The following is a 72,089-nucleotide window of genomic DNA, read 5'->3' as shown; positions in this document are numbered from 1 at the left end:
ATGAATCCTGAAAAGCTCATCGCCCATGTAACTGTCGTCGCCCGACAGAATTAAAAGCTATGGAGCGTTTCCTGGGGTTCTGTAATTTCTACAGACAATTCATTAAGAATTACTCGTCTATAGCAGCTCTCATGACTGCATTCACCAAAAAAAGGGATAAGATACCAGGTTTTGGCCTTCTGAAGCTGAAGAGGCGTTCTTCCAGTCAAAGCAGTGTTTCACTTCAGCACCTATCCTCAGACAACCCAACAGTGACTAGCCTTTCTTCCTGCAAGTTGATGCCTCAATGGTTGGGGTCTGTTGGCTTCTAATCTTGCAAGTTTTCTGTTCTGAAGAGAAACTACATGGTAGGAGACTAAGAATTACTAACCATCAAGCTGGCCCTAGAAGACTGGCGATATTTATTAGAGGGGATGAAGTTCCTGGTAACAGTCTTCACGGGTCATAATTTATTGTAAATCAAGACAGCTCACTGTTTAAATTACTGTCAGACCAGATGGCCATTATTCTTCAATCGCTTCAATCTAGTTATCACCTTCCATCCAGGTAGTAGAAACACTAAGGCTGACACATTGTCCCAGACATCAAGTACCATGGAGGAAAAAGATCTCATTGAGTATAAGCCAATCTTAAACCCAGCCTGCTTTGTGGCAGTAACAAGCCAAGTTAAAATTCCTACTGGGAAGACATTGGTGACACCAGAATTACACACACATGTTGCGGTTCTCCGGCCATTCGGGAATGAAGACAATATTGGAACTAGCTCGCAGAAGATATTGATAGCCGACATTTTGCCTTGATGTTAAGGACCTTGTGACAGCCTGTCCTACTTGTGCCTCTGCACAAGTTTCCGCATCAAGCTCCTTCTGGTTTCTTACAATCATTGCCAATGCCTGACTGTCCATGGACCCATATCTCCATGGACTTTGTTGTGGATGTACCTTACTGTCAAGATTTTAATACAATCTGTGGTAGATAGATTCACTAAAGCTGCTCATTTCATTCTGCTAAAGGGTGCCTGATGTGTTCATAAAAGAGATCTTTAGGGTTGCATGGGTTTCCCAAGGACTTAGTTTCCATCCAAAGTGTACAGTTTACCTCAAAATTCTGAAGAGCACTGTGCTTTAACATCAACCTGAGTTTCTCTTCGACTTACCTAACCAGAGCAGTGGTCAAATGGAACGAGTAAATCAGGATCTGGAAAAATTCATTAGAATTTACATTTCCGCCAACCAATATTACTGGGTCTTGCTGCTATTGGCTGAGTTTGCTCATAACAACCTCATGAGACCATGAGACTTCTAGACATTCTACATTCTTTATTCAATATGACTTTCATCCTGGATTACTTGAACTACCAGCTTGTCAGTCATTTATGGGATCATCAAGAACTTCAAGGAGAGAGTTTCAATAGTTGTGAAGAAGGCTTCAGGGCGCCCAAGAATGTCCAGCAAACGCCAGGACCATCTCCTAAAGTTGATTCAGCTGCGGGATCGTGTTGCCACGGTCATGGTACAGTGAAACGTTTAATCCACATTTGGAATGAAGTAAAGCGAAACTTAAATAAAGCTTCTGTAAGGTACAAGTTCTTTTCTGACACGAAGAGGAAGAAAGCTCCGCAACTAAAATCCGGTGACAAGATGTGGCTTCCAAATCGACATCTGCAATTAAAAGTTCCCACTTTGAATCTTGCTCCAAGATATCTCGGTCCTTTTCAAATTCTTCAGGTAGTCAATCCAGTGGCATTCCAATACCAAATGTATTCTATGTCTCCCTCCTCAAACCTTTGGTTCATAACCAATATTCAAAGTCTCGCAACTCACTTTACTCCAATCCAGTCGATCATCAAGAGGTATATGACATGAAGCATATCTTCCAGAATTTCTTGAGGATCTGTCCAATATCTGGTTGATTGGAAAGGGTTTGGCCCTGAAGAACACTGTTGGGTTCCGGTGTCAGATGTTCATGCTCTACATCTTCTACACAAGTTTCACCAGAAGTTTCCAGAAAAACTGAGTTTGGGGTGTTCAGTACCCTCCCCTAGAGGGGTGTGTAATGTTATAGCGTGCCGGAGCTCGGGGCTCACTTACCAGGTCTGGCGGTGCAGGTTCTCTCAGGCTGTCATGTCTCCACTGCGACTGGGGCTCCGGCAACACTAGCTGCTGTGACATGCAGCAGCCAGCCCTTCCTCCCTGGTCGCTAGGCTATGTGTACAGTGACCGTGGCTCTGACCTACTTAAAATTTAAAGAGGAAGTGCGTGCTGTACGTGGCATCGTTTGTCATTTTCAAATGTCTTCCCTATAAAAGAGAAACTATGAGCACAAACCAGTGCCAGAGTATTAGGATCTATCCCTAGCTCCATACATCCTGCTTACTAGCTTGCTATTATTTCAGTTAACCTGTTCCTGACCTCAGTGATGCTTCAGTTCAGTCTGTCTGTACCATGAAGTTATTGCTACATTCCTGCACATCTCCAGTTCCTTGGTCTGTCTTCTATCTAGTTCCTACCTGTCCCATGCTTGGGAACCCAAACAGAGGACCGCGATCTGTGTATCGGGCCCAAACTTCCTTGTGGGGGTCCCTGGTGAAAACTCCCGACTTGTTAGCCTCTGTGCTTCTGTTCTTGGTATTAGTGAGTCCATCAAGTATGGGTAAGCATCCACCTATAATCCTTGAGTTTGTGACACTAACACAGAGAAATTTGGGTACGGTACACTGGCTGCTCCTCGCCAGGGTTCTCAAGCACGTGGGTATGACATATATTTGTCACTTTAGGATACTTGCCTTCTATACACAGGATTAAAGTAACTGGATCTCTACCTGAACCTGTGCATATAAATAACAAGATGAGGCATGTGGGCAGTTAGGGTCAGGCTAGGGGAAGGTGGGGTTAGAGTTAGGTTTAGGTGGCGGGGAAGGGGGGGTTAGGTTTAGGCACTTAGAGGGGGGATTAGGGTTAGGCACGGTGGGGGGGGGTTAGGGTTAGGCACCCAAAAGGAGGGTTAGGGGTTAGAATTAGGTTAGTGTATACTTACCTTTAGGACGATCAGCATTTCCTCCTCTGTCGGGCTGTCACTGCCGGGATTTGAACCGTGTGGCCGCCAGTAAATCATACCGAATGCGTATGAAGGAACTGGCAAGAGCAATCTGAGCAAACCCTAATATCTCGGGCTTAGTTCGGGAATACATTTTGGCTTTGCTTGCTGGTGACTTTTTGGCTCTTCTCACAATTCCAGGGATTTCTCTCTCCAACCTGATGTCTCCAGCTTTGGTGACCTCTCGAGCTTTAAAATCAGTTACTCAAAGTTGATTTGTCTTAATTTAAGCATGCCTCCACAATTTCTCAAGGGCCTCCAATAGGCATTTTCTTTTGTCTGCCATTCATTCTACCTAAAAAAACTTTGGAATTACCTTATCTAAAGCTATATCGCAATTCAATTGGAATTTTATAATTATTGCTATCCAAAATTAGATGAGACGTCTAAAATTGGCTTCCCAGAGGTTCTCTTGCATGAGTTAGATTAATATTATACTGCAGAAAAGTCTATATTCGCTGTATAAAGACAATCCTAGGAAATTCCTTCATGAGCTGCAAATTCTGATTAGAATCTTTGTATGGGGAAGGAAAGGTCCAGATTCTCGTAGGATCTTTTCTTGTGGCGAAGACTGATTAATGTAAGCAATTGCTCCATACTTCTAGTTATTATCAACACCTGACTCTGCCAATTAATGAGTCTCTAATGAAAGCCAATCATTAATCTTTTATTTATAACCAATGGGATCAGAAATCCAGACGTCCAACCATAGGACCCAAATTCCATATTGTTGGAATTCCAGAATTCCATCATATCTTTTGTCTTTTACACAACTGGAATTAAATCTTGACTTTCCTCTGAGATTGTCTCCGAACACATTTAGATCTTGGTTGTGGTTAGATCTACGCAGGGTCAGTCAGCTGGAGATGGTATTTTTATTTTATTTTCACAAGTTAGAGATACATTTTCTCACAGTCTCTGACTACGTTTTGTATTTCCAGATCAGACATTTTATAGGTCAGACAGGAGCTATGGGGATTTTCAGAAGGGAACTTTTCTCCTTTTGAGGCTATTTGTGTGGCTAGACAATAACCAAGTAGAAAACATATTTGGAGAGTTGCAGAACTGCTCACCTGCCTGGGAATTAAAATTTGATGGAGCCCCATAACCCCCCCCCCTAACATTGCTAAGATCTTTAAGTTCAATCAGGCTCGCTCCTCAAGTTCAGTGTTTGATATACAATTTAAAATCCTTGCTAGGTGGTATCGGAGCCAAAGCCAATTATGTAAGATGTTTGTGGATGAACCAAATCCGTGTTGTCATGTGGTTCTGTTTCTAGTCTAAGTTCCATGTCTCAAGTATGGTGGGACTGCAGTGGTCACTGCATACTGGCGGAATATAGTTAAACTAGCTGAGGTAGTTATGGGAGCAGAAGTCCCACAGAGCCCAGAGTCTGGCCTCTCAACTTAATTAATACCTTGTTTCAATATCTGCATATAAGAAATTTCTATTTCTCATTGGGCACCTGAATAATTCAGTAAAATCTGTACCCCCTACTCATTGGAGATCATCGCCTTCCCTTCTATTAAATATAGGTTTAATATACTTAATTTGTATATGGACATGTGAGACATCACACTTTTTGCTACAGATGGTTACTTAGAATTCCAAATTACTTGATTTCAATGACTTGAATATAATGAATATGACCAATATGAGTTTTATAATAAATCAGGTTCTATGATCTCCTAACTCCCCTTTCTCCACTGGGAATTAGAAGATAAATTCGCAATTTTACCGTTGGCTTTAGCTTTGTCTCCCGGCAAGACACCGACTCAATTGTTTAGTTTAATTTTTTATTCCATAGAAGGATAGGGAACCCCTTTCTGTTCCATCACTTCAGGAGCAGAAGATTCTATTTGTAACACTGGCGGAACTTCCACTTTTCTCAGTGAATCATCCATTAATGCTTTATTCAGTATGTCAGTCTTCAGGGAAAGCATCTTTATATTTTGTATAGTGTACATTTGTACTTGTCTGTTAATATTACCATATCTTTCTGTTTTATTTACAGTTTGATTCATAGTATGTGTATACCCATTGTGTACAAATTATGCATTCCGTTTGAAATCTAGTTTGACGATTTGCTTGTGATATGGTTATAGGGATAACTGGTGTAAAAACTGTACACGGGTTGGTTCCTTTCTAGACTCTCCTAAATGAAAGCAGCTGAGCCTGACTATGGAATGGTTAACGGGCAATGCTGTGGGTAAATATATCTTGCCACTAACAGCTTATGATGGGTACACACTATACAGATATATCTGCAGATCGAGTGATCTGCAGATATATCTGCAGATGATGGTTGCTCGTACACACTGAACAACCATCATCTGTGTCTGCCCGCAGGTCCCGGTGTCCAGGGGGTGTGTCCCGGTGGGCGGGGGTGTGTCCTGTTCCCCTCGCGGCTGCCGCTCTCTGTGTACGGGCGGTCGGCACCCGCCGATGGACAGATATGTCTGCAGACATATCTGTCCATCGGCTGTGCAGCACAGCCAATGCGATATGCGGGTAAACGCCGACGTTCACCGACATATTGCGAGCACACTGCCCGACGGGCAGCAGATACATTGGCCAATCAATTGATCGGCCAATGTGTCTGTCAGTGTGTACCCATCTTTAGTAACAAGGTAGGATGTACACATTTGGAGTAGAGGTGTCTGATCCATGATATCAAACTCCACATACACTGGTGTGATTATAGACAAAGCCTACTGGCTAAATTATAAAGGGACCCATGAACACTGGCATTTGGGTGGAATAATTAGGCTATTTTACAATAATTTGCAGCAAATTGTCTTATTCATGAGCTCGGAAAGACTGCTGATCCTCATAGTGAATGCAGTACGACAATGACCATTCCGTTAAGAGCTATGCTTATGTATTGCCAAAAACTAGCAGACATCTGGCTATCCACCGGTTGGGCCATGTGGCTGTATCAGTCACTGGATCAGACACTGTGTGTCCAGTTTTAGGATATGAGCCTAAAACAAAGAGAGTAAGCTAAGGAAACCTAAACTTTGGCAGAGTAATTAATGACGTACAAATGGGTGCTGCAATATTCTTTTACCATAGGAAGTATATTATCACTGCAAGATGTTATCACCGGATCAGATGAATGACACTCAGCTTCCCAGCGATACCGGCTGGCAGCGGTAAAAAGCACTCTTACTGCTGCGCCAGTCAGTCCTGGATCCATCTGCCCATGAATGACCCGGCTTTGTGGGCTAACACATGCTCAGTGTGACTTAGCCCTGAGTTTACAATGGGTAAAAAGAAAATGAGTCATTTTACAGGAATTTTGTTTTATTAGAAATAAATGCATTCATTAAACCAATAAATAAATAAACCTTTTTTTTTCTTTTATATACCCCGCGATTGCCACCCTGAAATGCGTTGGTATAATGCTCTTTAAATTGGAAGTCTGGCTAATCTGTAGCCCTTGATGGAGAGGAACAAGCCCTAATTCTGTTGAAAACACATGTTTTGTATTGGAGAAAGCGATTTTCTCCCTTTCATAAATAGGCTCTTACGAGAGATATTCTCCAGTGCAAATCAACAATTCAATACAGCCAGTAACATAATGCTAACTAGTGAATCTCAATTAATTTTTATATATTGTACCAGCAATAGAAGAAAAGAACTAATCACAAATTAGTGGCCAGCTAGACATTTTATATATATATATATATATATATATATATATATATATATATATATATATTCAGTCAGGTGCATAAATATTGGGACATTGACAGAATTTTCATATTTTGGCCTCTATTCACCACCACAATGGCTTTGAAATGAAACAAACAAGATGTGCTTTAACTGCAGAATTTCAGATTTAATTTGAGGGTAATTACATCCAAATCAGGTGACCGGTGTAGGAATTACAACGGTTTCTATATGTGCCTCCCACTTTTTAAGAGGCCAAAAATAATGGGACTATCAACTCAAAAGCTATTTCATGGACAGGTGTGGGCTATTCCCTTGTTATTTCATTATCAATTAAGCAGGTAAAAGGTCTGGAGTTGATTCTAGGTGTGACATTTGCATTTGGAATCAGTTGCTGTCGACTCTCAAAATGAGATCCAAAGAGCTGACACTGTCAGTGAAGCAAGCCATCATTAGGCTGAAAAATCAAAACAACCCATCAGAGAGATGGCAAAAACATTAGGTGTGGCCAAATCAACTGTTTGGAACATTCTTAAAAAGAAAGAACGCACCGGAGAGCTCAGCAACACCAAAAGACCCGGAGGACCACGGAAAACAACTGTGGTGGATGACAGAAAAATTATTTCCCTGGTGGAGAAAACCCCTTCACAACAGTTGGCCAAATCAAGAACACTCTCCAGGAGGTAGGTGTATATGTGTCAAAGTCAACAATCAAGAGAAGACTTCACAAGAGTGAATATAGAGGGTTCACCACAAGATGTAAACCATTGGTGAGCCTCAAAAACAGGAAGACCAGATTAGAGTTTGCCAAACAACATCTAAAAAAGCCATTACAGTTCTGGAACAACATCCTATGGACAGAAGAGACAAAGATCAACTTGTACCAGAGTGATGGGAAGAGAAGAGTATGGGGAAGGAAAGGAACTGCTCATGATCCAAAACATACCACCTCATCAGTGAAGCATGGTGGTGGTAGTGTCATGGCGTGGGCATGTATGGCTGCCAATGGAACTGGTTCCCTTGTATTCATTGATGATGTGACTGCTGACAAAAACAGCAGAATGAAATGTGAAGTGTTTCGGGTAATATTATATGCTCATATTCAGTCAAATGCTTCAGAACTCATTGGACGGCGCTTCACAGTGCAGATGGACAATGACCCAAAGCATACTGCAAAAACAACCAAAGAGTTTTTTAAATCTAAAAAGTGGAATATTATGCAATGGCCAAGTCAATCCCGTAACCTGAATCCGATTGAGCATGCAATTCACTTGATGAAGACAAAACTGCAGGGAAAATACCCCAAGAACAAGCAGGAACTGAAGACATTTGCAGTAGAGGCCTGGCAGAGCATCACCAGGGATGAAACCCAGCGTCTGGTGATGTCTATGCGTTCCAGACTTCAGGCTGTAATTGCCTGCAAAGGATTTGCAACAAAGTATTACAAAGTGAAAGATAGATTTAGGATTGTTTAGTTTGTCCCATTACTTTTGGCCTTTTAAAAAGTGGGAGGCACATATAGAAACCGTTGTAATTCCTACACCGTTCACCTGATTTGGATGTAATTACCCTCAAATTAAATCTGAAATTCTGCAGTTAAAGCACATCTTGTTTGTTTCATTTCAAAGCCATTGTGGTGGTGAATAGAGGCCAAAATATGAAAATTCAGTCAATGTCCCAATGTTTATGCACCTGACTGTATATATAGAGATAGATAGATAGATAGATAGATAGATAGATAGATAGATAGATAGATAGATAGTATCTTATATCACCCTTTAATATAATGTTCCCTTTTATTATTTTCAAGTGCCAGTATGTGTTTGCAAATTCACTCCAGTATTAATTATAGGCTGTCTTCAATGCAAGATACCTGGGACCTTCAATCTGTGCAGAAGCATACCTCTCCAGTAGACATCTCAAGGTTCCCTCGTGATCTGACAGCTCTTACATCTCTCCTAATGATAAAGCAACACCTATCTAATAACACGGTTAAGAGTTCACGCCTCTTAACACAACCTTCAATTCTGTAACACTCTTTGTACATAGTATCTGTTAGGAAAGATAAATGGAGTCACTTTTTTTAGGTTGCCCAATAAATATAACAAGACTGTGGAGGGGCACCACTAGGTTGCAATGGTGTTTCTTTTTTTATTAAATGGTGCCAGGAAATATACCATATGATCCACTTCATATTTGTTAAGAACGCTGATTACTTTTATAGGCTCACTCTTAGCTAAGCACAAAGGCCAGAACGTCATCGTGCAAGCAACCTTGATTCCTGCTTAGGGCCTAGCGTGCAATGAGAGGTTCGGATTACTCTTAACTGATTTTATGTGGCAATGTCGCTTTCTATCAAAGGGGGAGATGTACCAAGCCTTGGAGAGAGATAAACGACCAACCAATCAGCTCCTGTCATTTTTCAAACACAGCCTGTAACATGGCCGCTAGGAGCTGATTGGCTGGTACCTTATCACTCTCCACTTTATCACTCCCCAAGGCTTGGTACATCTCCCCCAAACAGAGGGAGCAGTCCTGTCTTGCACAGTCATTATTCTGGTCATCTTGGGGCCTGGTCCAGTTTTGTCCCTATGTTATATGTAAAATGTTGAGAGTTGTGTTGCTATGAAGTTTGTAAAGGCCACTTTTGAATTTTAATGTCAAAGGCATTCTCTTAGTTCACAGTGCAGCAGCCTCAGTGGGAGGAACTCATTTATAATAACCCATCCCAATTATTTTATCTGATGACAATAGATCCTGCTGTCATGGTAACAGTTCTTCCCCCACAATTAAAAGCAGCTTTAGGAAACCGGGAGATAGATACAAAGTCGACAGTTACACACTGTCGACAGTAAAAATGTGGACAGTGTAATGTCGACCGCACAATGACGACACAGTAGTAATGTGACTTGGGGCCTAATTCAGAGGGAGACGCTATTAATACTTTGGGCCAAAGCGCTCAATGTTTTAATTTTGAGCATGTGTCAGAGATGCACTGCGTACAGGCCCTGATGGTTACCACTGGGGGGCGCTTATCGGAGTTGCATGGAAAGCCATAAAATATCAATAGGCATTCCTGGGCGGAGACTGGGCGGTGGCTTTCGTGGGTGGGTGTGTCGGAGAACATTCTCAGTAACCATAGTGTTGCTCTAATGTGCGATAGTGCTACCTTCTCCATAGGATGGCATTAGCATAAGGATTCAGTAGACCTGGAGATGCAGTGGTTGGTGCGGTCATCTGGGATATTACTGTGCCACGTACGGATCACCTGGCTGCAGTCGTATCCCATATGACTGTGCCAGGTAAGGGGTTAAAGCATGTTACCCGTGTTGGCATTATAATTTGAAACAAGATGGTAAAGAATCATGTTTAAAATTATAATGCCTTACACGCTTAACATGCGTTAAATCACGTCATGGTATGCTGGGCCTTACTGTTCCACATCAGCCAAAGCGCCACAGGTTCCTGATTATATACTGCTCTATGGGCCTGGAATTCGATGGTTTGCATACAACTCTGGTGGTAGCCGATCGGCGCATGCGCAGGACCTGTACTGCGCACGCGCTGATCAGTGTCTGCGAGATCGCTCACAGGGCCCGATTCAGACCCGCTCGCTAGATACGTTCGCACGCAGCCATCAGCTGCCAAAGTATGCAAATCCCGCAATCGCACGGCAAGATATTAGCACGCCCACTATGTCTTGGCGTGCATTCGCGGTACGTATTTAGATGCCCACCAGCCTGTCATAAGATGCCCACTTTCCCTTAGTGATACACGTCATCTCCAGGAAGTGTATGAATCAATCGGTAACATCGAGTACCATCAGACCCATACGCAGCACTTGTGGCTGACAATACCCTGCCGCAAGCACTGCGAGTGCTGCTGCGTGTAATTTAGCCATGTGACGTGTATGCGGCGTTCACGCCTGCGTTCGCACCACCACACCCCTGTTTCCATCGACCATCCCGTCACCACCCACAAACAGCTCCTCTGGTCACTCATTCTAGCGAAGAGTCTGTGCACAAGGAGCGACGACTCATCGGCCCCGTTTTCTGAGTGTGCCGAGGCCAGTGTCTAAATCTTCCGATGCAGCTTCACTAGCCCTAGCTGCGTGAAAACACCAACCAGAGCCAGAAGGTTACTCAGATGGCCGATGTTCCCACAGAGTGATCCGATGGCTGCATCCTTAGATGCAGCATCATCAGATCACTGAAGCCAGCAGGAGGCGACTATTTACGTCATTAGCATAATATAGCATTGCTGCTGCGCGATGCTAAGAGCGCACAGCTCTGAATAAGCCCCTTTATCTACTAGAGGATGTCACCATTTACATAGATTTTCACTGAGACATTGCAGAAGTACTGACGGACTTTTAATGATTTCACCCCACATCAACTCATGAGCACGTTTCCAGAATGTGATTATATCTGATAGTCCACAAGCATTCATGCAAGTATACTGTACCTGGGTATTTTGTTTCAAAGGTTCCTGCTAACCTCGTTGCCTCCTGAATGCCTCTATAGTAAGTCATTGTTTAGATTTATTTGTAACAGTAGGCCACTATATGAATCCTTGTATCGCCAGATAAAATAGATTATAAATAATCACCAGTAGAATAAAATAATAATCATTCTTACAGGTCACCTTCAACAAAGTAATTCATGGAAATAACAGATTGCTGAATCCCTCACTAGGAGGACAGCAAAGTTCAATTCGCAGTATTTGTATCCATGCAACTTCCAAACTTGCTCTGATGTATAAATACATTTGTCTGTGAGATTCGCATCAAATACTATAACAAAAATAAGCACAGGAGTAACGTTATCTATTCTATATACATAAATACAAAACAAATACCTGTTTGCGTTTTACCATTATCTACATATCTTTAGCAAATTGGAGAAATTAAGGCCCTCATTCAGAGCCGTTCGCTATTTGCGGTCGTTCGTTTAAAAACAAGGGGTGGCTATTCAAATGATCCGTACGCACATTGCAGTCTGTTCACACCTCTAAGTCTGAACGAACAAGCAAAACATACGCTCGTTTATTTGTTAAAAACGCCCCCTGGCCGCTCGCACCATACGTCATGTCCGCTATTTATTAGATTAATCGAGTACATCGACCAGCGTATGAACTGCTCGCTATTCTTGTGGTTGGTTTTTGCTACCACAAATTTGCGAGCAGTTCTGGCTCTAAAATAACCCAGTGACGTGGTCATTGACGCTGCTGTTTTAAATATACACACCCATAAAACGCCCGTTTTGACCTTTAAGCACGCCTGCGTTCGGATCTCCACTCCCCATTTTCAAGCACCTTCCCCTGTTACCACCCACATACGCCTCATTCTGTCACTCAAAATAGCAGGCACTCGCTATATAGCGTACAAACGATTTTCGGCCGCACTGACTGGTTCGCGCATGCGTACTAAAAAGCGTACGCATGCGCAGATGTGCAAACATCGCTCGGAACGAGCGTACTGCCGCTAACGAGCGGCTCTGAATGAGGGCCTAAGTTTTCATTAATGGTTTATTGGGCTAACTGTATCTGACATATCGTATTGTGTCTTCTTGGGCAACTGTTAAGTGTTCTGTGACTAAACGCAATAAGAAAAACATATATGAATTTTGCTGGTCTCATATTTTTCTTATCAACAATTTTGCATATATTTAAATTCCAGTACAGATTTTTTTTTCCCCCTTTTCTACTCTAAACCTAATATCAATTCTTACACCGAATAAATTACACAAATCAGTCTTCTCTTTTTTTTCTTTTCCCGGCACCCCCCATCTATCAGAGTTTAAAGGCAAGTCAAGTCGAATGTACTTTGGAGCAGAAGACGTGGGGTTTAATGGAAATCTGTTCCTGACTGTGCAGTGCCACATCGAGCTAGGACAGGAGCTGGCACATTTGCATACATATTAAACGAAAGCAGTAAAAATGCATACATGCAAACCACTTGGACGAGGCTCGCCTCAGTAACGCGCCTGCCGGGGAATCAATCTTCTTTTCTGTAAAAAGGGAGCCCGCCATGCAAAGAAGAAAATAAAAACAGGCGTTCTCTGGGGATGGGATACAATCGCTGGCTAGCCCCACTTTATGAATTCTATTTATATATAATTCTTTATGATAATCCTATATCAAAATATTACATTTATGATAATAGAGGACAAATTCCATATGTTTATTAGCTCTGGTAACATGAGCTACAGCTTCGTATATAATAGAGTGTATAGAATTTATTTTCTATATATAATGGAATCTATAGGTGAAGTCTTTGCAACTCCTTGCCGTTACACGAGCAGATCAGCCACTTATTTAAGTGCGCAAATGACTTTTTTTCCCCAACTGAATATTTCTAATTAGCGTGCTCATAGGAGAATTAGGAGAAGGGTGACATTTTCTATAGTGGATTTATTTGCAAAGCAAAAATACATAAATAAATTGAGTAGCGTAGGAAATTAATTTTTGCACCTACTGTTGGGCAACGTTCATGCCCCAAAGACGAATAGGTCATGTTTAGAGACGGACGCAGTTCACATCGCTGCTGCATCTGGACACAAGACGAGGAGAAAAGACGCCCGAAGAGGCGGCATCAAAACACCATTGGAACCATCAGCCATCTGACCACCGACCATCTGAGAATAGCCATCTTTCCTGCAAGCTGAGGCCAGGAATTCTGCGTCGTCTGATGCAGATCATGGCCTTGCACTCCAAATAAATGGAGGCGACTCCAGCCCCCGTTTCTGCGAATGCAGGCCGGTACCACCACCTCCCCGCCACCAAATGGCCGCAGTCTATCAATCAGGCTGCGGCTTGGAGACACTGCAAGTGAACTCGCAGAGGGAGGCCTGCATATGGGTAGTACACATCCTGAGCGTGCGCAGTCCTTCCACCAAGAAGTACGCAAACCATTGGCTTTGAATAAGTCATGTTTCATCTGCTCAGACGATTTGCGTGATCACTGGGTTTTTTTTGCTGTGACACAACTGTAATTGGATTAAAGATATGAAGACAACTGGGGGGGAAAGCAATGACTAAGCTCAGATTTGGATGAAACTTTACATTCATTTGACACATTCCTTTTTTTTTTTTTTTACACACTTTTACACTTTACTGTTCATTCTACATTGTAGAGCTAGGAACAAATAGGTATAATCATTTGTGCTCCCTTTTATTTCAAGTCTTTAGGGGTCTATTTATCATATAGCACCAAAAATACATATTTTCTGTTGCCATTCGATTCAGCAATAGAAATTGTTAAAGGTAGTAAAAAAAACAAAAAGTAATACATTTCCGGGGCAGCAGAGGGGTGGCCAACCGTTTGAACTCCTGGCCTAGTGCACTATGATCAAGTGGGGTACATTCCACGACGCCAGGCCAGGGATAATACCAGAAAAGTGATTGGCCTTGTTCAAATGATTAACTGTAGGCAGTCATAGAAACATAGAATATGTCGTCAGATAAGAACTAATTGGCCCATCTAGTCTGCCCCTTTTCATGTATCCTTTAGGCAACTTCAACCCTATTTGCTTCTTACATCTCTCTTAAGGATATTCTTATGCCTATCCCAAGCATGTTTAAATTGTTCCACCGTTTTAGCTTCAACCACCCCTGATGGGAGGCTATTCCACTTATCCACTACCCTTTCTGTGAAGTAATTTTTCCTCAAATTTCCTCTGAGCCTACCTCACTCCAGTCTCAGTGCATGTCCTCGTGTTCTTGTACATCTCTTCCTTTGAAGAATGCTTCCCCCCAGTCCCTTGCTGAAACCCTTCATGTATTTGAAAGTTTCTATCATGTCCCCCCGTTCCCTTCTCTGTTCCAAACTATACATATTAAGATATTTTAGTCTTTCTGGGTAAGTTCTGTGCTGTAGGCCATGCACCATTTTAGTTGCCCTTCTTTGTACCGTCTCTAATGTGTCTATATCCTTCTGGAGATATGGCCTCCAGAACTGAACACAGTATTCTAGATGAGGCCGTACCAATGATCTATACAGTGGTACTATCACTTCTTTTTTCCTGCTACTGATTCCTCTCCCTATGCAACCAGGCATCTGACTTGCCTTCCTCATTGCTTTGGTGCATTGCTTGCCTGTCTTTAAGTCATTTGAAATGGTGACTCCTAAATCCCTTTCCTCCTCTGTATTTTCCATTATAGTGTCCTTGATACTATATTTAGCCTTTAGGTTATTGAGACCCAAGTGCATGATTTTGCATTTTTTGACATTAAACTGTAGTTGCCATGTTCTTGACCATTCATCTAGTCTACCCAGATCCTCAGTCATTTGTTTTACCCCTCCTGGTGTATCTACCCTGTTGCATACTTTTGTGTCATCTGCAAAAAGGCATACTTTCCCTTTAATATTATTTGCAATATCACCAACATAGATATTAAAAAGCACCGGCCCAAGTACAGTCCCCGGTGATTATTTTATCCCTAGACGCCGAAAAGGCGTTTGACCGTATGTCTTGGTCTTAATGCTCTGAAGGCTTATGGTATCTCCACTGAATTCCTTTTACTGGTATTGCCGCTCCATACTCCTCCCCTACTGCTAGAGTCCTTACAAATGGCCCCCTCTCTGAGTCCAAATCATTGTTTAATGGAACTAGACAGGGTTGTCCATTGTCTTCTCTAGTTTTCACTCTAGTAATTAAACCTCTGGCTGAGGCTATGCTGCTACATGTTCCCCCTTTGTTGAAGGCCCGCTTACGGTCGACTTACACCCTCAAATGACAAGACCGTAGATTACAATATCTTGGGGTGTATATCACTTCCCACTATGATTATTTATATCAAGAGAACATTCCCCGGCTGCTCTCCAGAGTCAAGCGTGGTTTTGCCACTTTGAGAGGCTATATCTTCTCCTGGCTTTGAGAGGATCATTGCTATTAAGATTAACCTGATTCCCAAACTCCTCTATTGGTACCTAACTCTTCCTGTTAGAGTCCTGGAGGTGGTCTTTAAAATCCTTCAAACTGCTATTTTGAGATTTATTTCGAATGACAAGACCCCCAGAATCTCCTTGACTGCCCATAATCAGCCCAGATGTAGGGGAGGCAGGGGGCTCCCAAACATTAAATTCTACTACTTAACAAGTCACTTGAGCTAAGTAACAATAATTTTCACCACACACAACTATAACTTGGGTGGATTTGGAGGTCTGTTATATTGGGGTCCACTTTTTGGCTTCTCTCTGGGATTTGTCTAGTGGACACAGGCCTGCTTCACTTAATTTTGTCCCACTCCCTTAAATTCTGTAAATCTGTTTGAAACTTTTGCCACACCAGATATAGCTTGACCTCCCCTCCTTCCCCTCTAGTTTCGCTGTGGAACAATACGATTTCCCACCTGGGGTTTCTTTCTCTTTGGATACAAACGGGAATAAGACTGGCTCATGACATTAATGTTCGTAATACTTGGGCCTCTATAAGTGATATCCGACAAAAATTCTCCTCCCTAAGCCCTCTCTTTTATGAATACTTTCAGGTCCGTCATTTTCTCCTCCCCCAGGCAGATGTTTTGCGATCTCCCACCCCATTTGAAAAAGTTCTGCCTCAGTTCTACACTTGGTAAGTGTATGATTTCTTATATCTATAACCTTTTAATTGATGTAACCTATGACTGCCCTGGTCACCATGAGCGGGAGTGGATAAAGAGATTTGGGAGGTGAGAGGGGATTGCTATGAGCTCTATTTCAACCCAAATTAAAGAAACTGCTTATAAACTTTTTTATTACTGGTTTTATATACTGGATATATTCTCCAAAATGTTTCCTACTTCCGGTCCGAGCTGTTGGCGGGATTGTCCCATTCTGGAATAAAGTCCTTCTCCTTAAGTCTTTCTCCAATCAACCGATATGCCTGGACCTGTAGTCCTTCCTACTGTCTCGTCCTATTCCGAGTGTGAGTCCACCATTAAATAAATTATTCTTCCATGTCCAAGCCGCGGCTGAATCTTTAATCGCTAGAAGTTGGAAATCCCCCAGATCCCCCTACAGTTCCTGCCCTTAATTATTATGTATAATTTATCACGAGCATGGAAAGTATTACTTACTATCTACAAGACAGACCCCATAAATTTGACCTTATATTGGCCTCATGGTATCAGTGTGGTCAGTACTGCCAACCCTCCTCTGGAGCAACCCTGACTTTGTGATTCCATAGTCATTCCGCCGCCCATAGTCCCTGGCGCCTTCGGTTCCTTTTTGCTAGCTCCGGTTATGTGAGACGTTTTATGTTACTTTGTTTTCATTCTTGTATGCTGATTACTGTTTTTTGTGTAACCCCCCCATCCCCCCCTCTTTTTTTTTTCTTTTTCCATTCCAGTTTTTTCAGAAATCCACAAAACACTAAGGAAACACTTTTGAATGCTGTTTAATTTTATTTATTGCTGCTGTTTAAAAAACTAAAAAAATAGTGACTAAGGGCCTGTTTCAGTGTTGTGCGCTAATGCCGCTGTCGGCACCGCTGTGCGAAAATATGCCAATGTTGCAGCTGTCGGGATTTGTAAATTCAGGCATCTGGGAACAAAGTCTGAGCATTTGTCGCAGAATATTACATTTTCTTCCAGTTCTGAGTATGGCTACTCAGAATGACTGCGGGAACTGAGATACCGGAGCAATATTCACTGTGTACGGTACCGGAGGCGCAAGCTATGGCACGCCCTGAAACGGCTGTAACGCATCTGCGTTATTTGCCCCGTTACCTCCCACAAAAAGTTGCTGCGAGTGACTACGGTAGTGTACCTTGATGCATACGCAGTGTACCGATAATTGCTCAATTGCAAAAATATCGGCATTGTGTACTCCCTGAATCAGACCCTAAGTACTTGCTATATTGTTTTTTGTACAAGTTATTAGTTCTCAAAATTTTCCACATTTTCAGACTTGAATGGCGTCATTTCTGACGCTATGGTGCACGCTATGTGCATGCGTACCATATTTTCCAGCAGCGTTGGCAGGTTCGGAGAACTTACAGTTTTCTCTCGACAATTCATTTGAAGCTTGAGTCCGAGGAACATCAACATGTAGCTGTGCTAGCAGAAGGACATGCTAGGGACAGTGCCGGGACATGCAGTGAGGTCAATGGATGGGGAGGCACTGGCTAGTATCAGAGCCAGATTTACACACACATATATGAACCTGCCCCACTTGCACAGATCTCCCCCTTCACACAGAGCCCCCCCCACAGGTTCCCCATAGCACAGATCCCCCTCACACATATCTCACACTAGCACAAAAGATTTACACACACAGACAGATTCCCCCACAGCAGCAGACTCTCCTCACCTTTTTCTCTTTTGTGTGTTTTCTTTGTCTGCATATGCCAATTTCCTTACCTCCTCAATGCTGCTGCTGAGCTCCAATGTCTGAGTACTTCCTGGACTGGTCACCTGATCGTCAGAGGTGTCCATCAGTGCACAAGGCATGCCCCCTCACAGTGAGGCATGCCTCCATTAGCTCTTTTTCTCTGTGTTTTATTGGCTGCTTCATGGTCCAGCCCCCAGCTCCAGGCAGTGTCTGAGCAATAAGAGGTGAGGCTGAGCTCTTACTGCCTCATTTTTTGTCTCTCCCTGTATTTCCAGGGAGTGCTGCAATGTTGGCGAGTTTTGCCTATAAAAATTATCAGAATAATACAGAGAAGATATGTATAAGTTTTAAATATCCTCTTTGTATTATTCTTATCATTTTTATAGTCAAAACTCTGCAGTCTGACAGGTAGTATTTAAGGGGAGGCTCTGCCTACCCTGACTGCACGTCACTGATGCAGTGCCGATATTAGTGCAAATGGTCAATGTTTTAAACTGCACGTGTCTAAGTCGATAAAAAGTCACATAGTGCATGCATTCCACAGTGTGTATTCACAGAGGCGCAGTTGTGATTGAGACGCACGGTATCCAAAGTGTATAGGACGGTAAGTGGGAAGTGGCTGTTCGGACGCACTAAGGTGGTCCATCCAAAGGGTATTTAAATGGAGTGTCATGGGCATGTCACTGAGCTGGTTGCGAACTCAGGGCCTCATTCAGAGATGTACGTTAATCCTATGATTAACGTACATCTCCGATGCTGAAGGGTCTGTGCCTGTGCAGGACTCATTCTGTGCATGTGCAGAATGGGTCCTGCGCTCTCGCACACAGACCCCCCAAGCCGCAGGATGACTGACATGCTGTGGCGTTTGGAGGAGTGGAACGGGGGCGTGCCTGGTCACCGTTGCTGGGTCGCCCCATTTTCCGGGAGATTCTAGGCCAGGGTCTGCATCGGTAGACGCAGATTACTGGCCTCGCAAGTGACCAGGCCCCAGTCAGGCTGCGGGAAGCTTCAGTTCCCGCAGCCTGACCAAAGGCGCCACAACCGCGACCATCGGAAGAGCCAACCTAACACCACATATTTTTTTAGCTCTGTAAAACCTTACCTGGTGCCAAATCTAAAATGTTGTCTAATATGCAGGGATTTAGTTGTTTCCCTATGTTATATCTAGAGCCTTATCTGCTGCCCAATAAAATATGCAGAGACTTATCTGGTGCCATATCTAATATGTAATACCATACCAGGGTCTAATTAAATATGTAGAACATTATCTGGTGCTGGTGTAAGATACAGAGAATTAACTAGGGTTAATTCTAATATGCAGGGCCTTATTTGGTGCCATATTTAATCTGCATATTTTATGTGCGAAGGCTTACATCATGGAATTTGTCCTGAAAGTGCCGATCCGGTTGACCCAATGTGGCCAAGGGGAAGCACTGGTCCCTGTCTGGGCTACAGGAATGTGCCCATGTTCATTGAGGCCATAATGGACATTGTCACCCATCTCCACGTCTTTGAAGTGATGAAGACTATGCACAGGATTGAGGAGGCAAACTGACCCTGGGACCCAACTTAACAGGGAGAGTATTGGAGGCAGATTATGCCCTATGCACAAAGGCCTGCTACGAGGAAAATGAGAGGAACATTACTTACAGCACTTGCTTCACTCTTATATATTGGGGGTTGACTCGTCGTCTGAAAGCATAAATCTGGGCCTGGTGTAGAGTAGGGACTTCGATTAAAATACCCCAGATTGATTCCAAACTGTGACTCAATTCGACACAGAACCCCTAAATTCAGTTGTTGTCAGTTCTCTGAGATTAGGACCCGCACATAATGTGTGTGAATACAACTCCATCGAAAGTGGTGGCTTTATAATGAAAGCCTTTTGCTTGCTGCTATACTCTGCGTTGCCTTGCAAAGTAGGAAACGCCTTCAGGTTTCACTGTAGCGTGTTTAAATAAATAGGAAATTAAATAATCGTAATAAAGAGAGCCAAGCCAGTACCGATTTCCTGTTCAACTGGAAACTACATGGAATTGTTCCTTTAAATATATCCAGATTTCTTCTTCTTTTGTTTAATACACATTCTGTAATGTTTTACTTTTTATTCTGTTTGGCAGATACATGAGATTTGGCCCAGCGTGATTACTATAAACTACAAATCAGATGTACATCTTGCTAAGTACGGCATACTGTGTTTGCACAAATGCAAATAAGCGTTTCGATTTTCTCCTTGCAGCTTATATGTTTTTTTCCACGCTATAAAAATTCAGGGTGACAAAGACTGACTAAAAGAGAGATATATATCTGTGCACAGCTTCATGGTAAACAGTGTTCCCATCATTCTGCTGGATTACTCAACCTAAGCATCACGTAAAAGTTGTTCTTCAACTAGCCCTACCTCCCACAGTCTCTCTGCATTACATACATTCCGTCCCAACCTTGAGTTCAGCCTATGAAATGAGGAACTGAAACAGCCAGTACAGTTAACTCCTTACAGGCTTCTCCCTTTCTATTGTAATTGTTGTATCGTAGGTTACCAGCCAAGCACTTAGGAGGTTACAAATTAAACAGCCTGGCACACTGACATTAACACTCCTAGTGGGTAAAATTAAAGTATATTACAAATGTCTTCATTTTTAAGAAACATGGCGTATTGGGATTATCTGGGTGAATAATCTATAGATAGAAAACATGATGCAAACATTTGTTTAATCACATTAAATTACTTGAATGCAACAACTTTATGTAGCAAAGTGATTATTGACAAAAAAAAAAAGGCAGATGAGTCAAACAGATAAAACACTTTCATGCAATTTCCCTTTTATTCTTCTTAACCACCTTGCCAGAAATGTCACTTTGGGGGTTAAAATTGTGACAGATAAAGTACCAACCAATCTGCTCCTAACTGTCATGTTACAGGCTGTGGGGGTCATTCAGACCCGTTCGCGAGCAAAGGACGCTCGCAAACGGGTCGATGTTGCCCCACTGCGCATGCGCACGATGGAGAGAGCTCCGTCGTGCGCATGCGCGAGACCCGGAGAGCAACGGGCTCTCTGTCGCTCCGGGTCTCGCACCAAAGGGGGCGTGCTGTCGATGTTGATTGACAGCACGCCCCCTTTGGTGGGCGTGGCTGCCAGACGGAGGCGTTCCCATAGTGATGTCAGTGGGAGTGATTTTGGCTCTGATAGAGCCAAAATCACTCCAGGGCTTGCGGCAGCGAGACCCTACCGCAGGGTCACCGTCGCAAGCCGGATGGTCGCTCGCATAAGCTGTGGGTGGTAACCCACAGCTATGCGAGCGTCCATGAGGACGCTCCTAAAACAGGTAGGAGGGCCCTGATTCAGAGCGAGCGCTCTGGTCAGAGCGTTCAGCTCTGAATCAGGCCCTGTGTTTGAAAATGACAGTTAGGAGCAGATTGGTTGGTACTTTATCTCTCACAATTTTAACTCTCCCTAAGCCTCTCTCTCTCCAAGCTTTCATGAATACCCCCCTTTGTCAGTTCCAATCTGGAATTATTCACTGCTTCCAGTATAGACACTATGGTTGATTATTTCAAATCAAAACCTCACTGAAAGGCCTTGGACCACAGTTGCCTACCTTTAATTTCTCCTCCCCGGGAGATGTCCGGGGAGGAGAAGCAAGTGAGTTGTGACAGGGGCAGGGCCTGACGGTTCACATCATTAAGCCCCGCCCCCTTTGCTGTAAATAGCTGCGATTGGCGCACATTTACATAGGGGTCGAAGCTAAATGACGCGATTAATGAAGAATCACATCTTTAAGCCCCGTCCCCTACACAGGGACCCGCGATCGCCGCGGAAATTCTCCCCATTCTGCCCACTTCACTAGTGGGCGTGGGGGGGTTACCCGAAAAAATCGTGAGCCTCCCGTGAAAACCGGGAGGGTAGGCATGTATGCATTGGACGTTTAGCATGTTTTTGTATACTGAGGTATTGTATCTTGTTATTTGTAAAGTATATCTGCATATTGCTTATTAACAGTGTTGAAGCAGCGTGATTTTGCGCCCTGTGCCGACCCCGAACACGTGACGTCATGATGCCACGTCGAGCAGGCGGGGCCGCTGGCACCAGGAAGGCTGCAGGGACACTCTGGGTAGTTCTGCAGACGCACTACAGGCTGTTGTTCCTGGCACCCTGCAAGCCGAATGCAGGTGCCATGTGGCTGCAACTGTGCCGTCCCGGGGACCTGGATGACAGAACTGATAACACACCCCTAGTTATTGCCCTGCTTATCACCCCATTGTAGCGCATGGCTGGATGTAGGATGGCTACCTCACCTGGTACTTTTGTGGGTGGCATGAACGATTCGTGGACGTGACGATTCTTTGGGTACCATACACTATGTATTTTGTATTCCCCAGCTGTAACCACTGTAGTGCACACAAGATGGCTGCCTCTTTTCTAATATGGTTTCTTTCCTGCAAATGTAAAGCGCTATGAGTCTTTTTTCGGAATAAAGCGCTATACTCTATGAGTAAACCTTTTATTACTATTATACATATAACAGTAATGTTTTACTTTGCTAGTTTTTCACCATGTCCCCTCCCCTCCCCCATTTTTTTTCTCTATTTAGTCAATAGTGAGAGTGTAATTCTGTAAAATTGCTGCAATGCAAAGGCTCTCAGATCCCTCCGCCGGCTGATATGCGATAAGTCCCCATAGGCTACAGCGGCTAACACTAACTTTAGATGGCGTTAGCTGCTGGGGCCAATATCGGGAATGCTTCGCATTCCTGATATTGATACATTTGGCAGCATCGCATCCCCCATAGAAACCTATGGGGGAGGCGGCTGCCGGCGGCAATGGAGGGATCGCAGCAGGTATCGGAGATACCTGCTGCGGTCCCTCCTTCATACATTCGGGGGATACTAAGTATTTGAGGTAAACCCCCGAAAACAGGTGTTTTCGGGGAATTTACCTCAAAGGCACTTTGATAAATGGGCCCCAAAGTCACCTGGAAAAAGTGCATTTAGATAAAAACATTGTCAATTGGAGTTTTACATCATATTTTCTCTTGTTTGTTAAAGCGCCAGCTCACATCTGTGTTAGTACGTTTGGCGATTTCACATAAATGTGGAAAAGCGTTGCATGGAGTCTTGACTATGATTATTCTTGACACAGCAGCATAGCTAATTGTGTGCACAACTAATTACGCAACCAGTGACCTGGGGCATTTTCCTACAACCTGACACGGACATTACATTTGTGTGCTAGGGCTCGAATTTGCAATGCTTTTTATTACTGTATGTGTAGCAAGTGTACACTGAAGGACTCTCCTAGTCCAGCCTGCCGCTGCTAACCTCATGCACAGGCTGACAGCGAGAGAGAAACCAGACGAGGCATCTCTGTAAAACAACAGTGTCTCCTTTCAGCTGCCACTCAGCAGTAAAGAAGAATATCTGGATTTAAAACCTGTTCCTCCAACACTGACCCTACCACAAGGTGCTGCTATTCTGTGGAACCCAGCGCCAGTCACTCCTAAAAGATCAACTGTTAATTCAATACGATGCCTGTGGTTTTTTTTTTTCAAGTCTAATATGTAATATATTCAAAGCGGCTCCTTAAAGGAGAAAAACTTTATTATAATACTTATAGCAGATGTGAAAGAAACACAGCAGAGATTACAGTACATGTCATTCAGAGCCGGATTTATAGCAAATATTGTATACAACTGGGTGCAAACCTCTCTGAGAAAGCACAATGAAATGTGTTGGCGCTATATAAGTAACTGTTATTAAATAAAATAATAGATTGTAAGCTCTTAGGAGCAGGGTCCTCCTCCCCACTGTCTCACAACCTTCTTCTCTAGCACTTCTATGACAGCCTTCACCTTCCCAGCTGTACTGTGTATGGAGAATTGCATTGCTAATTGTCACTTGTGTTCTGTTTATATTTTGGTTACTGTATTGTAATGTAATGTTCTGTGTACACTTTACTGTATGTACGGCGCTGCGGACCACTTGTGGCACCCTATAAATAAAATGTAATAATAATAATAATAATAATAATAATAATAATAATAAATGGTTATTAGGGCAGGTAAATAAACAACTTATGGAGCAAATTTGTGTGTGGGGGGGGAATTTGTGCTATATAATAATTTAAGATAAGTACACTTACTAAAGAAATTGCAGAGAAATATTTCATTTTCATCTAATATTTTTTATTAAATTAAACAGAATTCTATATATTTCTAAGGGAGGATTTCTTTAAAGTGGAAGATAGCTATTTTGAGGGCTATTTAGACGGATTGTTTGCACCGAGGATAGGACTAGAGCAACTCTGCCGGGAGCCTCTCGATAATTGGGGGCAGCTCTCGGCCCCCCGGAAAGGCAGGCAAGCCTCCCGGAAGCCGCCAATCCCACTGAAAGCCCCCCCCTGAGATTAAGTGTTAAACTCCTGCAGGAAGCGGCTGAATCATGTCATTTAGGCCCCGCCCCCTGCTTCACAATGCCTGTTTTATCGGCATTGTGTAGCAGGGGCGGGGCCAAAAGGACGTGATCACGTGACCCGCCCCCATCACGCCCACAAAAGGCAGTCATCCACCCGGCCATGCCCCCTGTTGCCAGCCACGCCCCCCTTCCCTGCTGATCTGGCTGCTCCCTCCCGGAAGGAGCAGCCAGAAAGTCTGCAACTATGCTGCAGAGATGTGTAAAACTCTGCCTGCGGGTAAATATCCACCTTTATTTCCATGTTTGGAATGTGGGAGCAATTTCAGTTGATTTCATATTCAATTCTGTAGCAGCCCCACTGAGTTCAACTCTCTTTGCTGTTACCATCATCTGTGTGCCTCCTTTGGTGATCTCTGCAGCTTCCTTATGCAGGGTTCAGCTGCCAGCACATCTCCTGCAAACACAGGGAACATATCCTGGCTTTAGGTCCACCATCATGCCAAAGAAAATCGCCGGGCACAAAGCTACTCCAAAGTGGCAGATAACCAGTGGCGGACTAGGGCATAAAGTGTCCACCAGGGAATGCAATAGTAGAGGCTGATACTTAAGAGGTGTGGTCATCTACCAGAGGGGGTGTGGCCAGCCATCACAGACACTTAGTCAACCGTTAGGCAAATCTTGGTGTAGTTACTAGAAGGAAACCAAGCACACATGTTCATTAGTGGTCCAGCTCCACCAGGTAACTGGTCCTCTAATAGAGTAGCAATGTATAATCTGAGAGTTTAGTCTGGAACCCGCCCCTAAGGGAGGGGGTGGGCCCTCAGCAGTGGGACACACCAGAGATTTCCCCTGTACTCCTGTGGGCCAGTCCAACCACAGGAGTACCCATGAATGAAAACCATTTATAAGAATCAGAAGAGGGAGCAGATTCAGTTGGATAAATAGTGAAGGACAGTCACTCAGTCATGGTTGCCTACAGCTAACTGCCTTGACAATGCTACAGTGAATGATTAATCTCTCATGGCTTAACCATTCACTGTCTCTCCTTATTCCAATCACAGCACAACATTGGAAGCTGCTGATAATGCTGCACCCACCACCAGCTACAACAGTTACTCCCCTACCTTAAGTACAATGTGTTCTCTTTGTAATCCATTTGTACAGGACCATCTTTACATTCTGTCTCATGTCAGTCTACGTCATTTATTTGTGTCATGGGGCCTGATTCAGTGATGGGTGCAATGTTGATGTCGGACGCTGTTGAGCGTTTTTTTTTTTTTGCTACTGCGCACATGTGATGATGGATTTGAATTGGCAGACATAGTGAGCATTTATTTGCAAACTGAGTGACAGGTAGTCAGCATTTTGGGAGAGGTAACGGAGAGGTGGCTACAAAAAACGCAGGCGTGTCGGACCTTTTTTTGGGTGTGCCCTAGTGAGCCTCTACAAGTTGGTACATAGCTGGGGAGGCCCTGCCCTCTTAGATGATACGGATATTCTGAGACAGCATAGGGTTGCTCAGAGGTTTGATGTGCAACCGATGTTTCGCCTTTTGTATGTAAACGTCAACCGAAATCTGAAATAGCAGTTGCGAATCCATCTGCATCCCCCGTCAGGCCCATGGTCTCCTCAGTGTATAGCGATGCACAAGGGTCAATCCAATTAGCTGCGGTGTACCCGCGGGTGCAAAGTAATTGCGGCAACAGCGGCACTTCACGGCAGCCCGGATTCACACAAAACAGCAAATTCGGACTGAGGGAAGGCCGTGAGGGGTGCGAGATTGTCGGCATTTGAATGCCGTTGCAACAGCAGCTCGCACCCGATTGGCACCCCTCGTGGCTAATTGAATTGACCCCCCCTACTAAATAAAAAATAATACTAACAATAATAATAATAATAGTTATTATTATTATTTTAGCTGTCATGCCAATCTCTCTTAAAAGATTTCCAATGTGCATTCTCTTATGCTGAGGGCAAAAGAAAAAATTTTTGAACAAAAATTTGCCCTGGTTGTCTACTATATAAAATTTAATACAGCATATATCTATGTCTTCACCGGCCCTTTGAGTGCCCCTTCCCCCTTCCCAGGGTACATCTACAGTCACCCCACAAGCTGGAGACACATGCCTGCAGGGCAGCAATCCTACTGGCCCCTGGTTGGTCGCACTGGTATCTCTTCCCTTGGTATGGCTCTAAGAACACTAACCGCTTCTAGAAGGCTAACAAGCATACCATTATTACTATCAAAAAATATTTAAATCGACTAGACTAGTGACATATACAGCAGTGCTAAGTAGGGTGATGTCAGTCTTAGCTTGGGTGTACTGTATGTAACTTTTTGTATGTTTTTATAGTTGCATGTGCATAATTGGATAACTAAATTGCTTTTACATCAATTTGTGTCTTTGATCCAATGAGTGCTGCCAAATTCTTTTGTGTTTACATTTATTGTGGGTTTCACAATCCCCCTTTTATTGAGGGCTTCAGCTGTTGGCCCTCAATCCACCAATTAAACTAACTTTGACCAAGCGCTCAGGTGTGTCTGTCTCATCTCCCCATAGTGCATAACCCCTAACCCTAATACTGTCGGGATGTCAGCGGTTGGATTCCGGAGCCAGGATTCTGACTGCTGTCGAGATGTCGGCGCTGGTATTCTGACCGCTAGCATCCAGGGATGCCAACTACATCCCATACGAGTGACCCACCAAACGCCTACACACTTGCTGCAGGGGCCCGCCGGTGACTGACATCTCAACTGGGTGGGCAATTTATAAGTCCGCCCAGTTGTGATGTCAGCGCAGACCATCGGTATGCACTTACCAATTGCCGACTAGGTATTTACCCAGCTTAAAACTGTACTGATATTTTCGCACCCTCCCGAATACCCTCACCACCCACAATTTTGTTTTCTTTTGAAAGCACCACCATCTCCTCTAGCCCTACAGTGCGCTGTCTTGGATTAATCAGTAACTCCCCCCTCTCCTTCAAATCACACATCAAGCACCTCTTGCAGTCCTGCTGTTTCCATCTGAAACATAAGGTCAGACCCTTTTTCACCCTGGTGGCAACTAAGACCCTCATCCACTCGCTGGTCATTTCCAGACTGCTCTACTGTAACCTCCTCTTGTCAGGCCTCCCTGACTCCTGTCTCTCCCCACTCCAATCTGTCCTCAATGCTGCTTTCCAAACGTACTACATCTGCCTCCCCTCTCCTACAAGCTCTACACTGGCTCCCCTTCCGCTTCAGAACCCAATTCAAGCTTCTCATACTCACTTACAAATCCCTCAGCCATTCCTCTCCCGTTTACATTCCTGACCTTATCGTCCTTCATACTCATGCCTGCACACTTCGCTCCTCACACAAATGCCACTTTTCCTCCCAAATAGTTACTTCCTCTTTTTCCCGCCTCCAAGATTTTGCCCAAACGTCTCCTTACTTCTGTAATTCTATCGCCTCAATACCAAACTTCAAACGGGCTCTCATTACCCACCAAACCATCCAGCTCTCATCCTAGCCCTCTGCTCCATGTTCTTTGTCTCTCCCCTCTGTCATCCCTGTCTGTCTGCCACTCTCCTTTAGACTGTAAGCTCTCACGAGCAGGGCCCTCTTCCCTCACTTGCTTCTCCTTCCCTTACTTATACCATCATCTACTTCCCCACTGCCTGCAACGACACCTAAACCCTGGGCACTGCCGTCCTACTGCTTATTTGAGTATTATGACCAGAAACGCAGAGAGGGGTGGTGCCAAAACTATTTACCCAGTCCGGGCTTGCTGGAGGGGTCCGGGTCCAGTGCCGCCCCTCCTGACTCTTACCTCACAGCAGCCCAGCACATGCTGCTGTGTGCTGGGCTGCAGTAGTCTCCTGTGCCTGTGGGGGGCAGCAATCACACTAATTGCACCCCCCCTCCCTCCTTGGCTTTGCACCGGGCTGAGGGACTCACAGAGCCCGCGGCACTGCAAAAATTAATATTTTTAATCCTAAGGGATCGTGGCCATGCCCCCCAATTAGGCCACAGGGCCCGGCGCAGCTCTCTACGCCCCTGATTAGGACTGTCAACGCAGCAATGTTTATAAACAATGTCCATTTCCTGCAATGTTCTGTACTATACAGTAAGTCACTTTTGCCTTGGTTTTTTCTTCATACTGTTTCTGTTTCAGTATTCTTGTTGCGCCATATAAATATAGGATAATAATAATAATAATAATAATATCAGTATAGCTTTTCTCATTTAGGGCTGGATTCAATTAGACGCGAAAAGCCGAAATCGGTGAAAAGGTTTTACCTATTGCCGCTTTACGCCTGTTTGCATCTCATCTACAAATTCAATTCCAGGACGTTTTCGCCTAATCGGAAACTCCAATGAACGGCAGGTGGAAAAATAGTGCAAAATCTCTATTTGGGGTTCAAATGTGGGAAATTGGGTCTGAATCTTTCGAAAAAAGTGGAGGGACAAAGATAAAAAGTAGTGAAATAGGTTTCCTGGGGGGCTGTTTGGATGGACGTGTGTTTTTAGAATTGCAGGTGCATGCAGCAGGATGATTTTTTACATCTTTGTGTGTACTTTAGAGACACAAAAATATGCTAGCACTCATTTTCAAGTACCCCAAATTTGACTGGACTATTTATTTTCACCAAAAAAATACTGTTTTCTATCATTCTTCACCACTTTTACAAATATGTATTTAGAAAGCATTTAACATAACTAAAGGACACAAAGTACCTTTATTAGGGCTAATAGTACACATCTGTAATGATTTCCAGTGTCGGTGTGTCTTATTTTGGGGCACAGACTGATTCCCCCAATCTATTAGTACTTTCCGCCTGTTATGCATTTGCCTATTTGCGTTTTCGCCTGTTCTGTAATTGAACAGGGCGAAATGTGGGGACTTGGATGCAGCGAATTCGCGTCCCAAACAGGTGAAGTGGTGGAAAATACAACTAATACAGCTAATTGAATACGAGTCTTAGTCCTAGTTTAAGTAATTTATTATAACATACATTATTAGGTTATTTTTTACTTCTCCTGGCTAGCAATTTCTTTACTTACGCCTAATAAGTCCATGTTTTCGTTATTTATTGTTTCAACAGATCTGAAACATTAGTCTAACTCTAAGCACATAAACATCTCATATGTCACAGAATAACCTTTCAGGCTTTTCCTGGTGAGGCAATGAACCACTCCCCATTGTTATCTTAAATATAGTCATCAGGACAAAGTGACTGACATTGGACTGACATGCCTAACCAATCAGCTGTCACTATCCCAGCTACTAAACTTTACACATTCTCCTGGAAACAGTGGCTGGGAACTGTAATGTTAGTAACTATACTAAAGTACTGTAAAGGTTAGTCCATAGATGGGCACTCCTTTAATTCGAGCTTTGTCATCGCTCGTATGTGCATAACTGAGCGTATTGGAAAGCTAAACGGTATGACTCATAGCAATCAGACATAGCATGGATGCTTTAAGAGCACATTTATGCTATTGGCCACAAGCTCTTAGACAGCCGTCTATCTTTAATTACAGGCTCTGACCCCCATCCCACAGGAAATAACAGCAGATAGAGTTTACTTTTAGAGGGTCAGCACTCAGCACCCACCTGTAAGGTTCATGAAACTAGGTAACATTGATCCCTATGGAAAATTGTAATATTTGTACTCTCCTGGCTGGACCACTTAAGATATGCTGGCCCCAAAAAATTCTGAGCTGGTTTACAAACTGCGGGCCTGATTCAGCAAGAATCGCAAGTGCTAAGACGCATGCAGTCGGCCAATTTTCACGATCTGCGCATGCATCGCCGTGTGCGAACAAGCCACTGCGATTGGGAATGGGATCACAGTGTATACGTAGACCCATCGCAGAGTCAATGACGGGAAGTACCGTTTGTGGGTGGTGACGGGGGGGTGGTCAAGCAAACGCAGGCATCAGTGCATTTGAACGCCATTACAGGGGCGTGTATAATTAAGCCCCTGCGACGGCATGCACAGTCTGAGCTCTAGATACCGACAGGAAGATTAGCAGTTTGTGAGTGAGGCCTGACCTGCCTTAATTGTGCCTGAGGCTCCGATGGTACTCGATGGTACCGATGTTTTTGCAGACTTGCAAGATATTACGGATGTGAGTAAAGGGAAGTGGGCGTCTTTATGTTGTGCTGCGGCGGCATTGCGATCGCAGACATTTGCATAATTTTGCAGCAGAACTGCGTATGCGCTTGCTGCCGCCATCGCATCAGCGATCCTTGCTGAACCAGGCCCTGTGTTTGGTGCTCAATAAAGAACCTAGGTTGGCCAGCAATCAACCTCGCTTGTGCACATTGGTGAGGTAGATGTTTAATTTAGAAAGGAAGTGCATTATTTACACTGTGATGTCATCATATATAGAAACTGTTGTAATTCCTACAACGTTCACCTGATTTGGATGTAATTACCCTCAAATTAAATCTGAAAGTCTGCAGATAAAGCACATCTTGTTTGTTTCATTTCAAAGCCATTGTGGTGGTGAATAGAGGCCAAAATATGAAAATTCTGTCAATGTCCCAATATTTATGCACCTGACTGTATATATACATACAGGTGTACTTTCTAAGGGGCATATTTACTAAAGTTATTTTACAGGAAATCCCTTGGAAAAGGTTATTCCTCGCTGGAGGCAAGTATCTCCTGTATATAACAAGGAGGGGATGTGAAAGATATTAGATCGGTCTTTCCATTTCCAACCGCAAAAGCTACTAAACGCTCAGATTTACCAAGCATGCACCATATACAAACCTGGTCCAAACCCAGAAGCAAAGTGATAGCGGCAGCTGTCACTCCACTTCTAGCTATTTGCCGGGACAGGATCGCTCCCACCCCCCGCAGGTAGAAGAGAGAAGAATGCTGCTGCTGCTGCTCAGCTGGAGCAGTCTCCCTGGTCCCATGGCAGCCCAGCAGACAGCAGCTGCTGGGCTGCTGACAGGTAGGAGGCAGGAGGGGGTGTCAGGCCCCTGTAATTAGTACCCCCCGGCTCTGCGCCTCCTGAATACAAGCAGTGATTTTCATTACCGCATTTCAAGTTGGGGCACAATTATCATGTTAAAAATGTGGTTGGTGATAAATAGCCCCCTAAGAATGAACGGTCTCTGATCCTCATGTATGCCTAATACATTGGCCTGGCAGGCTGATCAAGTATTATTCTAATTACTAAACTTTTTTTTATAGGGTGCCACAAGTGGTCCGCAGTGCCGTACAGAGGGCAAAAACAATCAGACAATTCAGTACAATACAGTAGACAAATAACAAATAGCACTACAACTCTCAACACAGCCACTGATGCAAGGGGTGCAATGGAATTAGTCAGAGTAAGCTGAAACCTGTACCTATGAGAGTGGGTACAGACAACGGGTCTAGGACGTCATAGAAAATGGAAACAATGAAGGGGTGGAGTCTGGGGGCAGGGAGGTAAAGGAGGAGGTGTAGACTGTAGCTGGTGTGGAGGAGAAGTAGGCAGTGAAAACAGGAGGGAGGAGGGCCCTGCTCATGGAGCTTACAGTCTAAAGGGAAGGGGGAGACAAACGGAAGACAGGAGTGAGTCAGAGCAGAGAGATTTTATATAAAAAAGATTAGAATAATACAAAGATATTTATAACTTATAAACATCTTCTTTGTATACTGTAATAATTTTAATAGTTAAAACTCACCAGCTTTGTGGAGCTGGGGGTGGTACCACACCACGGGCAGTAAGCTGCACAGAAAGAGAAGAGAGCTAATAGAGGCATGCCTCTGAGTATGGAGGGGGCGTGTCTTGAGCACTGATGGACACCTTGGATGTGTCATGTGACCAGGAAGTGTACTGCAGTGTTTATAGATCGGAACTCAGTAATCCACGGTGATGCAGAGAGGGGAATCAATAGACACTGAAGTTTAGTGTAGTGAGGGGAGAGTTACAGTGAGTAGGGGGTGAGACAGGCTCCCAGCACTCAGACCCATCTCCATGTGTCCCTCCCCAGCCATTGACCTCACCGCATGTCACTGGGTCAGTGTAAGGGGTGCTAAGGGCATGAAGCAATAGTGGGAGAAATGTAGGGTACAAGATGGTTGTAGATTGCGTAATGGCAAAGTTCCTGGGGATGGACCCATCAAAATTGTTTTCTGGAAGTGGAAGTAGAAATTGACTTGTAGACTTGGGATTATCCAAAGGGGCACAACTTCTCCATTGTAATATTTTTTAAGCTGGATGTTTTCACATTGTGTATAATGCACACGTGCGTCCCTCAGTCAATCTTAGAAGCACAGTTGCACCCAAGTCCGTTTTGTGGACGGATCTTGCGATATTTAGTGTTGAGCATGCTCCGTATCCGAGTGCATGCATCTACATGCGATTTCAAGTCACACACCTCTCGGTCGCCTCTGCGCTTGTGGTAGTAGGAGCATAACTGGGAAGCACTCACACGTAGACTGTGTTGAGTGCAGGCTTGTTATAGGTATTTACAGTAGAACTGCAGGCTATGCTGAGCTGGGTGATTGCAGAGATCTGTCTGATTTCATCTGGATCTCTTGCGCCAAGTATAGGGCTGGCATAAGTGCACGCTGATAATAATGACGGCTTTATGAACAAAAGGATTCATAGGGGCGGCCGCATTGATGCGTGCTAAGGATGAATATCCGCCTGTAGTGCCATGCATGCAGTGCCTGTGTAATTGTGGCCAACTGGCGTGCAATTCTGAATTGACCCTTATATGTCTTCCATACATAGGAAGTTAATGGTTCAGACACTGATTACCAACATGGCAAAATACCCGAGCTACCAGGGATGGGGCCTGAATTCCAGGACATTTGCAGCCAGGACAGGGAATAGTTTTGTAATTGCTGTGTAAGATCTGATGATCGTCTTCATCCAATATTCACAATGAAACTTTGTGACTACAGATCCAGTTCTCCTGGCAGTGTTCTGATAGGTACACTATCGTGAATACACGCAAACATTGTGGGGCTGATTCTGAGTGACCCAGAATGCCGATGTTCACGTACATTAGACAATTTTTTGCAACTGTGCATGCGCCTAACTCACTACAAAAGTCACACGGCGCTTGTGTCCCAAGTTGTCTGTGCACAGTAGGACTGATTGAACCACACTGATTCTGGAATGTGCTGGGCTTTCCTTGTTGGCTACGAGATGCACAAAGATCATACCATATGAGTGTAACAGTAGTGGTTTTGGACTCAGACGTCTAATCACGTACATTGGAGGTCATAGCATGGGGCTGGTGCTTCCAATAGTTGTGACTGCAGAGGCACCAAGTGGGCATCCCAGCTCTTGCACGTTTAACCGCACATTTGTACACCAGTGGAAGGGCGCTAACTAGCAGTAACTAACTAGCAGTAGCATATGATGCTAAAGTGGTCACAGCAGCGTGCAAATTAGAATCAGCCCCTGTATGTGTTATGTTTTTTAATAAATACCTTAGTGTAGTGTTGCTAATTGTTGTGTGAGTGCTCAGAGGGCCTCATTTATTAACGAGTTTTATCACCAAAACGAGTATTACATTTCACTGTGTATGATAAATGGTGCTCCAGCCAATCAGCTCCCAACTGTCACCTGTCAGAAAAATGACAGTTGAGAGCTGATTGGCTGGAGCAGCATTTATCTTACACAGTGAAATGTATCACTCGCCTTGGTGATAAAACTGGTTAATAAGTGGGGGCCAGAGTGTTACAAATAAATAACTTTATTAGCTTATTATTACCGTTTATTTATACAGTGCTACATAATGCACAGATTTCATCATTCACATCAGTCTCTTTCCCAGTGAAGCTTACATTCCTGACATCACACACCAGTATGTTTTTGTGGGCATCGGGTCTGCTAATATGCTTTTATTATAATATGACACGTTTTCCATCTTCCAATTGCACTCTTGCGGGAATGCGCCTGTGATGAAAACCATCAACACATTAAATGACATATATAATTCCCACCCTCTTACTCTCACATATATAAATGAGGATAAACTGAGCAGTATTTTAGGTGTCAGCACCAGCAGTCCTGGACACCACTGGCCTGTCTCCAACACTCAGCAGGTCACTTACTGCTGGCCTTCCCAATTAGAATATGTAACAGAACACAGCTAGGCTCAGTCTCCGGCAAGAGCTGAAATAACAGCTCTCTCAGGTGTTACCACTAACCTCCAGCACCAATGACTCGTGTGGGAAGCCACCCATCAGCTAGCCATTATAAGAACCTGTTTAGAACACTCTCCTCCAGTGACTATCTATTGTATTCTACATAGTCGCACCAGAACTATACTCTCCAGCATAGCTTTCTTCCAGTGCTGTGTAAACGCCTATGCTCGGTTTCCTCGACAGCAGCACATCCTTACCCGCATTTCCATTTGCAGTGTTTCCAGCCAAGGTCCTCATACCAGCTAAGTACTCTTTTGCTTTCATGGTGAGAACTACATACACTGATCCGCGACCTAGGCTCTCACTGAGTAAAGTCAATATCCTCTTGCGGGGATTCCTGGTGGTCCATGGGGGTTTTAGACTCTATTTGGTTGCGCCAACTCCACCTGTTTGCATTTATCACTTGTGTGCATGTGTGTACTCTGATACACTAGCTGTCTGTTTTGAGCTCCACGGTTATTGCAATATAGTCAGTTTATCTCATTGCATGCTGCGCTCTGTTCCCACAGTGCCAACACATCCATGCCTCTCATTGCATGCTACACTCTGTTAATACATTGCCAGCACATACGTATATCTCGTTACATGCTATTCACTGTCCTAACAGTGTCAACAACTATGAATACCCTATTGCACGCTACGTGCTGTTCAAACAGTTCCAACACTTCCATGCACCTTATTGCATGCTACAGGTTGTTGACACAGTGCCAACACGTCTGTGTACCTTGTTGCACGTTATGTACTGGTCAACCAGTACCAACACCTCTGTGTACCTTATTGCACGCTACGCACTATACAAACAGTGCCATCGCGCCAGTGTGCCATGTGGCACACTACCAAAATTCCACACCTTGGGTACTTAGCTGTGTACTCAACATTTGTGCCTACTGCGTTAAGCACCTCAGGGCATTCCGTGACTACCACTTCTCGGAGTACAGCACTTATACCTCTTTCGGGGGGTGTTCCGCCATGGAAGCAAAATCCCAAAAATTCACTAGTGCAACACGTAGGCACATTTGCACGCATAAAGAAAATTTTTGTGTGTTACATAAATACCCCTTAATGTGACTAATTTAGTGATTGTACAATTACCTATTGTTTTACAGGGGTTGGGTATGAGAGACCAGCAGTCGAAATGCCGACTGTCAAAAGACCGACAGTGGCATCCCGATGTTGAGAATCCCAACAGGAGTTAGGTAAGTATCTTAACCCACCCCCCTTTACCCCCTAACCCTCCTTTCCTGCATCCTAACCCTCTGTACCCCGCACCCTCCCGCACTCCAGCCCTCCCCGCTAGTGCCTAAAACTAACCTTCTCCCCTTAGTGCCTAAACCTAACCCTCCCCTTGGTGCCTAATTCTAACCCCCCCCATCCCCCAGGGGTGCTTAACCCTAACCTTCCCCCTCCCGCAGTCTAACCCTAACCCCTAGGTGTCAGCTAACCCGGGCCACTATACTTTCGATCGGGATGCCGGCTGTCGGAATTCTGGCATCTGCATCTCCACTGATGTCAGGATCCCGGCGCCTAGCTTCTGGCCGCGGTTCGGGATTCCGGTTTTCGGATTTAGGTTTATTAACTACATCCCGTTTTACAGAATGGTGAATAGCAACAAGCTATTGAGGCCGCAATTCAATTCGCTGTGATGTTCCATAGTAACCTTGTGCGATATACTTCTGCGCACAAAACAATTACAGTTCTGATGCTATATCTCATTTTGCTTGCGTCTCATAGGCATATGTGCAAAATGAGTGACGTTCTCTCCCTAGACATCACGCCAAAACATAACCAGTAAGGCATACTTGCCGACTTTTAATCTGCCCTTCCAGGGAGAAGCCCGGGGAGTGGCAGCAGTTGGGCAGTAATGGGGGCGAGCCGGAACATTCGTGTCATTAGGACCTGTCCCCTCGCTGTGAAACCCTGCGAATTGCGCATATTTTAATGGGGGTGGGGCCAAATGAAGAGATTATCATATAATCGTGTCATTACTTCCCGCCCCCTAGCAACGGACCATTTAAAATAAGTTTCTCCCCATTCTGCTCACTTCACCAGAAAGTGGGCAGGATACGGGAGAACAGCATACACTTCCGGGGGTGCGGGGGGCTACCCGAAAAAATCTGGAGCCTCCCGTGACTTCCGGGAGTGTATACAAATATGCCGTAAGGCTATTATGGAGAAGTGCCATGAAAAAATATTTACTGCGCTAAACTAACATAAAATAATAAAAAGAATTGTGGAGTTATTGTAATTATTGGTTAAAATACCTATGTACGTGCTGATGTGGACTAACGTCATGAAAATTCCAACCCCTTAAGCTGGCCACACACATAGCGATATTTTAACCGATCTGGCCAATTCCGACACATTGGAACGACAGATCGTGTAAAATATGGGCAAATCCTGAGTAAGTCCCCACTCACGATCACGATGCAATGCACGTCCCCACTGGTCACACATCGCATCTTCAGATCTGCCGTGTAGTAAAGGCAGATCTGACAATCTAGGACACGATGCACTGTGAAAGTATGGATGCAGGAAAGATCGTTTGAAGATTGGACACCAAATTGTGTGCAGAGATGCCAGGGAGAGTTTCAAGGGAAATCGTACACATCGGCTGATCGTGTGCAGATCGCTATGTGTGTAGGCACCTTTACTCTAAAATGTTGGAGGGTATGTTTAAGTAGGCTTACCATACTATCCCTTTAAACTGGAACACTCATGAATTATGCCCTTCTGCTCAACGGGAGGTTTCTGTCCTCGCTGAGCTTGCCAGGTTCTGTGGCTGGGTGACTTCAAGTCTGGATTTCATGAGCCATAGAACCTGTGTAATCCATGAGTCTCCCGGTTTAAAGGGATGATATGGTAAACCTAGGTTTAAGGATAGCCATGTTTGAGCACAGGTTGTTTAATTTGTACCTCAGTCAATTTGCTTTAACCATCTGTGCTCAAGTATACATAGGGGCCTATTCATTAAACCTAAAAATTCTCTGGAGATAATTAGCTTTAGAACTCTCATGGAGTTCTAGCTAATTATAGGTGGAATTCATCATTCCACCTCTCCATAAGTATCTATTCCGAAAAGCTGTCATTTTTGCGATGACAGCTTTTCGGGAAATAGATACTTTTCCCTGCCTACACTACCTTATCGCATCTGGAAACAGTGCTGCGCATGCGCTGTTACATCTGTAAAACCAGTGCATGCGCAGCACTGCCTACAGATGCGTTGTTTGTGTACCCCCCCCGACACTCCCCTCCCCCCGACCCCCTCCGCTCACCCCCCCCCCCCCCGACTTACCTGTCCGCGCAGCAGCCTCCGGCTCTGTCCTGCTGGTCTGTCATGTGGTTTCCCAGCAGACCACATGACAGATTAGAAAAAAAAACAACTTTTTTTTTTTGTCTAAACTTTCTTGTGCTCTGCTGGGGAGCACACATGTCCGACCAGCCTGAGGACGGAGCAGAGCGCCGGAGGGACTCGTCGGGGGACCTGCACACGCGGATACAGGTAAGTTTCACCTGCTATTCGCCACCTCACAGTGGCGAATAGTAACTGCATCAAATTCCGAAAATTGATAATTTTCGGAATTTGATGAATACCACAATTTCCACATCCCAATACTAATGTATGGAGAGTGTGGAAATTAACGCAGGGGAACTTAGCAAGGAGATATCTGTGATATCTCCTGTGCTAAGTGGCTACATGAATACCAAAATAACGTTATATAAGGAAAATGTCCTTAAAAACTTTATTTTAGTGTTGATGAATAGGCCCCATAGTTTTAAAACCTGGACTGTTAAGGTGCACACACATAGCGATATTTTACACGATGTGGCCGATTCCGACGCATTGGAACGACAGATCGTGTAAAATATGGCCAAATCGTGAGGTAATCCTGAGTCCCTACTCACGATCACGATGCGCGTCCCCGCTGGTCGCACATCGCATCATCAGATCTGCCGTGCAGTAGGGCAGATCTGACAATCTAGGACGCGATGCACTGTGACAGTCTGGATGCAGGAGAGATTGTTTGAAGATTGGACACCAAATCGTGTGCAGATCGTGTGCAGAGCTGCCGGGGAGAGTTTCAAGGAGAATCGTACACCTCGGCTCATCGTGTGCACATGGGTATGTCTGTGGCCAGCTTTACTTACTAAATAATACTTAACTCAATCAGCCATTTGGTGATGGTGTTAGGGTGGAATACAAGCGCAACATTTGATAAATAATGCCGGCCCTGGACTGTATAGAGAAATTTACCTGCAACGGAATATGGAAAACTTTTAAGTTAGCGTTCCCCGATTTCACTCCAGTATCTTCAAGGGATGTAAAAATCAAAGAAGGACTCCCCCTGGTTGAGAAAAGGTTAGTGTAAAAAACGCTCTTGGTTACGAGAGAAACTGTGAGGAATTACAGAGCTTTGATACACCCTGAATTATCCCACAGATATACAGTTATGCTGTAAAGATTTTAAACCTTTTAGTTAATTTTCAGCTTTTTCATTTTCCTACAGTTCCCTGTGTAAAGGTTATAACATAACCTTGCCTAGCTGTGCTGAGATCTCAATGCATACGTCTGCCTAGTGCAAGCGCCTAGTAATTATATGCATTTACAAACAACCAATCAGCTGTCAGCCTGACAGATACTGATCTTTTTTTATTTTTAGCTCTGTGCTTCCCCCTCTAGATGCAAAAAAAATGGTGTTTTTTTTCCGTTTGCAGTACTCAACCTGAGCACAGGCTTTTTCTCAGTAATACGCTGGCTTCTACTGCCTGCAAGGCTGTGGGGAGCCGACACAAGACTTTTACTGCCGTTTAAATAAGAAAAGTACAATAATTCAATACAAATAAGCATCTAGAAAACATCAACAATTAGAGCATAGTAACGGAAACACTTCGGAGAAACCTATGTGTGCCTCTTCATATTCATACAGTAGGCAACATTACAGCACAAAGTTGTATATACAAAGCACAGTAATTACTCAATAAAAATGCTTATGGGGAATCTGGGACAGGAACCTATGGTAACTTTTGTTCCTCTCAAGAGTGTTGAAATCTCTAGAATTTGCAGAATTGACATCGGCTGCTTCTCATGGTCAAGAACTATCCAATGCATTAAGAATTTTTTCCAAAGTGGCCCATCCAGACGGTCAGTGTTTGGTCTGGGGCTGATCTTTGGGACATATAAGGCCAGGTACACGTCAGAACTTTGCAATCCTTCAAGGGACAGACTGATTTAATGTGTCGTTTGGTCATCCAGTATACGATTTATCATTGCTTCTGTACACACTAGAACAACCATCTTTAAGATCACTGGCTGGGAGTGGCAAAAGGTCTTCAGAGGCCAAATCGGAACGACGTATCGCCTAGTTGTCTGATTGGCAAGACGTCTTCAGAGGCAAAATCGGATCAACATATTGCCCGGTTGTTCGGTTGGCAAGACGTCTTCAGAGACTAGTTTTGTGCGCTATAAAAGGCCGCCCCGGTAACTGCAATGAAAAAGAAACATGGCTGACGCAGAAAACAATGAGAATATTTTTTCACAATGGAAAGCATGTATTATTTTCCAGGAATGCTTATATCGGCCACACTTGCTGCAATATTGGCAGTAATATCGGGTAAATGGCCAGTCACCATGCATGGCTCCGATAATAATCCTATTAAATTTGATTGTTTTTTTTTTTTTATTGGGCCTGATGATTAATGTAGTTGGAAGCTAACCTTGATCAACCTATGTATGCAGTCATCGTCCACCCACAATTACAGGCACCGGTGATAGAGCTGTTTGGGTTTAATTTACGCTAAAATAAAAGCTGCATGAAAATAGGTGTATTCATGCCTCAGAAAGACATAGTCGGCAGGTTGGCACATGTACCATAAGCGCCAGGTTTACGCCAGGCATGCAGCACATACACATAGGCTCATGTTTTTAAACATTTGGGGTTCTTTTTCCACAATTCGCATTTTTAGGCATCAAAGAATCTAATGCAACAAAAACTGTCTTGTGTCCAAAACACAATGGCTTAAAAATGTACTTAAGCACACAGGCACAAAACATAATAGCCCTGATACAGAGGAGGACCCTATTGCAGCAGCCACTGTTTCTTTATGCCAATGCCACAGCTGATAGTCTTAGTACTGAGACGCCCACCGCTGTGCACATTAAGACGCATCATTGGACGCACCATCAGATATTGCACCTACCCTATATGCAAATTCTCCGCCTGAATATGGCCGTCGGGTTCAGTGCACCTGCGTCTTTGGACGGAGTCGCTGACCAAGACAAGCCTGCGGCATAATGATTGCCGACATACAGTACCTATTGAGTCAGACCTATCACAAGATGCGCCCAGGTCAAAAACAGTAGTAACTGCACCAGGGGGATGTAGTTATGAGACCGGCGGCCACAACGCCGCTGGTCACAATACCGGCATCCGAATCCCGACAAGGGACTTAAGATAGGCGTTGAAATACCGACACCTATCTTACTCCCGACACCTGAATGCCGAAGGACGAAAATGTGAATGAGGTAAGTCCGGGGCACCCTTAGCGTCAGGTGCGAGAGGGGGGGGAGAGTTATGTTTACGGAGCATAGCGGGGTTAGGTATTGGGGGGGTTAGGAGTAGGCACCCTCCTCACCCCGGGAGGGTTAGGTTTAGGGTGCGGTAAGGGGGGTTAGGCACCACTGGGGGAGGTTAGGATTAGGCACTAGGGGGGAAGGTTAGGGTTAGGCACCACTAAGGGAGGGTTAGGGGGGGTAAGAGGGGTAGGGATAGGGTACTTACCTGCCCTATCAGGAACTTCTCCCTTTGGGCTGCCGGCGTCGAGATATTAACCGGCGGCTATTCAGCCACCGGGACTTCATACCCATTCCGCACCAGGTGTATGTCAGGTTTACAAGTGTGTATACTTACGCTTAAGGATAGCGTAGAGATGTGGTTTGACAAGGTTAGTAGTAGATAATAAAGGTGTGTTATCTGTACACAATATAATAATATAATGAATAATATGTAATAAAATACATCTCCACATCTATTATATACCGTTTTTAAAGTCAAATAAGAATCTTCTTTACTGCAGTAGTCCAAATGGATATGCCAATAAGTAATGCAAATGCATGGCCACAACCTGATATATTAACGCTAATGATCAGCTCGCGGTGTCAAATCAACCAATCAGATACAGCTAGATAGTGCTTATGATAGGATAATCATCGTTGCGTATTGCACCAGTCCGAAAGCACCTGGAGCATATAAGGTGTAACTGTGGATGTGTACCCGTCTAATTGTGCTACAATCGTGTGAACAAGTCACCCCCATTCTCTACAAGTGTAAGAATTCAGGGTGAACATTGCATGCATTAACTACAGAGCCTAGAACCAGTTGCCGTGATAAATGGCCCACAATATGTAAGTCGCCGCCCTTGAACCCTCTCTGCAAATTGTGAGGGGGCCGTAATGTGGTAATTGCCTTGCGCTAGTGGATATCTTGGGGACGACAATACAAGTATGCAGCCAAGAGCAGCAGGAATCCTTCAACACGGTTCCTCAAAGCAGATAAGACTCGAGAAATAAGTGGTTCTGGCGCTTCTTCAATATACGTATGTATTTCAATGTGGCGCCACTCAATATATACATAAAACAAAATAAAAATATACAGTGTACACTGAGGAATAATTAAGGTATTTTTTTAAAACATATATATATACACTCACCCATTTAGGATGATTTTAAGGCATTGGACAGTTCTCACAACGATATCCTTCAGTAGTTGCATCAGTATGAATCTGAACTGGAAACCGCCGTTCCGATACATCTCAACCCTTGAATACTTTGGAACTTCCTTTAGGGATCCTCCCACAGTATCATCAAACTCACATAGAATTACATAAATTGCCAGACATCTTGCACATCAATGATGGTTGTTCTTAAAATGGGTGGATAATTATACTCACCCTTTGTGTCTTTACCTTTTAACTGATGTTTTTTCCAGCAAAATCGGTCATAAATTGCGGGGTTTGTAGGAAAGTCCAGGGAGTCAGAAGAGATCCGTTCTGCACATGTGTAGAACAACTTTCCTCTTCAAAAATACAGCGAGGCGGCGTGGTTGCACCTTGTCAGCTGAAGCACAGCTGGCTGTGTTCGCATCCCACTATATGTATAGTATTGAGTCCGGCACTCCAGATGGATAAGATATATAGACAGGTGATGTAGTCGGCATCCCGGCGTCTGGGATGCCGACGGTCTAAATACCGTCCAGAAATCCCGATAGGTTGGGATCCCAGCACCTGTATCCCGCCCATCGGCAGCCCGAAGGTAAGTATCGGGGTGTTAGGGGGAGGTTAGGGTGCGGGGTTAGTGTTACGTACTAGGGGGATGGTTAGAGTTAGACCCCGGGGAGAGAGGGTTAGGGTGCGGGGATGGAGAAGTTAGGTTTAGGCACTAGGGGAGGAGGTTAGATTTAGGCACCGGGAAGAGGGTGTTAGGTTTAGAGTGCGGGGAGGGGAAGGTTAAGCTTAGGCATTAGAGGGGGGGGTTGTGGTTAGGCATCGGGAAGGGAGGGTTAGAGTAGGGAATTAGGAAATCACTTACCATTAGGTGCTATGGGTGTCGAGATTCTAATGTCGGGATGTCACTGTCGGTATACTGACCAGCGGCAAACCCTACAGCCGGGAATTCCTACTCAACCCATAGACAGGGTGCCTTCCTAAGATACAACTATAAACAGAATCCGATATGGAGGTGTGTAGCCCATTTAGGGAAAAATGTGGTAATATATTTTCAAGATATCCAAAAAATCACACAGTGCAGTCGACATTTCAACACCCACAAGGTATTTTCATCAGGTTACCCAATACTAATAATATTCATTCGGATCACTGTCCAGTTTCTTAGTATATGAGTTTAGAATATGACTATCAGCCAAAGTGTGTGGTCATTTTCTGACTGTATAACATCCCAAGGGACGCCAGAAGCAATCCACAAGGGCAGTTTGACCAACCACCCCCGATTGGCTGTCTGAGATGATGCTGCACTGCAGGTGGGGCAAATATAAATTGTGCAGAAAGATTTGGATGTGAGAGGGGTGTGTCTAAGCAGCCCTCAGTGTAATAATAAAGCTGCCCAGCATTTGTGAGCTACATACAAAAGCAGACAGTGTTTTCCCTGCATGCAAAAATATTAATAATAAATGTATTCATACCCCTTGTATCGCAACATGGTTTATCCAGGTGCACAGTGACTTGCTCTGTCTTGCTTTACTTCATCCTCAGAATCAGGCCTTTAGTCTTTACTGATAATCTGTGGGTGAGGGAAGCCCTAGCTTTAATAAGGTGGTACGTATGGGGCGATGGTGGGGATGGAAGGGGGAAGTGTTGTGAGGTATGGAGGTGTGGTATCAGTGTGTTTAATAAAGACAATGAAGCAGAGATGGGCGGAAATAAACGTGTGAATGTATTCCTAGTTTTCGGATACAGACACAGGGCCTCATTCAGAGGCGGTCGTAGGATGCAAGCGGTCACTCAGAAACAGGGCGGCCGCTTGCATTCTGAACGGCCGCCTCCATGTCGGTCGTTAGGCTGTGGGTTAACACCCACAGCTCTAACGACCACTAAGGGCGATGGTCAAGACCATTTGCGACCATCGGGGCTTACGACGAGACCCTAGGGTAGGGTCTCGTCGACCTTAAGCCCCAGGGAGCTTCCTGCTGTTTGAGCAGGAAGCTCCCCACTGACATCACGGATGATGTCAGTGGGGACGCCCACAAAATGGCAAGCGTTCCGAAAGGAACGCCTCCGTTTGGCCGGGCACGCCCCCTGACCGCCCAGCAAACGGAGTGAGCTGTCAATCAACATCGACAGCTCGCTCCGTCTGCTTCGAGCCCGCTAACGACAGGTGATCCGTCGTTAGCGGGGGCTCGCTCAGCGCTCGCGACCGACTCTGAATAAGGTCCACAGTGCTACGAACTAGACAATTCAGGTGGGTTCTTTCAGGGAGCACCCTTTCTGTAGTATAGCAGCATGTGACCGCTATACCCCCCAATAATATGTGCTTGAGAGATGCCAGGTGATTCTTTTAGGGAATCCCTTTAGGCGTAGCAATGGAGCTATATGACGCTCTGACCTGTGGTCCATGACTCTGACAGGCGTGTTTTGGTGTGAAGCAATCCTCCATACATCACAGAATGATTTAGAAATGGACGATATAGCAGACACCTGAGGGCCATGTGTACAGATATGAAAGGATCCTGTCACACCTTGGCCTACTCCCCCGCTGATAATTGCCAGGGCCAAGCTAGCTTGCTCTTCATCTTGTGGGGATGCAAGATAACAAGATAAGCAAGATAGCAAACCCACAAGGATAAATCAAGTTCTAATTTCAGGTATACGCAAGGCAAATACAATGTCAGGACATGTCCCGCAATAGATTGGTATACACCACATTCACAATCCTATAGAAAGAGATGGGTCAAGTAGTGGTCATTTGGGTAAGGGCAGTACAGAAATAGCGCTCCCAAATAGTAGACTAAAGCTGGCAGATAACAGGTAGGGTTAAACCTCCATGGATCTATGAGAATTGATGAAAACTAAAAATGAACTATTATGTGCACCACACAGTGGACCTCATTCAGAGTCGGTCGTTGCGGCCGCACGGTCGTACGCCGCCGATGTTCGCTAAACTGCGCATGCATAAAATTCGCAATGCGCGTGCGCAAACTAGCTGTTACGATCGGAAATATCTCTCTCCTTGAACTTGGCCAGGTCGGTAGTTTGAGTGACAGGATGAGGCGTTTGTGGGTGGTAACAGGGGAAGATGCTTGAAAACAGGGGAGTGGAGATCCAAACGCAGGCGTGCCAAAAGGTCAAAACGGACGTTTTAAGGGTGTGCATAATTAACAAAGCAGCGTCATGGCACACCTGACATGGGTGGTTTTTACACTGACCTGATCGTAGTGCTTAAGTGAGGGTATGGTCAACCTTAAGCTCTACGAGCAGCTCCGATGGTTTCCGATGAACTCGTTTAATCCTTATATGCCCGGAGATGACGTGTAATGCGAACGAGAAGGGGGTGTTTTTTTAGTCTTACGGCCGCATCCTCCCCTTGCTCGTCCAGCTAACGATCCCATCTTAACGATGCAACTTGCGAGTGCATCATTTGCATATCCGGCCCCTTTTCCCTTACGACCGTGCGGCCGCAACGACTGACTCTGAATGAGGTCCTGTGTGTGTCATGTACTTATAGAGGCAGAGAGTGCGGGTTGGGTATGGGAGACCGGCAGTCAGGATGATGGCGGTCAAAAGACCAAAAGCGGCATTTAGGTGCTAAGAATCCCAACAGGGGCTCAGTAAATAAACTAACCCTCTTCCTTCACCCCCTAACCCTCCCACCTGCACCTTAACCCTCTCTGTTAGGGTCTAAACCTAACCTCCCCCCATAGTGCTTAAATATAACCCTCCCCCGATGGTGCCTAAACCTAACCCCCCACTGCCCACAGCCTAACCCTATACTGCCCCATCCTGCAGGCTAACCCTAACCCTCCCTTGTTGCCTAAACCTAAACCTATCCCCACACATGGCTACAAGCTAACCTGACCTGCTATACTTACGTTCCAGATGTCAGCTGTCGGGATTCTGGCGTTGGCATCTCAACTGATGTTGGGATTCTGGCGCTGGTGTTCCGGCCGCGGGTTGGGATTCCGGCGGCGTGATTACGACCGCCGGCATCCCGTGCGGCGGTAAACTAGCTACATCCCGAAAGTGCTTATATTAACCTATGATGGAAAATTCTTGTATGGCAGGATGCAATCATCCCAAACACTCTTGACTGGCCACAAAGATTCACCAGCAGCCGTCTTTAGTAGCCAGCCCATTAAAGACAGTCTTGGATTAAAATTTTCTGCCAATCATTATAATTCTTCTCATGGCCATGTTTGACGATCCATCAAGCCATTGATCATCCTTTTTCACATTATAGAGATCTAGATGTGGTTTTGTTATCTGGAAAAAAAATTCCTTTCTTCTGGTTGAGGTGACATGGCTTCACCAAAACGCACATTAATGTGCCTAATGCTGGCCACGAATAATTTGGTCAGCTTGTTCAAAAATATATATTTTTTTCAATAAAACCGGCAGGCAACCGATCTTTGTGTGGCCCCCACACCAAAAAAATTATAAACAATCAAAATCTGAGTTGACCAGATTGCTTTGGAGGATTGGACAAAACTACTCCTTGTCTGTACAGTAAGTGATAGGGAAGTATGTGCCACTAATTTACATTGCTTTTCTTCTGCAACAAGTTGTTGTCATATATTATAATAAATGCACTGTATATCTTTCATATTACGGTAATATTCATTAAAAAAGGCATATCACAAATAGGCAGTACTTAAGTACGAGATGCAAGTAACTAGTCTCATTACTGATACAAATACTATATACAAAATGTATTGTGGTCATTGTGTTTATAATCACTGAATGTACTGATAATAACACATTTCTTTCTGCTATTTCTAATGCAAATCGGTTATGAACCTACCTTTGATGACCTATCACCAGGGGTGGTGACCGCCTGTTATTCACTGTCTGTGTGTATGTACAGTATATTTTCATCCTCCAGACTCATGTAGAACTTGACTTACAGTATTGGACTTGGCGACAGGAGGAAGCACAAAATCAATTTGGACCAGCGGGCTTTAGCAGACAACTTCATAGACAGTGGGTCTTAATAGAAGGGGCCTGAGTAGAACGAGAAAAGATACCCGGTTTGTTAATCAGCATAGATGTGTCAGCACACTTGCATTCCTATGTCTACTACCAATACACTGTATGTGCATCCCTATATCTAACACATAGCTGTTTCCTGAGCAAAGATTCTGCAATCATCATCATCAACTCCACAACGTGCACTTGATCTATGTATTAAATTGTACATCTTGTAGCTAAGATATGGCTCAGTTATGAAAGAAAAGAGGAGAGACTAGCGCAGCAGTGTGTATTGTGATAAACATATAGTGAATTAGTAAGTTTAAATCTTAAATATATAAAAGAAAATTCAATATAGCTATAAACGGTGTGAGAGTACAAATTTTCAATTTAATTCTAATATATTAAAATATAATGAATAAAGAATATTAAAACCAAAACACATAAATGACAACACACATAAATGTCAATATAAAATTGTGTGCGGGAACATACGACTTGAGCTGAGATTGATCGTATGTCTATACACGTTCATATAATATTACCGGTTGTACAAAATTGTGGTATAAAAGTCAATTACCGTATCCACACGGATTGTCTCATTGAGGTAGTGGTGAAATGCCAAATAAAATGTATTAGTATGCAACTTGGTACAGTCCCAATTCCAATGCAAATAGTCACCAACAATGGTGGCTCCAGAGGTGAGGCTGCAGCGCTGTCCAAAATTCAAATAGGGAAGTCACACCAACTGTCACCCCAAATGCTGCCAAACATCAGTGGCAGTTGGTGTCACTCCCCATTTTGAATTTTGGACCACGCTGCAGCCCCACCGACACTGGTCACCAATGCAATAATTGTGCAGCTTTATGTATCCACAGAGCCCGAAGGTAAGAGGTAGCGTGACGGGAAATTACCGCACTGATGCGGCTTTATACTATGCTGATGTGTCGTGGCTCTCGTTGTGGTAGCTTCCACTTGTATAATTCACGGAAGGGTAAATCCTTTTAGGGCTGTCCAATTGATCCGGATGATGGTTCAGATTTGAAAGTTGCTGGCACTTATGTGTGAATAAATGGTGCAACCAGAAAGGACAGTTCAGATAGATGTAGGGAACTGACCAACGCATTTCACTGTATTTACAGCTTCGTCAAAGGCAAAGTACATAACATATTTATTTGAGTTTTTCAATACCAATTCAAAACTTATTAAATAAATATCACATGCTACATACATCTAAAAAACATATCCAAAATTTGACCATATCTCACACAAGACACTGTAAAAACTCTAATCCATGAACTCATTATTTACCGAATAGTCTCCTTACTGGTCTTCCCAAAAACAAGCTATCGCCATTACAATCCATTATGTATGCAGCTGTGAGGCTGATCTTCTTTGCCAAACGTTTGTCTGCTGCACCGCTCTGTCAGTCCCTCCATTGGTTGCCGGTTTCCAACCGCATTCAATACATAATACTTTTACTTACACATAAGGCCATTAACAAAACCACACCAACATACATCTCTTCACTCATCTCAAAATATCTCCCAACCCGACCTCTGCTCAGCACAAGATCTGCGACTCTCATCCCTACGCATTACTTGCTCCCATTCATGGTTACAGGGCTTTCTTCGGGCTGCACCCACTCTATGGAATAAAAGGCAAGAATGAAGGTAGCGCTAGTATTTTCAGAACCTATAGGTATCGCTTTGAGAGGAAGGAAAAAAGGGGGGCTCACCCTCCCTGATAGATATAGTAGATAAAAGAAAAACCTCTAGCGCATCCTATAGATACTAAATAAATAAAATAAGCAGTGATAATTATAATGCAGGTTTATTGATCATGCTAACTATTTAAAAAACACTGACTTACAACATGTAACAAATAACATAGGCCCTCATTCAGAGCCGTTCGCTATTTGCGGTCGTTCGTTTAAAAACAAGGGGTGGCTATTCAAATGATCCGTACGCACATTGTAGTCTGTTCACACCTCTAAGTCTGAACGAGCGAGCAAAACATACGCTTGTTTATTTGTTAAAAACGCCCCCTGGCCGCTCGCATCCTACGTCATGTCCGCTATTTATTAGATTAATCGAGTACATCGACCAGCGTATGAACTGCTCGCTATTCTTGTGGTTGGTGTTTGCTACCACAAATTTGCGAGCAGTTCTGGCTATAAAATAACCCAGTGACGTGAACAATGACGCTGCTGTTTTAAATATACACACCCATAAAACGCCCGTTTTGACCTTTAAGCACGCCTGCGTTCGGATCTCCACTCCCCATTTTCAAGCACCTTCCCCTGTTACCACCCACATACGCCTCATTCTGTCATTCAAAATAGCAGGCACTCGCTATATTGCGTACCAACGATTTTTGACCGCACTGACTGGTTCGCGCATGCGTACTAAAAACCGTACGCATGCGCAGATGTGCAAACATCGCTCGGAACGAGCGTACTGCCGCTAACGAGCGGCTCTGAATGAGGGCCATAGAACTGTAGGACATACTAACATATAGAGTAGAGAAATAAAATAAAATAAAATAGAATAAAAAAAGGGATGCAGACACGCTGAATAGCGAATTATTCTGGTCCCTATTCAGGATCAATATCCAGGAAATCATCAGATGACAGTGGAGGGGGACCTGGACGTTATACTGCAGTTTATCAGGTACCCTTTAGTTTGCCGGACAACTTTTCAACTGATCGCCCCCTGCTTGGATTTAATTTTTGGACTACATGTGTTGAATTTAAGACATTTCACTACCAAAGGAAATTTCCTGGATATTGATCCTGAATAGGGACCAGAATAATTCGCTATTCAGCGTGTCTGCATCCCTTTTTTTATTCTATTTTATTTTATTTTATTTCTCTACTCTATATGTTAGTTGTCCTACAGTTCTATGTTATTTGTTACATGTTGTAAGTCAGTGTTTTTTAAATAGTTAGCATGATCAATAAACCTGCATTATAATTATCACTGCTTATTTTATTTATTTAGTATCTATAGGATGCGCTAGAGGTTTTTCTTTTATCCACTCTATGGAATGCCTTACCACGCACAATAAGACTTACCTCTAGTCTCCAATCTTTCAAGCGTTCCCTGAAAACTCACCTCTTCAGGCAAGCTTATCACATTCCAGACCACCCAAATAATCTTCATAACTTCCATATCTAATTACATCCCCTCTCACAGTCCTCACATAACCTCACACACTGTCTTTCTTTCACATCCTCCTGACATTTGGCCGATGTTCCTGTGTGACTGAATCATGCAGCCCACCAAGAAACTGTGCATTCTGGCTGGACCAAATTTGCAATATATAGCGCCTATCCTTGTGTATCAATGCCTATTTCCCTATAGATTGTAAGCTTGCGAGCAGGGTCTTCCTACCTATATATCTGTCTGTTATTACCCAGTTTTGTTCTACTAATGTCTCCAATTGTAAAGCGCAACGGAATATGCTGCGCTATATAAGAAACTGTTAATAAATAAATAACACCCACATCTACTAAAGAACTACTGGTTTCTCAGGATTGCCCCTCAAAGAGTACCTTATAGTTGCTGCAAGCCACATGCTCAAGGCGAATTAGTTGTGAAAGGAATAAAGCATTACGCTAGCATGCCACGGCCATGAATCAGGTATATTTTTCACCATTGTGATTCATTACATTCAGAGTTAGACATGCAGCATTAAAGACTCTAGGATGGCCACCACTTTCTAATCTCCCTTACTTTTTAATGTAGTGATTTTGTGTAGGCTCCGCAGAAAACACACCGCATACTGCGTACCTTCCAGCATAGCAAAAATATGCTAATGAGCCACTTGCCGTCTAGTGCTTAGAGACGCCCGTTGAAAGTATCTCACATTCGCTGCTCACGCACGAAACCGGAAACATCGGAAACAGTGAACACAGATCAGACAGCCATCAGCCTTCTGAGTAAGTCTAAGCTGGCGCAGAAACGGCGGGTCTCCAGACACGCAGAGGGCTCTCCTGCTCCGAGCAAGGACACAGTGGCAAATTTATGCACGCCCAAGAAATGGCTATTAAACTGTCCGACACGCCTGCGTTTTTCTAACCACCCCCCCCGTTACATCCCCCAAACTCTGACTGCCTGTCACTCACTTTGCATGTGAATCCTCTGTGCGAGCATAATCACAATTCAATCGCTGAGTTTGTGCAGTGCAGCTTACGCGCACACGCAATGGCAAACAATCGCCCAATCTGCGTAAGTATCTGCATTGCTTCCACATCTGAAGCGGGACCTATGTTTGAAAATCAGGACAACTCAGCTCATCTACATTCGCCACCCCCAATACCTGCAGCACTTACGTGACCTCTGTTGCTGTAAATAATTTTGTCCAGAAATTCTTTAAGTAGTTCTTACATCTTTACATCATTGCAAAACAACTGCATATTTAGAATGGTTAAAAATACTTCTGTAATTGACACCGGTTCAGCTGTACTTATGATACACGTTACAGGCTAGGAAAAATCGACATAACTTTATTGGCTGTCCTCATTTAATTTTTACAATCATATTTTAAAAAGATTGGGCTGAGAACGATCAATCAATTCCCAATTCCTAGTAAAAAAAACAAAACAAAACAATAAAGATCTTCGGACAAAACACAAATGATCATCAGTAAAGCTGAGCTGAGAGGCAGAGAGTAATATCTGGCTGTTAGATGTGTCCTGTGCTCTCTAATAACACAAGGTGTCATTGTATACCCAAATCAGTTTCTACAGCCTAGCAGTATTTATAACAATTAAAACACGAGGGAAGCCAGCACAGCAGCAGGGGAGAGAAGTGGGTGGAGAGAGAGAGAGAGAGAGAGAGAGAGAGAGAGGAGGCAGCGGCTCCAGCTACAGAGGCATTGGAGGTTAAAGGCACCGAGCTATGCAAACAAAACACAATCACAAAATCGCCACGTTCTAATTTAATTCTAAAAATAAAAATTATTTGTGGATAGGAGATGAGCGGCAAGGTTATAGGAAAGATATATATCAAGAAAAGCAAAGATTGCATTGATGATGATAGTGTATGTGTGTAAAGGTTGGCTGTCATAGGCCCTCACCGCTATTTGCGGTCGTTCGTTCTAAAGCAAGGGGTGGCTATTCAAATGAACCGTTCGCTAATTGCGGTCTGTTCACGCCTCTAAGTCTGAACGAGCGAGCAAAACTTGCGGTTGTAATTTTGAAAAATACGCCCCTGCCGCTCCCACCATACGTCATGTCCGCTATTTATTAGATTAATCAAGTACATCGAACAGCGTATGAACTGCTCGCTATTCTTGTGGCTGGTTTTTTCAACCGCTATTTTGCGAGCAGTTCTGAGTAAAAAAAAAACAAGTGACGTGGTCAATGACGCTGCTGTATTAATTATGCATTCCCTTAAAACGCCCGTTTTGACCTTTAAGCACGCCTGCGTTCGAATTCCACACCCCCCGTTTTCAAGCACCTTCCCCTGTTACCACCCACATACGCCTCCTTCTGTCACTCAAAATAGCAGGCATTCGCTATATAGCGAACAAAACGATTTTCGGCCGCACTGACTGGTTCACGCATGCGTATTAAAATCCGTACGTATGCACAGATGTGCGAACATCGGTCAGAACGAACGAGCGGCCGCTTACGAGCGGCTCTGAATCAGGGCCATAGTGTATTGCTGTTTCTTCATTAATGTAATGGCTGAATATGTACGTTGAAAGCTATATATGTAATGTTTAAACTGTAATTCTTTTCTGTACAGTAGACTTGTGATATATAGATGCTAACGCCTATCGGTGTTTATGTCGATGATTGCATAAAGTAAAACATGTTTGTGAGAGAACATACAACGTGGGTCCTTTGCCAAGGGCAGTGCATGAGCAGGGGCGTATCTATAACGGGTGCAGGGTGTGTGGTGCACATGGGCACCGTGTCCAGTGGGGGCCGCACCGCACACCCTGCACCCATATTATCTAAAACTTACCTCTCCGAGGTCCCGCGTCGGGTGTCTCAGCACTGCTCAAAACGCCGTGGCAATTTTTGCGGCGTTCTGAGCATGCGCAGTGAGGAAATCGCTGGGAAAATGGCGGCAGCGCCATTTCCCTCGTGCGCAGTAGACTCTGGGCAAACTCTAGTCCCAGAGTCTACTTATGCTGCGGTGGCCGGCTAGCCGCGTCAGTCAGCTGCCAGGCGCCGGGGCGAGAGGAGGGGGCTCCGGATGGGGAATGCACACGGGCCTCCTCCTCTCTTAAGACGCCCCTGTGCACAGTTTGGGGGCAGAAATGACTGAAGTGACAATGCTGTAAAACCCCCGAAAATGCTGTTTTTGGGGGGTTTTGCCGCATTTCCTATATGTACTAAGCCCCAGGATTCGGTTCTTTCCAGTGCTTCACCCCGGCGGGTAACGCCATCTCAGGTGGCGTTACCCAATAGAAGCCTATGGACTTCTGTTCGGGACGCCCTTTGAGAAGGATCCAATCAGATCCCTCCCATCTCCCCTGGTGGCGTGAGTGTCCTTCTACGCGTGCGCTAAAGGAACGCCAGATGGCTATCTGAGTGTTAAACCCAGAAGTCGTCCTATTCGAGGTTATCGTGAAGGACAGATTTTATCAGGAGAGCTGTCCTTTGCAATTTAAATTGCATTTCTAAGTACATGCCGCAGTAATCAACCGCTGTATGCACCTGATAAGAGGATGATGCGATGCTTAGTACATGGTATGCTGTCACTGCACCAACTCATGTGCTCTGCGCCTGGTTTGATGCGTCCATGTCGTATTTAAAAGGGTTTGAAAGCAAGTGGCTCGGAAAACTAGTAGGTGTTTCTATGCAGTTGGTATAGCTGCAAAGCTTCAAGTCACACGGTCATAATCGTATTCTTGGTTCTGATAGTGGCATGTGAGAATCTGCGATTACTTTCTGTCATTGGCCCTCATTCAGAGCCGTTCGCTATTTGCGTTCGTTCGTTCAAAAACAAGGGGTGGCTATGCAAATGATCCGTTCGCACATTGCAGTCTGTTCACACCTCTAAGTCTGAACGAGCGAGCAAAACATACGCTCTTTTATTTCTTAAAAACGCCCCCTGGCCGCTCGCACCATACGTCATGTCCGCTATTTATTCGATTAATCGAGTACATCGAACAGGATATGAACTGCTCGCTATTCTTGTGGTTGGTTTTTTCAATCGCTATTTTGCGAGCAGTTCTGAGTTAAAAAAAACCAAGTGACGTGGTCATTGACGCTGCTATATTAATTATGCACACCCATAAAACGCCCGTTTTGACCTTTAAGCACGCCTGCGTTCTGATCTCCACTCCCCGTTTTCAAGCACCTTCCCCTGTTACCACCCACATACGCCTCATTCTGTCACTGAAAATAGCAGGCACTCGCTATATTGCGTACAAACGATTTTCGGCCGCACTGACCGGTTCGCGCATGCGTACTAAAAACCGTACGCATGCGCTGATGTGCGAACATCGCTCGGAACGAGCGTACTGCCGCTAGCGAGTGGCTCTGAATGAGGGCCATTATCCTTTTAATTATATACTGTCAGAGAACATAGGGCCAGATTCAGAGCTGAACGCTCTGACCAGAGCGCTCGCTCTGAATCAGGGCCGTCCCAGCTAGATTTGGAGCGGCCTCCTGGCCGCTCGCATAGCTGTGGGTGACCACCCACAGCTTATGCGAACGGCCGAAAAGATGTCCGCGATGGTCAAAGACCATCACGACCATCGGGCTTGCGACGAGACCCTGCGGTAGGGTCTCGCTGCCGCAAGCCCAGGAGTGATTTTGGCTCTATCAGAGCCAAAATCACTCCCACTGACATTATTACTGATGTCAGTGGGGCCGGACTCAGACGGTAGGCGTTCCCATGGGAACGCCTCTGTCTGGCAGTCACGCCCCCGGCACGCCCACCAAAGGGGGCGTGCTGTCACTCAACATCGACAGCACGCCCCCTTTGGTGCGAGACCCATAACGACGGCTTTGCCATCGTTATTCGGGTCTCGCCCATGCGCACGACGGAGCTCCCTCCATCGTGCGCATGCACAATTCGGCACCATCGACCCGCTAGCGAGCGACCTTCACTCGCGAGTGGGTCTGAATGACCCCCAGAGGGCCTGATTCAGAGCCGCTCGTAAGCGGCCGCTCGTTCGTTCTGAGCGATGTTCGCACATCTGCGCATGCGTATGGGTTGTAATGCGCATGCGCAAACCAGTCAGTGCGGTCGGAAATCGTGTGCTCGCAAAATAGCGAATGGCTGTTAATTTGAGTGACAGAATGAGGCGTTTGTGGGTGGTAACAGGGGAAGGTGCTTGAAAACGGGGAGTGGAGATCCGAACGCAGGCGTGTCAAATGGTCAAAACGGGCGTTTTAAGGGTGTACATAATTAACAATGCAGCATCATCGACCACGTCACTTGGTTGTCTTTTAGCCTGAACTGCTCGCATGATTGCGGTAGGAAAATGCTACCACAAGAATAGCGAGCAGTTCATACGCCTTTCGATGTACTCGATTAATCTAATAAATAGCGGAGATGACGTATGATGCGAGCGGCCAAGGGGCGTCTTTACAAAATAGCGAGCGCGTTTCGTTCGTTCGCTCAGACATAGAGGCGTCAACAGACCGCAAAGAGCGAACGCTCAATTTAAATATCCAGCCCCTTTTTTACAACGACTGTCCGCAAATAGCGTCCGGCTCTGAATCAGGCCCTTTATTCTAGCATATCAGTACCTAAACCATTGCAGCTTGCAGTCTAATTACTCTACCACAGATACATAAACACAGAGCAGAGCCAATTTAGTCAGAGACCACTTGACCTACTGAAATGTTTTGAGATTGTGGGATAGAGAGCCATGAGAGCACAGGGAAACATATAAACTCCATGCAGATAGAATCTGGTCAGAGTCTTCGCCAATATTCAAGTGCTGCAAGGTAGCGCTAAGCATAAGGGCTGTACTGAGGGCTCTACAGCGAAAGTATGCAAATCTGCGATCTCATGGCAAGGCATTAGCACACCCACTATGTCTTGGCGTGCGATCGCCGTGTGTATTCGGATGCCCACCAGCCTGTCTTAAGACACCCACTTATGCACGTCATCTCCAGAATGTGTACGCAACCATCGGTAACATCGAAAGCGAATTCAGCACTTGTGGTTGACCATACCCTACCGCAAGCACTGCGAGCGCTTCATTGTGGAATTCAACCATGTGACATGTACTATGATGCTGCATCTTAATTATGCTCGCCTCTGAAATGGCGTTAAGACGCTCAGGCACACCTGCGTTCGCACCACCACTCCCCCGTTTTCATCGACCATCCCGCCACCACCCACAAACGGCTCGTCCTGTCACTCTAGCTAGCGAGCTATGTGCAGCGAGTGAACGCTTCCCGATCGCATGGACTAGTTCGCACACGCACACTGCAATGCATATGCATGCGCAGATTGCAAACATCGGCAGGCTGTGTGCGAACGCAGCCTTGCAAATGAGTCTGAATCATGTCCTGAGTACAGTGGGACTGGTGCTGCCACTGAGAATTGCGTTTCGAAGTGAAAAACACGCTGGGCGTCGCTGAGACTCGTAAAGGTGTTACTCATGCTGAAACATATGGATTTACTAAGAATCGTTTTTGCCTGTCTGTTTTGATTCGATGGTCTATGCAAGTTCAGACGTATTGGCCTGAAAGCAATAGAAGTGCCTGTGAGCTATCAGTGTGATCTGTGCAGTGCTTCTGTGCTATAGGTGTAATAAAGGGTTAAAAATTAAGAAAGAAAAAAAAACGGTGTGGGGTCCAGCCCCCCAAAGCTTAACCAGCCTCGGACCTCTGAGCCCAGTCTGGTACCGGAAAATCAGGGGAGAAACCGGTGTGGGATTCCCCCTATTTTCCTATAACTAGCACCAGGCTGAACCACCTGGGGTGCTAATGCCATAGGTGGGAGACACAAAGCGTGGGGTCCCCCTGCCAAAGCATTCACCAACCCCAAACTGGTTGGCTAATGGTGAGTGTGTAAAGGACTAAATCATACCTGTGCAGTGTGTCGGAAGACCACGCCGCTCACAGTCACTTCTGTACATTTCTTCTATCCTGCTCCATGTTCTAACATGTTTTAAACACGTTTCCTAGTAAATCTCTGAGTTTTATTCCTGTCTATGAAAAGTACTTGCGTGTTGGTACGGTTTTCTATTGACTTCTATTTGCGTGTTTAGTCATCTATTTCAGTGCGGAATCGTGTTTTTCACGTATGTTTGCCTTAGTAAATCTCAGCATATAAAAAACAGGGAAAACTCGCATGGGAATGCAATCTTGGCCTGACACGATTCTTAAGGGGCACATCCACTAGCAGACTGTGAAGCCACTGCACGATTCCGACATTGTAATCGTGCAGTCATTTCACAGTCTGTGCTGTGCCTACACTGAACGTTCAGTCGTCCAGTGTAGGAAGATCAAACATCACCGAACATGGCCAATCTGTCGTTATCGGCAGATTGACCGGCATGTTCGGGCGATGATATATATCAAAAACTACCAGCGGGAGCGCGCATCACTGGTTGTTTTTTACATTAAGCTGCCCGATTTGTGCACGATTAACAAACGATTGAAGGATAAGGATGTCGTTATCGTTCAATCGCTCTGTTTAATCTGGTAGTGGACGTGCCGCATTAGTAAATATCCCCCTAAGAGACCATACCTACCTATGTGCCTTTTATATTGGATTTATAAAACCTATTTTGTATTAAATCTAGAAATAATGTGTCTGGGTTAATTGTGTTAGTCACATGAAGTTTACGAGCACTAGAAATGCATTCAGTAACTGGGTTGCTGTTCAATACATGGCAGAAAAATATATGTATGTACTGTTGCAGGTACCTGGGCCGAATTACTTAATTGATATTAAAAACTCGTAGACGCTCTAACGTAATCTTTTACCCCAAGTTCAATATGCTCGGCTCCCTCTGCTACTATCACAGTTGTCCGTGTGGTCTATGTCATTCACTGCTGAAATCTCCAGGGGGGAGATTTAAGAAACCTTCTGAAAAGGTGAAGTGTTGGAGTTTCCCATAGCAACCAATCAGATTCCAACTATCGTATAATGAGTACAGTCTAAGAAATGATAACTAGAATCATTGGTTGCTATGGACAACACCACCACTTTTCCTTTAAAGACGGTATGATAAATCTCCCCCCAGGTGAGAAGTTCCCGGATGTTACATGAAAGTCCTATATCTAACAATAACGTGTTTATTCTGCTGAATCCATCTGTTATGAGAAAAGATCTCAGCTTTGGAAAGTCCCCGCTCATTGTGCATTATTGTCAGAGGACACTGAGGGCCAGCTGATATTCTCAACTATTCATGCAGCAAATCACTTTTACCATTTTGCTGTTTGTCACAGAGCATTTTACACAGTTAACATTAGATGTAAGATGACAATATCCCCCTTGCTGTATGCACACAGCCACTTTATCCCTAGTCGGACGGGATCCATTGTTGGGATGTACAATTTAATATTGTACTTTAATGTTATAGCAATTTTGTTACATACAGTGGCATCATGAGGGGGATGTGGGGTGTGCTGGCCTCACCCGGGTGTCAGCCTCGGAAGGGGTGACACCAAAATGCCGTCTCTCTCTGCAGTGACATGAGCTGGGTGCTACAGTGTGATCTTCTCCTGCAGCCCCCGGCTCCTGTCATAGAAGAGGAGCCGACAGTGCAGACTGTCCAGTCTTCGGGGGCAGCTAGGCATGATGCTGGGCTGTGTCTGCAGTGAAGTCATCGGGATCTCCTGTGATGCCACGCCCCTTTGTTTTAGACCACGCCCCCTCTCTGCAGGGATAGTCAGAGTGCGCACCAGGTGTCACCACACCCGGTGACACCTCTGGTTACATAGGACCTGATCCCGTATTGAACGTACACCTGTTTCCGTAGCGTATTTTGCGTGGTTTTGCATTAACTCTGCCTCAGCTGCACAGATCTCATTGACCATCCAGAGACCATCCAGGACACGTTGGAGGTTACCATTTGTGAATGTGCTTTCCAGAATGAAACAGGACAGAGACCATACTTTTCCACGTTGGAGGTTACCGTTTGTGAGTCTCATCCTTAGCGGTATCCAATTAGCTGCAATATTTTTTCGGGGGCGAAAAAAAACGATTTTTTTTCACCCTATCCTATTTGTTTTGGGCGAATTTGTTTTGCTCAAAAACACATAGGAACCATGATAAGTTCTCGGACCTATGTGTTTTTGCCATTTCGCTAATGAAAAAAATGTACTTTTTGGGGGATAATTGTTCGGGACACATCAGGTCCTGAAAAAAAAAATCCCCTATCAGTGCCAGGATCGAGGCTGATGGGATAGCCCCGCCCCCATTAGCGCCCGAACAATGGACCTCATTCAGAGCCGGACGCTATTTGCGCTCGCTCGTTCAGAAAAAAAGGGTGGCTATTCTAGTGAACCGTTCGCTCTTTGCGGTCTGTTCCCGCCTCTAGGTCTGAACGAGCGAACCAAACATGTGGTTGTTTTTTGGAAAACTACGCCCCCTGGCTGCTCGCATCCTACGTCATGTCTGCTATTTATTAGATTAATCGAGTACATCGACCAGCGTATGAACTGCTTGCTATTCTTGTGGTTGGTTTTTCATACCGCAATCTTGCAAGCAGTTCTGACTATAAAATAACCCAGTGACGTGGTCAATGACGCTGCTGTATTAATTATGCACACCCATAAAACGCCCGTTTTGACCTTTAACCGCTTAACTGCCGATTTTTCCAGCAAAACCGGTCAGAAATTACCGGGTTCGCAGGAAAGTCCGGGGAGTCACAGGAGATCCATTCTGCACTTGTGTAGAACTAATTTACTCTTCAAAAACACAGCAGGGCAGTGCGGTCGCACCTTGTCAGCTGAAGCACAGCTGGTTGTGTTCTCATCCCATATGACCACGTCAGTTAAGTGGTTAAGCACACCTGCGTTCGGATCTCCACTCCCCGTTTTCATGCACCTTCCCCTGTTACCACCCACATACGCCTCCTCCTGTCACTCAAAATAGCAGGCATTCGCTATTTAGCGAACAAACGATTTTCGGCTGCACTGACTGGTTCGCGCATGTGTATTACGATCCGTACGCATGTGCAGTTGAGCAAACATCGCTCGGAACGAACGAGCGGCCGCTTACGAGCGGCTCTGAATCAGGCCCTATGTTCAGGGCTACTTGGACACCGCACTACAGGGTAACTTACTACCTACTCCAACAGCGGATCGGTTTATTTCAGCTGGGACCCAGCTCCCTAAGGACAGCATGCAATGGGGACATTTCAGCCCTGAAGCTCCATGATATTGTTACATACTATGAGGGATGTCAACCCGCTATCTTCAGCTGCTTTTTCACAGCATCCAGTACAGTGGGAGTTTACATCGGAATCGTTATGTTATACCGCCGGACCTAAGCCCGGCGGATGAAGCACCGACGCCGGAAGGCCGGCAGATGAAGATCCCGACAGGGTAAGTATTAAAAAGAGAATCCAAAGTTCTGCACAGAAGTAATAACTAGTGATACTATTCCTGTCCCCTGAATAGACAAATGTTCTCAAGTTATTCTATATATTTCTTATCTACATTCATTTATAAACTGTTTATTTTGGGGATGTGGTGCTACCAGACTCTTTGAATATAATTCAGAAAACGAAAAAGAATGAGTTATTCTGGTGCACTCTATAATATTCACTACAATAGGGATATATCACTAATTGATCCTATATCACCTATATCATTTAAAATGTAACCTTTATAGTTTATATAATAAAGACATGAGAAATGTCTCAAGTGTTGATGGCGAAATATTAAAAATAAAAAATTCAGATAGAAAGTGAAAAAATAAATTATTAGAAGTGATTAAAGAAGTTATTAAACAGTTTTATTCTTGATTTGCCGTGTGTTTGTATTTATTATATTATGCCTTTTATTGGTCATATATGTTCCAAAGAGAAAAAAACCCTATGGTGTATTTATTATTATACACCAGTATTTAGTTAGTTAACTCTGTTGTTTAATAAGTATCCAAATTGTTTCCAACAGTGTTATTTGTGTCCATTTTTGGAGAGAAATATGGATACTTAGTATGTTGTCTGTAAAGCAGCAGGTTGGACCAGTGTGTTATCTATTTTATAGTATATGGGTCTGAAATATTTCTATCTGATCAGTATAATATTATCACACTGATGTATAAAAGGCATAATATAATAAATACACACGGCAAATCAAGAATAAAACAGTTTAATAACTTTTTAAATCACTTTTCTAATAATTAATTTTTTCACTTTCTATCTGAATTTTTTATTTTTTATATTTCGCCATCAACACTTGAGACATTTCTCATATCTTCTATTATATAAACAATAAAGGTTAAATTTTAAATGATATAGGTGATATAGGATCAAAAGATGATATATCACTATTGTAGTGAATATCCTAGAGTGCACCAGAATAACTAATTCTCCTCAAGTGGTGCCTAACCCTAACCTCCCCCCTAGTGCCTAACCCTAACCTCCCCCAGGGGTGCGTGACGCTAACTCCCCCTTCCCCTAACCTAACCCTCCCGTGGTGGTGCCTAACCCTAAGTTCCCCCCAGGAGTCCCTAAACCTAACCCTCCCCCCTCCCGCGGCTAACAGCTCCCGACTTTGGCATGGGGCTAATGATAGGAGTCGGTATGTAGACGCCTATCATTAGTCCCATGCCGGGCTTTCACTGTCGGTAAGCCAGTGGTCGGCATTACGACCGCTGGCTTCCTGGCTACATCCCGTTACATCATCATTTCATTAAGCATTGCGCCAAAACAGAGGTATTTGACTTTATTAATTCCTTTCCAAGCGACTTTGCCTTCTATAATGACTATAGCAACATGTGGATTTGAAAGCTATTATATTTTACACTGAGACATTCTATCTATTTTCCTGTCATTGCTTTTCAGATTGTTGTTTTTTTTTCTTTCTACAAGCTGTCATATACATTAAAGCATTTAAAGCATTTATATGGCATTATTTGAGACTCTATATACTTTATACATGGCCAGACTTTGTTGTTTTAAATAAATAGTGAAATGGAGCCATAAAATGTGCTTTCCAGCATGAAACTGTTAAGTGGTAAAGTCATCAGACTCAGGTGTATGAGGACAGAGCACATACCACACCTGCGCAGACTTGCCTCAAACAAACTGAACCCTACCTGCTGTCTGCAATGTGCACAACAGATAAACCCTTTTCCCGTTGGGGCTGTTGCACTGCTAGAAAAGTGTTAACTGGAAACCACCAGAAAGTCTGCACTATACCGTCCAGTGCTGTTATTGCATGCACTAAAGAGAGATAATGATTTGCCAACTTTGGGCCTGATTCAGACTAGGGATGTGCAGGCTCGGATAGGTTCGAGTTTGCACGTGGAGTTCGGATTTTTCCCTCCAAAAAAACGGAACTCAGAACGAGGCAAAACGTCATCTTACATGGACGAACATCATCATTCCTGGACAAAAGACCAGGAATGATGATGTTCGTCCATGTAAGATGACGTTTTGCCTCGTTCTGAGTTCCGTTTTTTTGGAGGGAAAATTCCGAACTCCACGTGCAAACTCGAACCTATCCGAGCCTGCACATCCCTAATTCAGACCCACTCGCGAGCGGCTGTCCGCTCGCAAGTGGGTCGATGTTCTGCACTGTGCATGCGCACGACGGAGGGAGCTCCATTGTGCGCATGCGCCAGACGCGACGAGCGAAGGACTTTCCTTCGCTCGTTGTGTCTGATCAAAGGGGGCATGCTGTCGATGTTGATTGACAGCACGCCCTCTTTGGTGGGCGTGCCGGGGGCGTGCCTCCCTGACGGGGGCGTTCCTAAGGGAACGCCTACCATCAGAAGCCGGCCCACTGACATCACTAGTGATGTCAGTGGGAGCGATTTTGGCTCTGATAGAGCCAAAATCACTCCGGGCCTTGCGGTTGAAAACCTCAACCGCAGGCTCCGGCTCGCAGTTTCGATGGTCGCGATGGTCAAGACCATCGCGGCCATCAAACTGCACGCTCGTATAGGCTGTGGGTGGTGACCCACAGCTATACGAGCGTCCAGGAGGACGTTCCATAGTTATGGAGGACGGCCCTCATTCAGAGCGTGCGCTCTGCTCAGAGCGTACGGCTCTGAATGAGGGCCTTTATTTGCTAAAGATCCTTTAGCTATACTAATACTATATGTTGTGTCTGTCTGTTTGTTTCAAGATGAAGCCAAAACTACTGGATTTCGTAAAAACTGCATCATTTTGTAGAGGAAACTCCTAGAAATAACCAGCACTTTGTTTCATCTCCATCCATCAAGTTAAAGCTGAGCAATAACAAACATAAAATATATTGACATCATCAGTGCAACAGATAGGTGTGGCACCATGCACGCTGCCGGTAAGGGGTGGGGGGAGAGGTACTTTGGGCCCGCGGTCACTTGAATAAAATTGACTACATAGCAGTCTGTGCACAGGGCACACAGTGACATTGGTGTGAGTGGTGGGTGAATAGGATAGGCTACATAGCAGTCTGTGCACAGGGCACACAGTGACATTGGTGTGAGTGGTGGGTGAATAGGAGAGGCTACATAGCAGTCTGTGCACAGGGCACACAGTGACATTGGTGTGAATGGTGGGTGAATAGGATAGGATACATAGCAGTCTGTGCACAGGGCACACAGTGACATTGGTGTGAGTGGTGGGTGAATAGGATAGGCTACATAGCAGTCTGTGCACAGGGCACACAGTGACATTGGTGTGAGTGGTGGGTGAATAGGATAGGCTACATAGCAGTCTGTGCACAGAACACACAGTGACATTGGTGTGAGTGGTGGGTGAATAGGAGAGGCTACATAGCAGTCTGTGCACAGGGCACACAGTGACATTGGTGTGAATGGTGGGTGAATAGGATAGGATACATAGCAGTCTGTGCACAGGGCACACAGTGACATTGGTGTGAGTGGTGGGTGAATAGGATAGGCTACATAGCAGTCTGTGCACAGGGCACACAGTGACATTGGTGTGAGTGGTGGGTGAATAGGAGACGCTACATAGCAGTCTGTGCACAGAACACACAGTGACATTGGTGTGAATGGTGGGTGAATAGGATAGGATACATAGCAGTCTGTGCACAGGGCACACAGTGACATTGGTGTGAGTGGTGGGTGAATAGGATAGGCTACATAGCAGTCTGTGCACAGGGCACACAGTGACATTGGTGTGAGTGGTGGGTGAATAGGATAGGTTACATAGCAGTCTGTGCACAAGGCACACAGTGACATTGGTGTGAATGGTGGGTGAATAGGATAGGCTACATAGCAGTCTGTGCACAGGGCACACAGTGACATTGGTGTGAATGGTGGGTGAATAGGATAGGCTACATAGCAGTCTGTGCACAGGGCACACAGTGACATTGGTGTGAGTGGTGGGTGAATAGGATAGGTTACATAGCAGTCTGTGCACAGGACACACAGTGACATTGGTGGGAGTGGTGGATGAATAGGATAGGCTACATAGCAGTCTGTGCACAGGGCACACAGTGACATTGGTGTGAGTGGTGGATGAATAGGAGAGGCTAAATAGCAGTCTGTGCACATAGCACACAGTGACATTGGTGTGAGTGGTGGGGGAATAGGATAGGCTACATAGCAGTCTGTGCACAGAGCACACAGTGGCATTGGTGTGAGTGGTGGGTGAATAGGAGAGGCTACATAGCAGTCTGTGCACAGGGCACACAATGACATTGGTGTGAATGGTGGGTGAATAGGATAGGATACATAGCAGTCTGTGCACAGGGCACACAGTGACATTGGTGTGAGTGGTGGGTGAATAGGAGAGGCTACATAGCAGTCTGTGCACAGGGCACACAGTGACATTGGTGTGAATGGTGGGTGAATAGGATAGGATACATAGCAGTCTGTGCACAGGGCACACAGTGACATTGGTGTGAGTGGTGGGTGAATAGGATAGGCTACATAGCAGTCTGTGCACAGGGCACACAGTGACATTGGTGTGAGTGGTGGGTGAATAGGATAGGCTACATAGCAGTCTGTGCACAGAACACACAGTGACATTGGTGTGAGTGGTGGGTGAATAGGAGAGGCTACATAGCAGTCTGTGCACAGGGCACACAGTGACATTGGTGTGAATGGTGGGTGAATAGGATAGGATACATAGCAGTCTGTGCACAGGGCACACAGTGACATTGGTGTGAGTGGTGGGTGAATAGGATAGGCTACATAGCAGTCTGTGCACAGGGCACACAGTGACATTGGTGTGAGTGGTGGGTGAATAGGAGACGCTACATAGCAGTCTGTGCACAGAACACACAGTGACATTGGTGTGAGTGGTGGGTGAATAGGAGAGGCTACATAGCAGTCTGTGCACAGGGCACACAGTGACATTGGTGTGAATGGTGGGTGAATAGGATAGGATACATAGCAGTCTGTGCACAGGGCACACAGTGACATTGGTGTGAGTGGTGGGTGAATAGGATAGGCTACATAGCAGTCTGTGCACAGGGCACACAGTGACATTGGTGTGAGTGGTGGGTGAATAGGATAGGTTACATAGCAGTCTGTGCACAAGGCACACAGTGACATTGGTGTGAATGGTGGGTGAATAGGATAGGCTACATAGCAGTCTGTGCACAGGGCACACAGTGACATTGGTGTGAATGGTGGGTGAATAGGATAGGCTACATAGCAGTCTGTGCACAGGGCACACAGTGACATTGGTGTGAGTGGTGGGTGAATAGGATAGGTTACATAGCAGTCTGTGCACAGGACACACAGTGACATTGGTGGGAGTGGTGGATGAATAGGATAGGCTACATAGCAGTCTGTGCACAGGGCACACAGTGACATTGGTGTGAGTGGTGGATGAATAGGAGAGGCTAAATAGCAGTCTGTGCACATAGCACACAGTGACATTGGTGTGAGTGGTGGGGGAATAGGATAGGCTACATAGCAGTCTGTGCACAGAGCACACAGTGGCATTGGTGTGAGTGGTGGGTGAATAGGAGAGGCTACATAGCAGTCTGTGCACAGGGCACACAATGACATTGGTGTGAATGGTGGGTGAATAGGATAGGCTACATAGCAGTCTGTGCACATGGCACACAGTGACATTGGTGTGAGTGGTGGATGAATAGGAGAGGCTACATAGCAGTCTGTGCACAGGTCGCACAGTGACATTGGTGTGAGTGGTGGATGAATAGGATAGGCTACATAGCAGTCTGTGCACAGAGCACACAGTGACATTGGTGTGAGTGGTGGGTGAATAGGATAGGCTACATAGCAGTCTGTGCACAGGGCACACAGTGACATTGGTGTGAGTGGTGGGTGAATAGGAGAGGTTACATAGCAGTCTGTGAACAGGGCACACAGTGACATTGGTGTGAGTGGTGGGTGAATAGGAGAGGTTACATAGCAGTCTGTGCACAGGGCACACAGTGACATTGGTGTGAGTGGTGGGTGAATAGGATAGGCTACATGGCAGTCTGTGCACAGGGCACACAGTGACATTGGTGTGAGAGGTGGGTGAATAGGATAGGCTACATGGCAGTCTGTGCACAGTGCACACAGTGACATTGGTGTGAGTGGTGGGTGAATAGGATAGGCTAAATAGCAGTCTTTGCACAGGGCACACAGCGACATCGGTGTGAGTGGTGGGTGAATAGGATAGGCTACATAGCAGTCTGTGCACAGGGCACAAAGTGACATTGGTGTGAGTGGTGGGTGAATAGGAGAGGTTACATAGCAGTCTGTGAACAGGGCACACAGTGACATTGGTGTGAGTGGTGGGTGAATAGGAGAGGTTACATAGCAGTCTGTGCACAGGGCACACAGTGACATTGGTGTGAGTGGTGGGTGAATAGGAGAGGTTACATGGCAGTCTGTGCACAGTGCACACAGTGACATTGGTGTGAATGGTGGATGAATAGGATAGGCTACATAGCAGTCTGTGCACAGGATGCACAGTGACATTGGTGTGAGTGGTGGATGAATAGGATAGGCTACATAGCAGTCTGTGCACAGAGCACACAGTGACAGTGGTGTGAGTGGTGGATGAATAGGAGAGGCTACATACCAGTCTGTGCACAGGACGCACAGTGACATTGGTGTGAGTGGTGGATGAATAGGTGAGGTTACATAGCAGTCTGTACACAGGGCACACAGTGACATTGGTGTGAGTAGTGGGTGAATAGGAGAGGTTACATAGCAGTCTGTGCACAGGGCACACAGTGACATTGGTGTGAGTAGTGGGTGAATAGGAGAGGTTACATAGCAGTCTGTGCACAGGGCACAGAGTGACATTGGTGTGAGTGGTGGGTGAATAGGATAGGCTACATAGCAGTCTGTGCACAGGGCACACAGTGACATTGGTGTGAGTGGTGGGTGAATAGGATAGGCTAAATAGCAGTCTGTGCACAGGGCACAAAGTGACATTGGTGTGAGTGGTGGGTGAATAGGAGAGGTTACATAGCAGTCTGTGAACAGGGCACACAGTGACATTGGTGTGAGTGGTGGGTGAATAGGAGAGGTTACATAGCAGTCTGTGCACAGGGCACACAGTGACATTGGTGTGAGTGGTGGGTGAATAGGAGAGGTTACATGGCAGTCTGTGCACAGTGCACACAGTGACATTGGTGTGAATGGTGGATGAATAGTATAGGCTACATAGCAGTCTGTGCACAGGATGCACAGTGACATTGGTGTGAGTGGTGGATGAATAGGATAGGCTACATAGCAGTCTGTGCACAGAGCACACAGTGACAGTGGTGTGAGTGGTGGATGAATAGGAGAGGCTACATACCAGTCTGTGCACAGGACGCACAGTGACATTGGTGTGAGTGGTGGATGAATAGGTGAGGTTACATAGCAGTCTGTGCACAGGGCACACAGTGACATTGGTGTGAGTAGTGGGTGAATAGGAGAGGTTACATAGCAGTCTGTGCACAGGGCACACAGTGACATTGGTGTGAGTAGTGGGTGAATAGGAGAGGTTACATAGCAGTCTGTGCACAGGGCACAGAGTGACATTGGTGTGAGTGGTGGGTGAATAGGATAGGCTACATAGCAGTCTGTGCACAGGGCACACAGTGACATTGGTGTGAGTGGTGGGTGAATAGGATAGGTTACATAGCAGTCTGTGCACAGGGCACACAGTGACATTGGTGTGAGTGGTGGGTGAATAGGATAGGTTACATAGCAGTCTGTGCACAGGGCACACAGTGACATAGGTGTGAGTGGAGGGTGAATAGGAGAGGCTACATGGCAGTCTGCGCACAGGACACACAGTGACATTGGTGTGAGTAGTGGGTGAAGGTGCTGCTGCCACCAGTCTGTATAGCGCTGCTGGTCACGTGGACCACTCCCACGACAGGGCCCCTGTACATAGCAGTACAACTACAACAAATCAAATAAAAAAAATGCTGACAGAGGCGATTTCATTGGGGGTGAAGCAACAGCTAGTAGTTCATAATTCTATCCAAAATACCCCCTACTGTTCCTGTTTTGAAGAACTGTCCTAAGTTGCAGACTATTTGAACCTGCTGATACATCTGACTCAGCTTCTGTTCACTTGTGTGAACTGTTACAGTTAAATCGAAGAGTAGGGTATTATAAGAAGACATGCAGAATTTAGACATTGATTAAGTCGACACCATAATATCGACATGTTCAAAATGTCAACATTCAGTATGTCTACATGGTCAGAATGTCGATAGATGACATCTACAATGTCGACAATGACATAATGTCCAGATTTTCAAAATGACGACATTGTGAATGGTGACAGTACTATTTTAGCCTAAAACTAACCCTAACCCTAAGTGCAGTCTGACCTTAGCACCAGTTGTAGCCTAACCGTAACCATGACTGGATAGGTTGACATTCAAAATGTTTATATTGACATCGACATTGTGGTTGACAACATATCTGTCAAAATTCTAAAAATGTTGCCATTTAGAACATGCCGACATTATGATGTTGACATTTTGATTGTTGACATTGGAAACCATAATGAAGGTAGATATGGATTACACCCAGGCATAGTTCCTTCACCTTCAGTACAAGTATGGTAGGCATAAAATGTCTGCCTAGGCTGTTGATGATCTTATCACAAGCAGGGGAAAATAATTTGTTCTAGTAGTGATTTATGCTGCACTGGCCTGGGTGGCTATCATCATGGCTAGCAGGGCTGCAATAGGAAACCTAAGTAACTTTGAAAGAGAAGTGATTTGGGCAGTAGCACCAACAACACACCTCTACTTGTTGATGTTTTTTGAGCGACAGTATCTAAGTATCTAAGGTGATGATAGAATGGAACTCTGAGGGAAGAACGTCATAAAGTATCTACTATTGTGGGCGGGAACGACATGTGTTCATTCAAGGTGTTGGGCAAAACAGGCAAGCAACTGCAGGTCTAATGCCAGTTTCATAAAAAAAACAGATCCAAAGAGATCCCCACAAAGCATGATAGCATAGGCTGTAGTGCAAACCTCTAACATCCAGTGACGGCTCCAGAGTTGGGGCTGCAGCGCAGTCCGAAAATTCAAATAGTAGAGCCACAAGCCACAAGCTCAGCGCTTGCGACCGACTCTGAATGACCCCCATAATTTTCTAAAGTGAGAGTTTTTAGAAGTGGAGATGTTGCCCATAGCAACCAATCAGATTCTAGCTATTATCGTCTAGAAGGTGCTAGTTAAATGTTAAGTAGAATCTGATTGGTTGCTATGGGCAACATCTCCATTTCTAAAAACTCTCACTTTAGTAAATATACCCCTAATTGTTACTTTCTTGTACTAATTTATGCCCTTCATACCACTTTGTGGAAATCCTTTCCTGAGGAGTATCTTGCAGGATGACAATGCCCACATCCACAGAGAATGTATGATCAGTGCTTTGATGAGTGTGACACTGATGTCCTCCATACGTCACGGTCTTCCCACATCTGAACCCATTTCAGTATTTATGGGATATTCTGGAATGGCTAGAAAGTCATTGTATTCCTCCATCAGCAACCACGAGTCCGATGAGTGACTTTCTTATGGAAGAATCGTTCATCCCTACCATTGGTGGGCTCAATGCCATGGCAAATGCAGGCATACGGGACACATGTGGTGGCCCAACACCATATTAAGTGACCTTATATTAGTGTTTCCATTTTGGTGTCCACAAATTATACATGCTACAAGTGATCAGTGAACTGGAACCCACTTGGTAATTTCAATGGCCCATCTACAGATGTGTCCTTTGTAACTGTTGCTTCAGTTGCCCCAAATAGCCCCTGTCAATGCACCAGGTCCCGTGCTGAGCAATTTTTTTTACTCAAAATGTTATTTGCATAATTCAAACACATAGAAGCAACAAGACTACACTGCTCGCACACACTGATCCATTTACTGTGCAACATTTATATATCTGTTTGCGATTAAAAGTCTGAATCTGTATAAAAAATTGGATTCCAGCGCTGGGCGGTTCTCTATGTTGATAATGTTCTCTTTCTGGCTGCAACCTGTGATCCTGGCATCCTTGTGAATTGATGCAAGTTCCATTAGATGTATACTTGAGCGACATGATTTAACCGTGAAGGATTGGAGATGTAGAGTGCTTATGTCAGTACATTCTCTATGAAAGGACCAGCAAGGCTACAGGAAATTCTATGTATAAAGTTTGCCTACAGCCACAAATTTAATAAATCCAGCCCTGGTAATTCTGCATAGTAATGAGGAACATTTAAGGCTTAAATGGCATAATTAATTCAGACTACTCCCAAATGCACACAGATAGCAAACTGCAAAATCCACCACGTTCTCTGGTTGACATTTTAAGACACGTGCTGCGTTTTTTTGTTACGACACTGCAGCATAGCACCGAGCTTCCCAATGCGCCACTTGGTTAAAGTGACATCACATTATTAGGTCCAATATTGGCTTAATGATTTCTGCACTACTGGTCAAATCGCGAAGTCACTATTCACTTTGATGCTAACATTTTTGACTGGTCCCAGACCTGATATTTTGCATCCTTGGAAACACTCTGAAATTAATTTCAGGACAATTCTTCACAATCTTCTCTGGGACCAAATAATTAAAGTGCAGCATTTTGATGATAGATTTACAAACTATTCTTGTCCGGTTAGCCCAGAGGAGTGCAAACTGAACCAGAGTAACATAAGTCATATATAAATATGTCTACAGGTGCTCGGCAAGTTCACATTTATTTCCTCAAATTCAAATAATGATTTTGTTAAAATAATACCGCTTTTACACCTAAATTCCGGGTCTGACCCGGAGGTTGGAACGGGGTTCCAAACCGGATCAGACCCGGAATTAGCCAGCACCAACCGCGGATTTTCCCGAGCCGGCGCCGTTAACACTGGAGCCGGGTCTGCATAGAGCAGGCTTTTCCGGCGTAGAAGTGGACGCTTGGAGATGACGTAATCGCCAAGCGCCACTGAAGCCGGCCAATCGGCAGGCATGCGGCACGATCCAGAAAAAGTATTTGTAAGGATAGGAAACTAAAGGCTCATACACACTAGACGATATGCTCCATGAGTGATATCGTCTAGTGTTCAGTCTTGATCACCCGGGCTGTCCCGGGCAAAGGATAATAGCATACACACTGAACGATATTGTTAACGATATCGTTCAGTGACGTCACCCGCTCACATCCCCGAACTTGCAGAATCTGACAATAATCGTCAGATTGGCCTGTAAGT

The 72,089-nt window shown here is 44.8% G+C and overlaps 1 long non-coding RNA gene across 1 annotated transcript; it reads right to left on the bottom strand.

Moving 5' to 3' along the window:
- Window positions 1-42,365: 42,365 nt before the first annotated feature.
- LOC148481507 (uncharacterized) lies at window positions 42,366-57,430 on the bottom strand. Its single transcript, XR_015871906.1, has 4 exons — window positions 57,362-57,430; window positions 47,179-47,378; window positions 43,847-43,944; window positions 42,366-43,362 (listed from the first exon to the last, which is right to left on the bottom strand). It is a non-coding gene; the product is annotated as an uncharacterized LOC148481507 (long non-coding RNA).
- Between the last annotated feature and the right edge of the window lie 14,659 nt (window positions 57,431-72,089).

This window comes from Taudactylus pleione, unplaced genomic scaffold (assembly GCF_031769625.1).
Source record: "Taudactylus pleione unplaced genomic scaffold, aTauple2 ptg000579l, whole genome shotgun sequence".
NCBI classification, from domain to species: Eukaryota; Metazoa; Chordata; class Amphibia; order Anura; family Myobatrachidae; genus Taudactylus; species Taudactylus pleione.
The sequence above is the reverse complement of the archived record's forward strand: the minus strand, read 5'-3'. Positions and strand labels throughout refer to the sequence as shown.